At 43.3% G+C, this 72,089-nt stretch overlaps 1 protein-coding gene across 2 annotated transcripts; it reads left to right on the top strand.

Moving 5' to 3' along the window:
• The first annotated feature begins 44,723 nt into the window (after positions 1–44,723).
• ARID5A (AT-rich interaction domain 5A) lies at positions 44,724–66,225 on the top strand. Of its 2 annotated transcripts, XM_007476529.3 has the most exons (7): positions 44,725–44,880; positions 58,057–58,166; positions 59,866–59,986; positions 60,242–60,294; positions 61,292–61,389; positions 64,014–64,173; positions 64,415–66,225. In XM_007476529.3, the coding sequence occupies exons 1-7, from the start codon at positions 44,877–44,879 to the stop codon at positions 65,723–65,725; spliced, it is 1,857 nt and encodes a 618-aa protein (XP_007476591.1). In that variant the 5' UTR covers positions 44,725–44,876; the 3' UTR covers positions 65,726–66,225. The 2 variants fall into 2 exon arrangements, with proteins under 2 accessions (XP_007476592.1, XP_007476591.1); XM_007476530.3 differs by lacking the exons at positions 59,866–59,986; positions 60,242–60,294 and having other exon boundaries at positions 44,724–44,880.
• Positions 66,226–72,089: the final 5,864 nt, after the last annotated feature.

Genomic DNA, 72,089 nt, shown 5'->3' with positions numbered 1-72,089 from the left:
GAGTCTTTTTGTCTGAGACCTCACTCACTCCAGGTTATGGCATTCCCTTTGTTTGGGGACCTTGACATCTGAAGGGGAGACTGAACCTGGTTATCTAGATGGTGGGTCTTTGCCTAGTAACTATCTTGAAGCTCTGAGGTTTAGGATACCTCAGACTTCAGTTCTAGTGGTGTGTGTGTGTGTGTGTGTGTGTGTGTGTGTGTGTGTGTGTGTGTGTGTAGATGAGTAAATGGGGGAAATATGTAGCTAAAGCCAGGGGCAAGGTCATTGTCTCTCCTTCCTAGTTAAGCACTTCCGCGGAGTTTCATATGCATATGTTGATCAGTTGTGTCCAACTCTTAGTGATTCCCTTTGGGATTTTCTTGGCAAAGATACCAGAATTGTTTGCCATTTTCTTTTTCAGCTCATTTTTCAGATGAGGAACTGAGGCCAGTGGGTTAAGAGACTTGCCCAGGGTCACACAGCTAGTTAGTGTCTGAGGCCAATTTTGAACTCAGGAAGACAAGTCTTCCTGGCCCAGACATGGCACTCTATCCATTGCATCACCTAGCTGTCCCTTCATGTGCATATACAGCTAACCAAAGACAAAACAAGATCACCTTTCCATCTATAACCCAAGCATCTAGCCCCATGACATGCATATAGCAGGATCCAAAATTAATGTATGCTGACTTGGATTGGCTAGTAGGGGTTTAATAAGGGCAGAAAAATATATGTATTGTGTGACCCTGGGCAAGTAATCCCAATTACCTAGTCCTTACCACTCTTCTGCCTTGGAATCAATTCTTAGTGCCAATTTTTAAGACCAAAGGTAAGAGTTAACAAAAAAAGAAAATGTGTGCGTCTCTAAAAGTTTTTATGGTTATGTAAGGAAAGACATCACAGACTAGATGTGGCCACTGTTCTATGATCCTAAAGTCTTTTGTAAACTTTTTCGATTGAATTATTTTGATTTTCAAAGTAATGAAAATTGAATGAGATTGTTCTTCCTTAATGAGATAAATGATCAATTAGATAGATAGATAAATGATAGATAAAAAGATATGATATTTTATGAGTGTCTACTATATGCCAAGCTGTGCTAAGCAATAAAGTTATAAATCTATGCAAAAAGAAGTCTTTACCCTGAAGGAGTTTATATTCTAATAGGGAAGGTAACATATAAAAGGGAGTTGGAAAGGTGGAGAAGAACTTAGAAAACATTTCTTAAAATTGATTAGGGCAGAATAAATGTGAAAGTCAAATGTGGTGGGGAAATGGTACTGGAGTGGGAGAGTTGGGAGTATTGTGTTGACATGGAGGAAGAAAGGCTGCTGGAGAGGAGTCAGAAAAGAAAATAGGAATAGAGCCTGAAGTTAAGTGAGCATGACCTGGGCACCTAATAAAATCCAAATCCAAATCCAATAACATTTATTAAGGGCCTTCTTTGTGCCAGTCACTATACATTGTCCCAGGCACTGTGCTAAGCACAACAGCAACAACATCAAAAGAAATATAATACTTGCCATCAGTGAGCTTACAACCTAAAAAGGAGAGATCACACTCAAAAGGAGGCAAGAAAGGAGGGAGGGACATCATGAGGCACCTGGCTCAGGGCTATAGAGTGGAAGCCTGGCAGAGGAGCAAGTGCAAAGTAGAGTGATCTGAGAGCCCAGTTTTTGCCCTTTAAAAAGGAAGGCATTGGGAGGAGTTTGGTACTCCATCCTCCAACTCTCCAATCAGAGAGGAGAGGTAACTAAGGTATGTGGTGACAATCAAGGCTTAAATGAGTGACATGATGGTGAGTTTAATGAAATGGTGGTAAGGACAAGGGACTTGCCAGTCAGGAGAGAGGGCCAGATAGGGCAAGCATGTCCTGTGTGAGAAGGCCAATGAGAAGGAGATAGAAAAGTATAGATTATGAGGAATGGAACCTAGAGTGTATCATAGAAATACCAGTCAAACATTATAAGTCCAACAGACCATCATCTGGAGACCTTGGGATTGATAAAAGACTGAACCTAAGCTCCTAGAACATTGAATGAGCATAATATATTGAAGTCAGATCAATGAACACTAAAATTGTTCTGTAACATCCTGTGAGAAATAAGGCCATGCTGCTTTGAAGTCATGAGATAGGCATAACTTAAACCACACACACCCGATCAGGAAGGAACTTCTGAAGTCACCAATTCTAACCCACATAGGAATAAGAATACCTTCTAGAACACACTAATAAGTGGCCTTTCGGTCTTTGCTTGAAGACCTCAAGTGAGGGGAAAGCTATCACCCCATAAGACAGGCCATTCTACCTTTAAAGAGCTTTATATACTAAGAACATTAAAAAATAAAAACCCACATCAAGACTAAATTGGCTTTTTTGAAATTTCCACTCCCTGCTCCCATTTCTGTCCTCTGGGGCCAAATATAATAAATCTAATCCAAAACAGAATTCATATCCTCACTCCCCACCCAAACCACCTTCTTCCCAATTTCCCTGTTACTTTCAAGAACAATAGAAGAAGGAGGACAGGTAATAATGGCTTTGGTACAGCAGATATCTGAACTCAAATAGCTGAGTCAGTTCAAAGACCTAAAAAATTCTAGGAGACTTAGGTATTCCAGATAGCAATCAGAGATTAAAGTTTAGAAAGTATTGCAAGATCTGGTATTGACTGATTGGTGGAACATATTTGTTCTGGGTACATAGGACCCAGAAGCAACTGAATATAACAGAGTATTCAGTAAGTGCAAAAACTACCTAATGGGTTAAGGAATTACTATTTAATAAAAACTGCAAGAAAAACTGAAAAGCAACCTGTCAGAAATTAGATTTAGATAAAAAATCTTACATATAACTATATCATAATAACATCGAAGCTTATTCATATTTGAGACATAAGTGGTTAGATCAAAAACAAATTAAAGGAGTAGGGAATGAGATGCCTATCACAACTATGAATAGTGGGAGAGTTCTTGACCGAATAAAGGATAGAAATGATCATAGGAAAAGATAGGATCATGGGCTCAGAGGCAAGTAAATCCAACCCTCTCATTTTACAGATGAAGGGACTGAATGATAAGAAGGACTTCAAATACACAACAGTGAAATTATTTTGCAGAAACAAAATCAGAGAAGTTAGAATTGGAAGGAAAACAGCTGAGAAAAAAAATCTATTTGTGGCAAATGCCTCTGATAAAGGTATGGTATTCAAGATATATATGGAACTGATTGAAATATGTAGGAACAAAAGCCATTCTCTAAGAGATACATGATAAAAGAATCTGAATGGGCAGAATCAAGGGAAACTATCAACAACTTCATAAAAATGCTCTAAATATGAATAATAAGACAACAAATAAAAACTACCAGATTAGTAAAGATTACACAGAAGGACAATGACCATTGTTGATGGGGCTTTAGAAGAACAGGCACACTGGTACACTGCTGGTAGAGCTATAAACTGATCCAGGCATACTAGAAAACAATTCAGAACTATGTTCCCCCAACTATTAAACTGTGTTTTTGATACAGTGACACTATTACTGTGTTGATGATTTCAAAGAAAACAGAAAAAGAAAAGACTCATCATCCCCAAATTATTTATAGGAGCCTATTGCTGTACCTCAAACTGAAAATATCAATTAGGGAATAGTTTAAGAGATTATAGTATATGAATGAAATGGAATAATATAATTCCACAAGAAACAATAATAGAGGCAGATTCAGAGATGCCTGAAAGGATTTTATGAACTGAACCAATACAAAGTGAAGATGGTAGAACAAAAGAAATAAATTATATGACTACAAAGCTATAAAGCAAAACAACTGTGAAAAACTTGAGAACCATGATCCAGGAAGCAGCCAAGCAAAATTCCAATTAACTGGTGAGGAATCATGCTTCCCAACTATTGGCAGAGAGGTGACAGGTTGAATGAGCAAAAAAAGATAAGTTTTCAGTAACATGTATAGATCTACTTAGCTTTATTTTGAAGGCTGGAATTTATAAAAGGAACTCTGTGTGTGTGTGTGTGTGTGTGTGTGTGTGTGTGTGTGTGTGTGTGTGTGTGTGTAATGGGTAGGTAGTGAGAGTGAAACAAAAAAAATCTGCAGAAGAGAGTTGAAGGAAGTCCAGAAGGGGATACAGACAAGCAGGGCAATGTTGGAACTACTGTGATTAATTTAAAATATAATTAAAAACAAAAGCTGAATGAAATAGGAATATCCAGTGTCATACACAGTTTTCATTTTCCAATCTTTTTTAGATAAGAAATGCACAAAGCAGTTGATATGTTTCAAGTTTGTATAACAATAAAACACAATTTTAAAAAGTAGTGGGAAGCAAAAATTATGAGTCTAAAGGAAAGGTCCCATTGATAAATTCTGAGTTAAGGCACCAATATCTTGGGAAACTAATCCACTAACAGTCAGCATAACCTAAATTTCAGGATTGATTCATTCATAGTATGCCTATGTGTATTGTAATGGAGATTAAAATATGTAATACATAATGATATATATATTTGTATGTGCAATAAGTTTTATTGGTCTTTAAGTTACATGAACAGAAAAAAGCTATTAACACATTAAAGTAAATTTAATTTTGCTTATATTTAACAGAAGAAAGAGAAATTCTGAAGTAAACTGAAAGAACTGATGAACCTCAGATAAATTATTTCTTCAAAATGAGAGAGGGAAGTTCCTAAAAGATTCCTCTAAAGTTAAAAAAAGATTAAGAAAAACCACCAAGAGTTTGGAGAAAACTACACATTTCTTAATGGATACACATTAAACTATCCAGGTTGTAAAACTTAGTCACCCATTCAATAAAATCAGAAGACACCACTTTATAAAGGTTAAATAGAAAATAAAAGCCTATTCCTTTAAATAAAAAAGTGAACAAAACTCCAAATCTAAGCCCTATATTCAAGCTGACTTTCCATGAAAAATCATTAGGGAAAAAATAATTTGAAACTAATATATTCTCTAAAAGTGACATTGTTCAGGCCTAGAGATGGGAGGTCCTAGGTTCAAATCTGACCTCAGATGCTTCCTAGCTGTGTGACCCTGGGCAAGTCACTTAACCCCCATTGTCTAGCCCTTACCACTCTTCTGCCTTGGAGCCAATACACAGTATTGACTCCAAGACGGAAGGTAAGGGTTTAAAAAAAAAGTGACATTGTTTTCAGACTTAAAAAACAAAACAAAACAACAAACACCACAGGGAAAAGATTATTGTTAGTACATATACATTGAGAGAGAGAGAGAGAGAGAGAGAGAATTTGAAGGGGGACTGACTGATTGTATGCCTGAAATGAAGAGGGTTCACAGTCTGTTACTAAAGCAGATAGATAAAACAGTGGATAGAAAATGAGAGACTTAGGAAGATCAGAGTTCAAATCCAGGTTCAGACCTATCCTAGCTATGTGACCTTGGGCAAGTCATTTAACTTGTATCTTGGTGTTCTCATTTATGAAATGGGGGTAATGATATTGACTAAAACTCTCAGGGTTGTTATGAGAGTCCGGTGAATCAACATATGTAAATCACTTTGCAAATGATAGCTATTTATGATGACTTCCTGGGCTATAAAGGACCACGGGGACATTTTCCTGATGCTGGTACTAAGTAGTGTTGCTGTGGTTAGGAAGCTGGTCTTGAGGGGGTGGAGTACCAAGTGTGAATGGAGAACTAATGTACTTGGAGTGGTGTAAGTGAGAGGAAGAGAGGATGTTGTGATTGAGTCACTGGGTGGGGGTGGAGAGCACTGAGCAGTGGATCCTGGCTCTGTTTGAGCGTATCACTCATTGAGTGTATTCTAGGGTTCGGCCCCAAGCTTTGATTTGTGGGAGCATTGGAAGAGTCAGAGTTAGTACCAATATTACTCCACTGCCCCGGTTGATGTGGGGCTGGCTAGGCTGGCCCCTGAGGCTTCATCTCTCCCCAAGGAGCAATTAATTCCATAATTTGGAAACCAGTAATGGCAGAGACTCAAGGGATATTGTGACCCAGTGATGCTGTTCTAAGCCTCTTGGGAGCCTCTGTCTGGGGGTACGGGATGCAGACAAGAATGGAAGCAGGTCCAGAGTCTGAGTATCAGGGTTAGATGAGCTGGGTCCATGTGTGTAGTCTAAGTGTACACGGACGTTTGATATGGGTGTGTTTTGTGTGTGAGAGTAGAATGGTGGTGTCGAGAACTAACTCTGTTGGTAAGGATGGGGCCAGGAAGATAAATTGACCATCTTTCCAATTGACTTTTTAAAGGTTCCCTTGAGGCCTCCCTGGCCCCTCAGTAAAACCAAAAATAGCAGCAGCCAAGTAAGTAAATATCTTCCTTCTGTTAGTTTGAACTTAGACCTAGAATCTCAGATCTTTCTCTGCTGCCCCCTGACTTGCAGCAATACTACTGCACACAGAGGCATGGGGAAGAAAGAGGAGGAAGCCTTTGTATAGCATCTATTATGTGGGAGGCAACGAGAGAGGGGAAGAGGAGGACGAAGACTTCTATCCAGACCCCTGGCTTTAATGCTAGATTCGAATAAGCTACTCAGGCCATCGGCTCTCTCCTGGGCTTCAGTTTCTATCAATTCTATTAAGCTCCTACTATATACAAGGCATTGTTTAATCACTAGAGATAGACAAAAACCAAAATAGCCCCTGTCCTCAAGGACCTTCTGTTCTACTGTTCTCGTTCCATAAACATCATTATAATCATTGTTAACAAGCATTTATTAAATTGCTTCCTTCGTGCCAGGCACTGTGCTAAGCCCCCGCGGGACATAAAGACAGCACACAAAGGTTTGGGGGCAAAAAAATGAGTTTGAGTTTGAAATGTCTACAGGACATCCAGTTCAAGATGTCCAAAAGGAGATTGGAATATATCTGTGCTCAGAGAGCTCACATTCTAATGAAGGAAGCAATTGTGCTAACAACTACATATTATTATATTGTAATATTATATATTATAATTATTATAACATAATTATACATTCTAACAGATAGAATTATTAAAATATTTTATTTGTATATTTTATTATGATTTTATAATATAATAATTATATATTATTTTTATAACATAGTACTTATATAATAGAGATATGTAATTACATTATAAGATATATTATTACTGTTCATCCTGAATTTCAAAGAGGACCAATGGCATCATGGAATGATGTCCTGAATTGGATTTAGGCAAGGCAGAATTACACAAAGTCATCAGTCTCACTGTCTCTTCCAGAGTCATTCAAGTCCAGCAGCAAGACACAAGTCAGGATGACTGGAGACGGTCCAGGATGTTGCGGATAACCTTGACTTCTTCAATGTCTGACCAGTCTCAAAGCACTTCACACCACCTGCTTTTGCCACTTTCACAGCCATTGAAACAATTTGTTCTCATCTACCCATTCCTCTGGGGAAGTCCTCACATACTTGGGGTAGACATTCTCCTAACTCGCTGATGGATTTGAGTCCTGGCAGTTAATCTTAACTTGGTTTAGACTGTCTACTGAGATGGTTTTACCCCATGGGGTATGGCCTCAAGCTACAGTTTCTCAGAGCCACAAGTAAGAGTGGAATAAAAATATATTTGTCTTAGAAGATGTTACAATATCTTAACTCTTAGTGGAGTACTCTTAGTGGAAAAAAATTAGAGGTGGGGGGGGGGACCAGGAAAGACCTCCTGCAGAAGATAGGATATGAGCTGAATGTTCAAAGAAGCCAAGGAAGCTTCTACCTACTATAGAGGTGAGAAGAGAGAGTATTCCAGGAATGAAGGACAACCAGTAAAAAGGCACATAGCAGGAGACTGTGTCTTGTGCAAGAAGGACAGTGTGATTGGATCATAGAATACTTAGTGAGAAGGGTTATAAAGTATAAGAAAACTGTGTGAAGAGTGATAAAGTATAAGAAGAGTAAGAGGTCAGAAGGGCTCAAAAAGCTAGAGGAGTTTAAATTTGATCCTGGCGGTAATAAGGAACCACTGGAGTGTGTGGGGGCAACATATAAAGGATGATTCCTTGGGCAAAAAGTGAGCGATAGACCTGAGAAGGAAGAGACTTAAGATAGAAAGACCCTTCAAAAGAATCCTAAAATTATTCAGACATTGGGTGATAAGGGATAACACCAGGGTATTGGCTGTGTGATAAGAGAGAATATGAGAAATATTGTGAAAGTAGAAAGGAAAAGAATTGAGCAGAGATTGGCTATATTGGATGAATTCAGGTGAAGAGCTAAGGATGACACAGGTTGAGAGCCTGAGTGTTCCTGAAATGATGATAGTGCCCTTTATAGTTAGGGAGAAGAGAAAGTTTTGGGGGAAAGAAAATGTTTTCTTTTGAACATATTGAGTTTGAAATATCTATAGGACATCCATTTCAAGATGTCTGAAAAAAGGTTGGTGACATAAGACTTGGAAGTCGAGAGGGAGATTAGGACTAAATAAATAAAAATCATCTATGTAAAAATGGTCGTTTAATTCATGGAAGATTCAATATCAGTAAGGGATATTTCTAAAGGGAGAGGAGGGTCCAGGACAAAGATTTGAGAGACTTCCATCATTAGTGGGTTTGACATTAATGGAGAACCCGCAAAGGAGATTAAGAAATGACAGACAGGTAAGAAGAAAATAGAGTGGTTTCACAAAAACTACAGAGTAGAGGGTGTCAACAAGGATAAGATAGTGATCAACGGTGTCAAAGGCTTCAGAGAGGTCAAGAAAATGAGGACTGAGAAAAGGCCACTATATTCAGCAAGTGAAAGATCACTGGTTATTTTGGAGAGAATAGTTTCAGTTGAATGATGAGATAAGAAGCCAGAGTGCAGAAGGCTTAGAAAGAATGAGAGGAGAGGAAGTGGTGGCACCATTTGCAGAGAGCTTTTTCGAGATGTTTGGCCAAGAAGAGGAGGAGAGATACAGATTGATGCCTAGCAGAGTTTGTTAAATCAGATTAGTTTTTTCTTCCTTTTCTTTCCCTATTTCCTTCCTCTTTCTTTTCTTTCCTCCTTTCTTTATTTCTTCCTTCCTTCCTTCCTTCCTTCCTTCCTTCCTTCCTTCCTTCCTTCCTTCCTTCCTTCCTTCCTTCCTTCCTTTCTTTCTTTCTTTCTTGCTTTCTTTCTTTCTTGCTTTCTTTCTTGCTTGCTTGCTTGCTTTCTTGCTTTCTTCAGGGATATAATTGTAAATGGCATGGAAAGTGCCAGTTGATAGAATGATTTAAGATGAAAAAGAAAGGGAATAAGGATGATAAAAGGGGAAATCTGCCAGAGAAGACGAATTGGAATGTGATCAAAGCTATATGTAGAGGGATTTTTTTTTTTTTTGGCAAAGAGAAGGACCACCTCCTCGTGTGGAACAAGGGTAAAGGAGGAGTTAGTTGGGGAAAACAGCAAGAATAATATATGAGGAAGAGAGGTAAGGGAGGTCTTGGTAAACGGCCTCAATTGTTTTGGCTAAGCATGACCCTCAGCTACAAAAGGAAGGGGGATTCATAGGAAATTTAAGGAAAGATTAAAGATTTGGAATAGCTATTATGGTGAGTGAGACAGAGAATCAATTAGATGTAAAAAGATTGCCTTGCTACAATGAAGATCTAGCTGAAATTATACAAAATAAGTTTATAACTGACCCCATCAGTAGAGTTTCTGGTTTTCTCTACCTCCATGCAGTAACATGTGAATAGGTTCAAAAGCGGCAGATAATGAAGTAGAGGAATAATTGGATCAAGGGACTCAAGTGGAGAGGATCATTTCAAATTGAACTAGTTCATCAAATGCTTGAAATAGGGAAAGGAAGACTGAAGCCAGTCCATAGGTAATGGCCTTGGAAATTCCTGAAGAGTAGAGATTGAGGAATGAAAGTAAACACGTGGATATCCTTAGGGACGCATCCCTTTCTCTTGGGAACATAAAGGGTTAATAAATTCAAAGGGTTTTACTCCCTTCTGTTTCTCAGCCTGTCTTTGCTTCTCTGCATATGTAACAATATTCATGTGAATGTGTGTGTATATACATGTTTTATATATGTATGCACACACATACATATATGTATATATACTTGTGTTATGTGTGAGGACAGATTTGTGGTGATATAATTATTCTCAGTTAATGAAGTTTGGTGAATATTTAATTGTCCATGTATATTTATGATGTTCTGCCTATGTACCTGTATATATTTAGAAATCCCCACCTCACAGATCATTGGGTATGTTTGGTAATGTTACACATATAACTTTTATAGCATACTCAGTGGGGTAAGAAGGGGAAGGGATCAAGCATTTATTAAACATCTCCTATGTCCCCAATTGACAAATGGGCAAGGGACATGAATAGGCAGTTTTCACATGAAGAAATCAAGACTACTAATAAGCACATGAAGAAGTGTTCTAAATCTCTTATAATCAGAGAGATGCAAATCAAAACAACTCTGAGGTATCACCTCACACCTAGCAGATTGGCTAACATGACAGCAGAGGAAAGTAATGAATGCTGGAGGAGATGTGGCAAAGTAGGGACATTAATGCATTGCTGGTGGAGTTGTGAATTGATCCAACCATTCTGGAGGGCAATTTGGAACTATGCCCAAAGGGCGATAAAAGACTGTCTGCCCTCTGAACCATCCAGAGCACTGCTAGGCTTGTACCCCAAAGAGATAATAAGGAAAAAGACTTGTACAAGAATATTCATAGCTGCGCTCTTTGTGGTGGCAAAAAATTAGAAAATGAGGGAATGCCCTTCAATTGGGGAATGGCTGAACAAATTGTGGTATATGTTGGTGATGGAATACTATTGTGCTAAAAGGAATAATAAAGTGGAGGAGTTCCATGGAGACTGGAACAACCTCCAGGAATTGATGCAGAGTGAGAGGAGCAGAACCAGGAGAACATTGTACACAGAGACTGATACACTGTGTTACAATCAAATGTAATGGACTTCTCCATTAGTGGCAATGCAGTGATCCAGGACAATTCTGAGGGATCTACAAGAAAAACTACTATCTACAATCAGTGGAAGAACTGTGGGAGTAGAAATGCAGAAGAAGAACATATGATTTATCACATGGGCTGATGGGGATGTGATTAGGACTTTGGCATTAAAAGATCACTTGACTGCAAATATGAATAACATGGAAATAGACTTTGAACAATGATACATGTATAACCCAGTGGAACTGCTTGTCAGCTCTGGCAGAGTTGGAGGAAAGGGGGAGAATCATGAATCATGGAACCATGGAAAAATATTCTAAATTAAAAAAAAATTTTTTTAAGAGTCTACTATGGGAGGGGCAACTAGGTGACTCTCAGTGGACTGAGATAGGAGGTCCTAGATTCAAGTCTGACCTCAGTAGCCTCCTAGCTGTGTGACCCTGGGAAAGTCACTTAATCCCATTGTCTAGCCCTTACCACTCTTCTGCTTTGGAACTGATTCTAAGACAGAAGATAAGGGTTAAAAAAAAAAAAGCCTTCCACATGTCAGGGCAGCTAGTTGGAGCAATGGATAGGATGCTGGTCCTGAAATCAGGAAGACCTGAGTTCAAATCCAGCCTCAGACATTTACTCGCTATGTGCCCCAAATAGGTCCCTTAACCCTGTATGCCTCAGATTTCCCATCTATAAAATGAACTGGAGAAGTAAATGGCAAACCACTCTAGGATCTTTGCGAAGAAAACACCAAATGGGGCTACAAAGGCTCAGACACGACTGAAATGACTGACCAGCAACATGTGCAAAGCATTGTGCTAAACTGTTTACAAATATTATCTCAGTTGCTCCTCACAACAACCCTAGGAAGCAGGTACCATTATGATCCTCATTCTATGCCTCAGGAAACTGAGGCAGACAGAAGTTAGGTAATGCTTAGAGTAAAGTGAGGATCTGAACTCAGGTCTTCCTGACTCTAAGCTAGTACTCTATCGGCTTGACCTTAACTACTATTCAGCCTCCACTTGGAAATATCCAGCAAGGAGGAACTTTTTGTAAAGTACTCATCAACCTTAACGCACTATAGAAAAATTCATCATATGTATATATATGTGTATATATATATATATAATTATAATTATCCTGTTTAACTTTTAAGATACTACATAACCCGATTCCAACCTACTTTTCTGGTTTCTCAAGACTTTATTCCTTGCCATACTCTGTGGTCTAGATACACTGTCTTTCTATCTTTTAAACATACAACCCTCCATCTCCTATCTCCGTGCCTTTACATTGTTCATCTTCCATGCCCGGAGCACCACCTACTTCCCTTCCACTTCATAGAATCTCTCATTTCCCTCAAGATGCAAATGAAGCCCTACTTTCTTTATGAAGCATTTCCTGATCTCCCAGTTGCTAGTGCCTTCCCTCCCAAACTGTCTTGTATTTAGCTACTTTCTATTGATTGTCTTTATATTTCTTCTGTATGTTGGTAGCTGGTGGCACAGTGGAGAGAGTGTTAAGCTTGGGATCTTGAAGACCTAAATTCAAATCTGGATTCAGACACTTACTAGCTGCATGACCCTATTTACTTAATCTGTTTACCTCAGTTTCCTCAGCAGTAAAAATAAAAACACCATCTACCTCGTAAAAAGTGCTGAGCACAGTGCCTGGCATATCGTAGGTACCATGTAAATATGAATTCCATCTTTCCCTGCCATGTATGTACTTTCTGTCTCCTCTCCCACTCCTTCCTAGGCAACTTGAGAATAGAGATTATTTAATTCCTTTTATTTGTATTCCCAATTGCTAACATAGTTCCTGGCACATAGTAGAGATTAATAAATATTTGCTGAATGTTTGATTGATTATTTGCCTCTTCCTCTGAATCAGTCCATTTCTCTTTTCACATTTTTTTCCAACTCTTTCAGAGAATCAAAATCAGTTCTTTGGTAATGTTGATCCATTATTCCTACTACATACTCTAGTGCCAAAAACCAAACTGTCCCATTTCCAAATGAAGAATATTTGGAACAGGGGCGTGTTGGAGCCAGCTCAAAGCAGAGCATGAGAGAAGCAAAAGCTACCAATCAGGGCTTGTGTGATAGTTTTATTGACTGTTTGGACTTAAGCAAGTGATGTAGAAGATGTTACTATTCAAATCAAATTGAAAAGTCAAGCTTCCTTTTCTTTTTTCAGTTAGTAGTTTAAAATTTACCAGCATACCCCTGCTCGAAGACAACTATAATTTTTCTCCCTTCTTCTCTCCCATCCCAAATCTCTTTTCTAGGCACACAATCTCAGTTCTTTCTCTTGTTCCTTGTTTACCATTCTCTTGTGTTCCATTCCAGCTTGTCATGATATTTCTTAAAATGTGACACTTGAACTCAATATTGCAAATGTGTTCTGACTAGCAGAGGACAATAGAACCCCTCTTCCACGGCAGTCAAATATCATGTTAACTTTTTGGATGGCTGTAATTACATGGTTCACTTTAAACTGACTGTACACTAACACTCCTAAATAATTTAAAAAAATAAAACCCTCACCTTCTGTCTTAGAATCAATACTACGTATCAGTTCTAAGGCAGGAGTGGTGAGGGCTAGGCAATGGGAGTTAAGTGACTTGCCCAGGGTCACACAGCTAGGAAATGTCTGAGACCAGATTTGAACCTACAACCTCCCATCTCTGTGCCAGGCTCTCAATCCAATGAGCCACTCAGCTACCCCCTCCTAAATCATTTTTATTTGAATTGTTACCTAGCCACTCTTTCTCCTCACTTCTCTGCATATCTCATCTTCTTTTTACACGTGAGCAAATATTTAATTCTTGGTATATTTCTTGAATTTGGTATGTGTGTGCATACCAGTGACTTTATGTTCCCAGATTATAATGGGCCGGATATAGTTCTCTTTTTACTTCCTTTATAACTTGCCAAGTATTGCCAACTCTAGGTTAGACTGTAAATCACTGGGAGAGTTTTCTTTATTTTTGTCTAGTATAGTGCTCAGTCAACAGTAAGAATGCAAGAAAAGATTATTATATTAGTTTACTGAATAAATTACATGTGAATGGAATAATATATAAGTATATATAACTAATTTTGGTATGTGATTATTTTGAATCTGAAGGCATCTTGTGTTTTATAGGATCTAATAACAAGTTGACTACTATATCAGTGTTGGTACAGTGAATCTCATTTTGTTTGACTTCTATTATAAAATAAAAAAAATGAGTTCCCAATGGGAAAATTCTCTAACATTTTTTATATGAAAGCATATATGAGAAAATGGTTGAGATAGTGGACAACCTTGTATCATGCCTGGTATTACAAAGCATTAGAAGTAATGCAAATATGGAAATGGGTCTTGATCAATGACACATGTAAAACCCACTGGAATTGTGCATCCGCTACCGGAGAGGAGTGGGGGGAGGAGAGGGAAAGAACATGATTCATGTAACTATGGGAAAATATTCTAAATTAATTAATTAGATAAAATTTTCCAAATTTTTCAAATCATTCAATTCACATTATTCAAAATTCAAAAAAAATTTTTTAAAAGAAGTAATGCATGATGGGATTTGTACTTTCTACTTAACAATTCATGTTTTTTTTGAAGTATTTTCACCAATTTTAAGATCCTTTCCCCACCATCAACCAACTGCCCGAATGATAGAAATTTCAGAAATTTGTAGCTGTCTTCCTTTGGGTAAGTTTGTAGAGGGTCTGATAGAGCTGGTCTCTAATGTGACAATATAGACATCATTAGCTGATACCTGATGTATTCCGTCCTAAAATTTCTTTCTATTTGAGGCGTAGAGTCCTTTAAAGTGAACTGTAAAATGAAGGTAACACCTACTTTAATTGACTCAAAATGAAAGAGTTGAAGTTGATATTCATTAAGCAAATATTTTCCTTGGCACCTCCACTGCACTATGCTACTGGGGATATACAAATTTGCAAAGTCTATTCCTGTTCTTAAGGATCTTCGTAACTAGTGCATGAGACATGCCATATCCATAGGAAAAGTTAATTACTGGCTCGTAAGATTTAGTGCTAGACGTGCTCTTAGAGATACAAGAGTTAAATTCTAATACAAGCCCAGCATATGGTAAGAACCAAATGAGTAATTCTGATAAGAAGTGCCTGAGATCAGAAGAGGCAGAGAGCACTGTGGTTTAGAGTGTCCAGGGAAAACTTGATGGAGAATAAGGGGCTTTTGTGGGAAGAAAAATCCTTCTCTGATGTGAATTTTATCCATTCTCTAATTCTAGGGTCCCTCCTCTTTTGTAAGAAGAATTCACTCTCCCTTGACTTGAGTCTTCAGATCAGTTTAGGAAGACATTGGAGGTTGGTGGTAGTGGTGGGAGAAGTGATGAGCAAAGTGTGGAAAGAAGCCTGACAGTGACGCCCTGATTGTGGGGAAAGATGGCAACCAGATTGGTGATCTATCAAGTAACAGTTTATAATCTACCAACAGAGCTCAGTTTCTATCTATTGGTTGGGGAATCCTGGTCTTAATTGTGGTTTGGGGTTTTGTTTTAGTTTTTTTTTTTTTTTGTATGTGCATCTGTAAGGGTTTCTTTCAATGTAGATTTCCTAAGTGGGACCATCAGTGTCAGGTGTTTAATTTTTTAACTGTTCTCTGCATATCCCTGTTTTCCAGGCTCTGGCTGACAGTTTTTCTGTTCTTACACAAATACACAAAAACACAAATATACACACACAGGTGGCAAGTTTTCAGGTGTTGGTGGCAGGCATGCTAGGGGGGATTCCCCTGGCTGAATATGAAACCCGCCTCACCCTCTCTAGGTGGGGAAGAACAAAAGACTAACAGGAGCTCAGGGCTGCAGAAGAGCCTACCAGCAACTTCCTGAGCCCCTACTGCAAGCTCTCAGCTCCTCACCCCGGTTCCTACTTCCTCCTAAATGATCCTTTCCAGTCATTCCAGAAATTCACTGGGTTTAGATTGTGCTCAGAAATGGTCATTTCGACGAGATCCTCTAACAAAACAAAGCAGGTCTTTGAGAAGAATCATGCAGAGACAAAACAATAGAAAAAATGAAGAGGGACAAGGGATCTGTTAAAATAATGCCCACAGCAGGCATTCTGTAAATACTGAATCACTACCAGCCTGTTAGAATCAGGGTAGTAACAATGCAAAACCATAACATAAAACCTATGAAACCATAATAGAAAGAGATCGGATTAATAATGAAAATAATAAAATACATGAGTAGATATATAGAGATGGAAAAAAGCTGATTGGCTCAGTAATTGTAGGTTAATAAGAGTGTGGAAAAGGTTTATAGGAGAGTGGGAAGGGTTTATACAGTCTTAAAATAGATATAAATAATAAAATAATTATAATGCCGCTATTTCATGGATTTTCACCTATGGAATGTAATTTTCGCTATAGTTGAGGAATGTAACACTGTACAAATTTGGCCACAGACATTTACTAACTGTGTGACTCTGGGCTAGTCACTTTACCCTGTTGGTCTCAGTTTCCTCATCTGAAAAATGAACTAGAAACGGGCACATGACTGAAATGACTGGACGACAGCATGACAGACACTAGAGCAAATGCTGGAAATACAAATATAAACATCAAAAGGTTCTGACCTCTAGACGTTTATATTTTAAAGGGGGAAGGTAGCACATAAAAGGGAGTTATAATTGTAAATGGGGGGCTGGTAGGGAAGGCTTGCATGTAGAGTGCCATGGCATCATTTGGAAATAGCTAAGAAAATTCATTAGCAATAATTGTGAAGACAGAAAGTAGATTACTTTTATAGGAATGGATTAAGGAAGAATTCTTACCTAAAGAAGGGATAAGGCTCATCACAGAAAAGATAATATTTTTGTATAAAATTAAAACTATTTTACAAAAGTAAAATAAAGGCAGCTAGAATCAGGAAAGAAGCAGTTAGGGGGTGTGTGTGTGGCAAATCTTTACCAAACTAATTACCTCCTAAAAACCTAAAATAAAAGCTATGTAAAGAATTGATACAACTATATAATAACAAGTCATTCCCTAGAAGATAAATGGCCAATGGTTTCTCATGCAAAGAAATGCATACTATTAGCAACCAAAAGAAAAACCCTCCATATCTTTAATAATTAGGAAAGTATATATTTAAAATGTTCTACTTCATATCCATCAGATTAGAAAAATGACAAAAACAGAAAATAATTATTCAAGAGACTGTAGAAGAACAAACACATGAATGCATTGTTGGGAGAGTTATAACTTAGTTCAACCATTCTGGAAAACAACTTGGAACTTTATCCAAAAAGTCACTAAACCATAAAACCCTGATCCAGCAATACTGCTATGAGGCATGTACAAGATGTCCTAAAAGTCCTAATGTAGTTTTAAGTTATTAAAGTTAATATAGCTTAAAATTGCCCTAAGAATTGGGATACCCTATATATATGTGTGTGTATATATATAAATATAAAATACAAATTAAGGATAGAATAAAAGGACCCATATGTACAAAAATATTTATAGCGGTACTTTTTGTAGTAACAAAGAAACAAAGCCCATCTTTTGGAGAATGGCTGAACAATTGTGGGGTAAAAATGTAAAAGAACAGTATTGTGTTGTAAGAAATGATGAATTCCACAGATACAGAGAACTATGGGAAGACTTGTATGAACTGAGACAGGAGGAAACGAGCAGAACCAAGAGAACAATTTATGTAATGAGAATGATAAAATGAAGAGAAAAAACAAACACAACTTTGAGAAAGTTCAGAACTCTGATCAAAGTGGTGAATAATAATGGATTCCAAAGACTGAGGTTGAAGCATATCTGCCACTTCTTGACAGAGAGGTCATGGATTCAAGATGCATAACAAGATTAGCATTCACAGACACGTCCAGTGTGTTCATTTGTTTTTCTGGACTGTATGTATTTGTTACAAGGAAGGCCTTCTACTTAGGGAGGGTAGGATGGGTTGATGCAAATAGAATATATTTTTAAATGCTCAGGAAAAAACCCAAAAAGTACAGAAAGGGGGCCCAAAACAAATAAAGCAGCTTTGTCAATACTCTGTTTAATGATTATACACAGATATTTATGTATAATATATGTATGTGATATGCATGTATAAATTATGTGCATAATATATATATACATATGATTACATACATGTATATGATAATATATGTATACTGAATCTGTCTAAGTCTGTTGCTATGAGACAGACAAAGGGCTAAATTCTGGGAATACAAATATAAATGAGCAAGTCAAAATAGAGGTAGAGATTGAGATATAGAGATCAAGACAGAGAGAGAGTAAGTTCTAGGTCATGGACTAGATATATGTGGAGAAATGCAAAATGAGGGTGTTGGATTAGATGAGCACTAAGGTCATCTTTCAATATGTGACCTTCTGATTATTATTGTTAGTAAGAGTCCATTACTTTATCCTGACCAGCTGTTTTGACTCATCTGTGCTTGTTATCTTGGGATCTTTTTTATCTGGGGATCTCCAAGCATAGCACGAATTCAGGAAATGAGGTCAGTGGGTTTTGAGCCGGTTTCTTATGGTCTGCTGGGTTTTGATGTACAGTCAAACTTCGATTAACCAGAATGCTCAGGAAATGGATGGTGGTAGTGGGTTCTGGTGAATTGAGTTTTCTGAGTAACTGAGGGTTTATTAAAAATAGGTCTTGTTTCAATATCTGTGGAATTGCATTTAGCCTAGAATTAGAATTCTTTCACAATTTGGGACCAACCTACCTTTAGACCATTATCTCATGTTCTCCCCCACAAAATTTATAGTCCAGTCAATCTGAATTGCTGAATATACCCAGGGAATTCCCATCTCCCTGTCTTTGATGCTTATTCCTTCTGCCTGGAATGTATTTCTCCTAGAGCAAACCATTTTGTAAACCTTAAAGCTCTATATAAGTAACATTACTATGACTCCGACTCCGACTATTCATTCTAAGTCTATGATACTTCTTGCGTCACCTGCTGTTAGCTCTAGTACTTCATAAAACCCTAAAAGAGAGTTGTTGTGAGGATCATATGTAAAGTGCCTAAAGTAGCACAGCCTGGCACATAAGAGGTGCTTAATAAAAAAGCCTTCCTTCCTTCCTTCCTTCCTTCCTTCCTTCCTTCCTTCCTTCCTTCCTTCCTTCCTTCCTTCCTCCTTTCCTCCTTTCCTCCCTCCCTTCCTTCTTTTCTTCCTTCCTTCCTTCTTTTCTTCCTTCCTTCCTTCCTTCCTTCTTTTCTTCCTTCCTTCCTTCCTTCTTTTCTTCCTTCCTTCCTTCCTTCCTTCCTTCCTTCCTTCCTTCCTTCCTTCCTTCCTTCCTTCGTTCCTCCCTTCCTCCCTTCCTTCCTTCCTTCCTTTACCTTTCTCTTTCCCCTTTCTTTCCTTCCCTTTTTCTTCTCTCTTCCTTCCATTTACACCTCCCACATCCACAGAACTGTACAATGTTCAACTAATAGACATGCAGATGGATGAACCTCAGGCCCTGCAAGTCCAACAATTGTCAATTCAGCCAAGATACGATAATGACCACTAGATTTCTTCTAACTCAGGAGAGTATGGAGTTCAATATTTCAGATTCAGTTCAATTTCAGATACAGTTCAATTCATCATGGTTCCTTGGTGAATCCTCAGTTACTCAGAAATTTTATTTCTCCAGAACCCTCTACCACCTCCCCTTTCCTAAGTTCCTGATTAACTAAAGCTTGACTATGCACTGAATTACATTAGACCATAGAAAATGGGTTCAAAGCCTACCAACTCCACTTCCTGAATTAACAACGTGTTTGGAGATCCCCCACTAAAGGGTCCCAAGATAGCAAGCCCAGATAAAGCAAAGCAGCTGGCCAGGATAAGATGACAGGCTCTCTTGAACAATAATAACCATAGTGTCATAGATTTAGAGCTAGAAGGAATTTTGTTGGTAATTTAGTCCAAGCCTCCTCATTTTAAGAAAGAAGACACTTAAGGTGTCTCAATGAGGGGGTTTTGCCACACAGCTAGGATTAACATAGCTCTATATAGAATTATCTCATTTGATCTCCACAATAATTCTGTGAGATGAGAATGGAGGAGGGAGGGTTAAAATAAGTATTTATTTACTAAGCATCTATTACATGCCAGGCACTGTGCTAAGTGCTCTACAAATATTATCTCATTTGATCATCACAACAACCCTGAGAGGTAGGTGCTATTATTATGCCAATTTTATAGTTGAGGAAATTGAGGCAGAGGTTGTGCCTTGTCTAAGATCACTAGCTAATAAGTATCTGAGGTCAAATTTGAACTCAGATCATCCTGATTTTCAAGCCCAGTGTTTTATCCATTATGCCATCTCACTATCTTCAGGCATTAAGATATTTGTTGTTCACAGTTGTTTTTCAGTCCTGTTTGACTCTTCATGTCCCCATTTGTGTTTGTTTGTTTGTTTTTTGGCAAAGATACTAAAATAGTTTGCCATTTCCTTCTTCGGCCCATTTTACAGATGAGGAAACTGAGGCAAACAGGGTAAAGTGACTTACCCAGGGTCACACAGGTAGAAAGTGTCTGGGATCAAATTTGAACTTCAGTCTTCCTGACTCCAGGCTCTATGCACTGTTCCATCTATAGTTGCCCATAAATGCAAACTACACAAATCTTTAACCCCTCCTTCCCCTCTTCCAATAACATAAAGACTGCTTACAGAAGACAGGTTCCTCCAGCTGTTTCCATTTCTGGGATGACTAAAGTCTGGAGGAAGGATGGCGGGTCCCAGGGGGGAGTCTCGGAACCTCAGGCCTGCTCCAAGACAGAGTTCCGAGGAAGAATTCCTTAGGGTTCCTTCGCTGCCAGGGAGAAGCTATTCCCTGGCCACAATGGCAGCTGGAGCCAAATCGAGCACCTGGTTTTCTTCTCTTTCTGATAAGGCAGATCCTGGATTGCTGACACTTGGAAAGTTTCCTGGACCGAGGTCCGGCCTCCACTGCAGTTGATAGGACCCACTTGCGTTATCAGCCACACCTCTTTTTTTCTTCTTTACCACTTCCCCTTTCGGAGTTAATCTGAAAGAATGATTTCTAAACAAAAAGGAAGGGCACCCAGAAGAAGCTCCCACACACGGGGCAAGAATAGAACGGAGATGGAGCCGCGGCTCTGGGGATGTACGTACATGGGCATGTGCCCAGAGCTTCCTGCCCAGCGCCTGCGGCGGCCGTCCAAGGGGTTTGTCCGTGAGCTCCGCATTAGTTCGAGTCCCAAGTATGGGGCGTCCCCAAAGCCCTCGGGGCGTCCCCAAAGCCCTCGGGACATTGGAAGCTCTAATACCTTTGGATAAACTAGTAAGGCTTGTTAATCGCTAACAATAAAGCAGAACACTGCAATGGAACTTTTGAGGCAGTTATATATATATATATATTATATATATATATATATATATATATATATATATATATATATATATATATATATATATATATATATATAATTATGTGTGTGTGTGCATGTGGCGCACAAGCTTGTGGACCAAACCCGGCTCAGCGTCATAATGTCTAATGGTAAGCACCACCATAGGGAAAGCAAAAGGGAGTCCGCTTAAAAATCAGGTTCGAATATCCTTCCTCCTGGCACTTAATAACCGCATGGCCCTGGGCAGGACTTTGAATCTCTGATGCCTCATTTTCCTTATCTGTAAGATGAGGTTAATCATAAATCATAGTGCCTTACTTTGAGGAGAGACAGAGACAGAGACAGAGACAGAGACAGACAGACAGAGACAGAGACAGAGAGACAGAGAGAGAGACAGAGAGACAGAGAGAGAGACAAGCAGAGAGAGAGAGAGAGAGAGAGAGAGAGAGAGAGAGAGATCTGGATGAGAGGATTAGCTCGTTAGAGTAAGTCTCCAAAATGATAAATTACAGATGTGATGATCAACAAGAGCGAAGGGAGTTTCCCCCCTGGGACTTCCCCCTCCACCCCCTGGGGGAAACCACAGGTCTGGAACAACAATAGGACCTACCCTCACAAGGTTGTTGTGGGGTTCAAATGAGATAATGTTCATAAAACTATTTGTAAACAGTGAAATGCCATGTAAATGTCAGCTCTTATTTCTAGGATCTGAGTGTGTTTGAGTCTGCTAGATGAATTCCTGCAGTTGTGTTGTGGTTGGTGGGGTCCCTGGCAGTACTGCTAATACTGCAGATTTTGTGCTGAGGAGGAGGGCTGGCTGGGGTGGAAGCCACTGGACCTACAGAAGCCAGGTGCACATTGCCCAGTTGGGGCAGATGAGCCATCAGCCACTGCATTGCACACCTGTCCTTGGGTCAGAAATAGCTACTCTCCTTCAAGGTCTCTTTTCCTAGGCCTGGAGGGGAGGGAGAGGGAGGGAGGTCGCCTCTCCCACAACTGGGATGCCATACATGGCAGCTGCTCTTCCAATTGACACCCCCAAATCCACCCAGGCAAGGGATCCAGGGATGCTGGGAGTGTGGCAGAGTACAGCCCCAGAACTAACAAAATCACAGTCCACTTGGACAACCCACTGAGAAGGGCCTCCCTTTCTAACTCCCTCCCCCTGGGGCTGTATCCATCTTGCCCCTTGGATGATGACTTGCTAGTCTCATATATGTGTGTGTGTGTGTGTGTGTGTGTGTGTGTGTGTGTGTGTGTGTGTGTGTGTAATTACATGTCTCTATTGGCTGGTGAGATAAGGTCCATGACAAGTGCATCCCAGGATTGCCATAATAGGGAATCTGTGACAATCTAGACCTGGGCTAAATTAAGCTGGGCTTAAGGGTTTTATTTATTTGTTTATTTGGACCAGACTTGTGAATTCACATGTGTTGGGAGGTTATAAAGAAGAAATTGAAATATTACCAGTGCAAGCCTGCACCAGGGTAGAGAAAGGTTTAAGTTGACCTCTGCTAGAATATTATGTAAATGATGTTAGCCTACCTAGGATGCCTGGAGACCAGGGGACCAGGCTCTTTTCAAGCTGGTTTCAAATTGGTTTGTGTAATAGGAAATCATGCCTCACTAATCTACTAGGGGTATTTGAAAAGGTGTAAAACCAACAACAACACAAGAGAACAAAAGGAAACCAGGAGATGTAATCTATTTTTTGAAGACTTGCCAGAAGCCTCTGACAAGGTTGAGGCAAAAACTTTAAAATATGTAGATATAGGTTTGATTTTTCAAAGAATTGTGAATTGGTTTGAAGTCAGGAAGCAAAAAGGAAGGGAAAACATTAGTACTTTTCTCAATAAGGAAAGGCTAAGTGTTAATAGAGGAAAGTAAACAAAATATCGTGTGAGTGTACTCATCTTTTAGCTTATGGGGGATAACCTTTGGTCAGAGAAAGGTTAACAAAATTCACCACCTTTGATGTGGAAAAATGGGGACACTTATACACTGTTAGTGGAGCTGTGAACTGATTCAGAAATTTTGGAAAGCAATTTGGAATTATGCCTAGAGAACTATAAAACTGTATAGTATTGCTAGGTCTATTTCTCAAGAAAAAAGGGAGAAAGGAAAAGAACTTGTATGTTTCAAATTTTTTATAGCAGCTCTCTTTGTGGTGGCAACAAAATAGAAATAAAGAGGATATCCATCTATTGGAGAATGGCTAAACAAATTGTGATATATGATTGTTATAAAATACTGTTGTGTTGTAAGAAACAATGAGCAGATTAAATTTTCAAAATCTTGTAAAGAATTTGAAAAAGAAGATGAAAACTTGGAAAGACAATGAAGAGTGAAATGAATAGAACCAGGAGAACATTATATACAGCTAGAAATTCAACATTAAAGGCTAGGAAATAGAGACCTTCAAAGGAAAAGGACTTCCCTAGGGTTATTCACAGAAACATTTGTGGAGAAGAGCTGGGAAGAGACCTCTGATTAAAATCTAGAATGAGTGCTGCCTCTAGAGTCAAGGACCTGGGCTCAAATTCACCTCTGAGGTGTGTGACCTTGGATAAGACATGTATCCTTCCTAGGTCTCAGTTATCTCATCCAGTTGGCTTTTAGGGTCCCTTCCAACTCTAGTTCTTTAATCCTTTGACCCTCCATAATTCTACTCCCAGAAAGATCTTACTTATATCTGCCAAAGGAAGATGACCGAAGGAAGGGAGGGGCATGAGCCTAAAGATAGGTGCATCTGTAAAGCCCTGGGTGTTTTCAACAAAGCCCCGGGGACTCAGTATACTTCAAAAGAATATGTTCACTGACTGGTAATAATTTGGGCTCTGGAGAGATATTAGAGGCTCTTGGCTAACCGAATTATTCTCTTGCTTTGAGCCAACTTCCCTAGTTGAGTCTGCTAAAGCTGGGGGTGGAAAACGCCTTCCTGTAATGAAAGGGTTAATCTAACCACTGAAACTCCTATCTAGTCATTCAGATTCTTTGACACTTGAATTTCAGTGGCTCCCAGGACATTTTAGGGGCCTTCCCCCCCATTTATTCTCCTCCTTCCTCCATCACTATCTTTTTGCCCACTTCCCAATTTCATCTTTCCTCTATTCTCTCTTCCCTGAGCCTCTCAGCCTGTTTTTTCATTGCTTGTTCCTTCTTGAGATATTTTCTCTCTTTCCTCTTACATATCATGTTTACTTTCTTTCCTACATGTACTCCTGCTTTGGTTTTCCTCTATCATTTTCACTCCTCCTCCTTTCATTTCCTCAATTATTAGGTGTCCCTGGTTTGTGAGGTAATGAATGAGTGGCTTTGGAGAGGGCTCACAGAGTAACCTGGAAGAACCTTTCCAAATTTACTGTCTTTCCTTCCTTCCTTCCTTCCTCCCTCCCTCCTTTCTTTTCTTCTTTTTTTTTTAAACTCTGACCTGCTCTCTTAGAATCAATAGTAAGTAAGGTAAGGACTAGGAAATAGAGGTTAAGTGACTTCTCCAGGGTCACACAGCTAAGGAAGTGTCTGAGGCCAGATTTGAACTTGGGACCTTCCATCTCCAGGTTTGGCTATTTCTCTATTGAGCTACCTCCTATTTCTTCAGCCTCAGATGTTAAAGAGTAAACCACTTGTCCCTTCCAGCTGCCTAGTCCAAGCCTGACCAAGGGTTCAAAAGATGAGTTGCTGTTGGACAAAGAAGGCAAGATGAAGCCAGGTCATCCTTTCTGGTCTTCTCAGAGTCCACTTGCTATTAATTGGTACTGGGTTTCCAGACAGTTTCATTGGCCAACTTCCATTCCAGAAGACTCTCAGGGACTTCCCTCCCTGGCCCATCATTTCCAGTCTTCAGAGAAGCACCCAAATACAGCACAACAGTGAGGGGTTGAGTGTAGGATTCCCTTCTGTTGCATTCCGGACAGGTGGTCCCATCCACTTTGGTTTGTATGCTTTCAGTGAAAGGAAATGGTGTCTTTGAGGGAATGTTGGGCTTTTAAGTCTGGAGACCCAGATTCAAATTATGCCCTTGACACTTATCTAACTGCTATGAACTTCATCATACTTGCTCATTGTAAAACAAGAAGAAAAAATAGGTAGAGTGTCCACTGCAGAGTTGTTGTGAGGTTCAAATAAGTTAATGTTCATCAAGTGTTTGGTCAACTTAAAAAAAAAAACTTCCCTTTTGTCTTAGAACCAATATTATGTATTGGTTCCAAGGCAGAAGAGCAGTAAGGACTAGGCAGTGGGGATTAAGTGACTTACCCAGGATCACGTAGCTAGGAAATGTCTGAGGTTATATTTGAACCCAGGACATTCCATCTCCCTTCCTGACGCTCTATCCATCAAGTCACCTATCAGCCCCAGACTGGTCAGCTTTGAAGCACTATATGTGGCAATGATTACTTCTATTGCTGACCACAAATTCTTGCTCCCTGATCCCTGAAGCCAGCCAGGCCTTACTGTCCCCCACCTCCTGGGCCTCTCAGCCCCCAATTTCACTCTAAAGCAGGCTAATATTTTCAAACCTTAATTTCATATCCCCAGGGCCCCTTGAGCTCTTGCCTGGCCTGTTATTTTGCAGAATTTCTCTTACAACCGCCCACTCTCCAGTTCTGCTTATTACTCTTGCCCCTGAGTGGAAGCTGACTCACAAGGGGGGGAATTTGAAGCTGTTTCAAAACCTTTACCAGAATATTAGGGGTTTTATATAGCCTTGTTTATAAAAAGAACTTCCCAAAAAAGTCATTTAAAATCTACATGTCAGGATGCAGCTTGGTGCTCAGTGGATTGAAAGCCAACCCTAGAGAGCCAAGCCCTGGGTTCAAATATGACCTCAGACACTTCCTAGCTGTGTGACCCTGGATAAGTCACTTAACCCCCATTGCCTAGCCCTTATTGCTCTCCTGTCTTGGAACCAAAACACAGTATTGATTCTAAGACAGAAGGTTAGGGTGGAAAATCCACATGTTCATGGAAAGAATTAATAGGCTGACTGGTAGGGTCCTTCCAAGGCCAGAGAGGGGCTGGCCCTCTCACACCTTGTATTTCTAGTTTGAGGAGAGCAGATGGTCACAAATACTTGACTGAGATTCTCAAACTAAACAGGGTCTTATAGGTTATTTAGTCCAACCTCTTCATTTTACAAATCAGAAAGCTGAGGGACTCAGAGAGATGAAGCAACTTACCTAAGATCACAGGGCTAATTGGTATCAGAGGCTGGTTGGATTAGAATTCAGATCTCTTGGCTCCTAGCTTAGGGTGCTTTCCTCAAGCACATGTTGCCTCTGTCTGCTTCATTCTTGGGATGCCCAAGGAGACAGGGTCCTAAACAACAGCAGATTCATTTCTCAAAGGCGTTGCGATTTTATAGGAGGTTGGGATATGTGTGTGTGTGTGCATGTGTGTTTTAAGGATTATCAGAACATTCTCTGTATCTTGCCAAGTGCACAGCCCACCCTCTACTCCCTGAACTCACCAGAAAATTTATTGAATATTAAAGCCTAGAAGTGTACTTCAAGGGAAGGGACTGGAGCTTTGCTCTAGGGCATTAAAATTCCAGGAAATTATTTCATCTCCCTCTTCTCCATTAGCTGATTTTGTCTTGATGATTTTCGTGATGCTGACACCATGGATTACAAATGATTACAACCATTCTGCTTGTCCCAGGGATTGAAATAGTGAATTATGACAATGATTAGAGTAGGAAGGACCGTACAGATCAAGTTTCTGAGTGAAATTGAAGCCACGGCATTATATTTCTGTGAACTCCTTGAAAGCAGGACCCATGTAGTGTGTATGTGACCCCCCAGACCATTGCTATGATTTTTATTTCTTTATTTTTTTTAAACCCATACCTTCCATCTTGGAATCACTACTGTGTATTGGCTCCAAGGCAGAAGCTTGGTAAGGGCTAAGCAATGGGGGTTAAATGACTTGCCCAGGGTCACACAGCTGGGAAGTGTCTGAGGCCAGATTAGAACCTAGGACCTCCTGTCTCTAGGACTGGCTCTCTATCTACTGAGCCACCCAGCTGCCCCCTGCTATGATTTTTAAATCTCCACAATAAGCTGAAATCTGGACAAGAACCTACGTGTATCACACTTCATACAAGAGAATTGCATTGGTAGGATAACTAAAAATGGTATTGAGGTTTTGACCAGACCTCAAAACTAGAGCTGTCAAGCAATGATTTGGAATCTGAGTTGGAAGAGTCCTTTGAAATTATCTAGTTCAACCTCTTTCCTGATTCAAGAAATTCTTCTAAACGTCCAGTCTATGCTAGAATATTTCCAGAAATGGAGCATTCACTCTTTCCCCATAGTCTATTCCATGATTGCTCAATTCCAATTCTTAGAATCAGCTTCCTGCCTGTACTTCCCAACCAATAGTTCTCATTCTCCCTCTTGATACTGTACAGCATGAATCTAATCCCTCTCCCATGCAATGGTCCTTCAAATATTTGTGCTGTCTCAGCCTTCTCTTCTCCAGAAAAGCATCCCTATTTGTACAAGAAACCAGATGAGAAATATTTTTATTGTTGTAATTCAATTGTTTTTCAGTCGCATCTGACTCCTTGTGACCTTATTTGGAATTTTCTTGGCAAAGATCCTGCAGTAGTTTGCCATTTCCTTCTCTAGTTCATTCTACAGATGAGGAAACTGAGGCACAAGGTCTTCCTGAATGCAGGCATGGCACTCTATCAACTGCATCACCTAGCATTCCAGATGAGAAGTGCAGGGAGGGTCTAACTTCATATAAATTTTATTTGGGAATTCAGTCAAGTAGTGCCCTTGTGATGCTGCTTTCAGCTTGCACAAATTGAGCCCCATCGGTAGGCTACAGAGTGACCCTGGCTGTATGATTCTGAACGTGGGACCACAAGGCCCCTTTTTTGTGTGTGCCTCCACCAGTAAAGAACCCAAGCACCTTTTGCATAGCAAAGTTCAGACAGTAAACTTTGATGGTTTGCAGAGAGGGTAGAGGAGAACAGAAAACTACTCTTTACAACTTTCCTCTCACTCCCACCAAACCCAGGCCCTTTGAGGAGGGGATTTGGGGGAAAGAAAGCTATTGACATTGCTGATATCTAGACTCTGGAGGGCTTGCAAGGCTCTCAAATAAGAAAAAGTAACTATAAAGTTCCCCACTCCATGCCCTCCCTCCACAGATTGATGGATAAATTCCCCAAAAAATCAATCTGCAGGCAGCTGACATGCAAAAAAAAAAAAGGAAGTTGGGTCTCTGGAAGGATCTGAATTTCCTGCCTGAAGTACTGATTGGTAGTAGACAATTTGAAACAACAGGCAGTAACTAATTAGTGCAATATCTTTTAAATTAACAAGCTAAATAAATACTTGTTGGATCAAATTGAAATTTCAGAGGACAAACGGACTTGGGGGAATGTTAGCAAAATAGTGAGGGGGAATCTCAGAAAAAGAAAAAGTCATAAATGAGCTCCCCAAGAATAAAACCCCAGGGCCAGATGGTTTTATAAGAAAACATTATCAAATATTAATTTATTTTTTATTTGGAAATTTTAATTTAATTAATTAATTTAGAATTTTTTTGCATGATTCCATGATTCATGTTCTTTCCCTCCCTTCCTCTCCCACTCCCATAGTCGACACACAATTCCACTGGGTTTTACACGTGTCATTGATCAAGACCTATTTCCCTATTATTGATAATTACACCAGGGTGATTATTTAAAGTTTTCAACCCCTTCATATCCTCATCAACCCATGTGATCAATCATATGTTTTTCTTCTGCATTTCTGCTCCCACAGTTCTTCCTCTGAACATGGATAGTGTTGTTCCTCATAAGTCCCTCAGAATTGTCCTGGATCATTGCATTGCTGCTAGTAGAGAAGTCCATTACATTCGATTGTACCACAGTATATTGGTCTCTGTATACAATGTTCTCCTGGTTCTGCTCCTCTCGCTCTGCATCACTTCCTGGAGGTTGTTCCAGTCTCCATGGAATTCCTCCACTTTATTATTCCTTTTAGCACAATAGTATTCCATCACCAATATATACCACAATTTGCTCAGCCATTCCCCAATTGATGGGCATCCCCTCGTTATCCAATATTTTGCCACCACAAAAAGCACAGCTATGAATATTCTTGTACAAGTCTTTTCCCTTATAATCTCTTTGGGGTATAAACCCAGCATGCTATCAAATATTCAAAGAACAATTAATTCTGGTATTGTGAAAATTGTTTACCAAAAATAAAAAAAAAGACAAGATCTTCCAAGATTCCTTCTTTGATACAAATATGTTCTTAACCTAGACCAGAGAGGGTCAGAAGAGAGAAGGAACACTATAGACAAATATCCCTAATGGACATTGGTGTCAAATTTTTAAATAAAATATTAGCAAAGAGGCTACACCAAACATCAATTTTAAATAAAATATTAACCAAGAGGATACATCAAACATTTAAAAAATACCATACACTATAAACAAGTTGGATTTATGCCAGGAGCTGGTTCAATATTTGGAAAATTCTAAACAAAACAGGCTATAGTGTTAAGATGTCTGTTGGTCTATGGTTAGATTTGTTTTTTAAACTCTTAGCTTCTGTCTTAGAGTCAATACTGTGTATTGATTCCAAGGCAGAAGAGTGGTAAGGGCTAGGCAATGGGGGTTAAGTGACTTGCCCAGGGTCACACAGCTGGGAAGTGTCTGAGGTCAAATTTGAACCTAGGACCTTCAGCCTCTAGGCCTGGCTCTCAATCCACTGAGTCACCCAGCTGCTCACTATGGTTAGATTTTGTTGATATAATACAATCAGTAAAAATCATATGATTGTATCGATAGATGCAGAAAGATTTAAAAAATGCATCACCATTTCTCTTAAAAGAAACAACTAGAAAATAAAGGAATAATGTGGTAGGAAGTGTCTACCTAAAACCAAAAGCCAGTGTTATGCATAAAAGGGGATAAACTAGAGGCCTTTCTGAAATGATGCAGGGCTGGTGGCTTCTGTCTTTCATTCTAGTGGAAGTTGACTGGTTTGAGCAATCAAATCAACCAGTGAGCACTCGCTAAATGCCTACTATGTGCCACATTCTTGCTAGGCACCAAAAATGAAAAGACAAAAAAAGAAAACAATTCTTGCCCTCAAAGAGCACACATTGGGAGGAACAACATGTACAAATATTAATATAAATAAAATATATGCAAAGTAAATGCAAGATAATTTCAGTGGAGTAAGTGCCGGCAGCTAGAGGGATCAAAGAGAAGCTCATAAAAGAGGTTGTGCTTTAATGGAAACTAGGAATTCCTGGAGGCAGAATCACAGAGGAAGTACATTCCAGGCATGGCAGATAGTCTGTGGAAAGGCAAGGAGATCAGAGATGGAATGTTGCATGTGAGAAATAGCAAAAAGACCAGCTTGGCCAGGCCACAGCATATTGGGAAGGGAAGTAATTTGTAACAAAATTGGAAAGATAGGCAGGGGTTGGGTTGTAAAGGGCTTTAATTGTCAAAAAGAGGAATTTAAAAATATATCCTGTAGGCAAGAGGGAACCAAAGCAGCCTGCTGAGCAGAGATGTGAGATAGTTAGGCTGACGCTTCAAGAATATTACTTTGACAGTTATGTGGAGGATGGATGGGGGGGAACCAAAGAGATTAGAAGCAGGAAGACCAATGAGGAGGCTGCTGTAAGCATCCCAGCAAGAAGGGGATGACAGTCTGAACCATGGAATGGAGAGAAGGGAACCTCTGAGAAGTTGTGGCTCTAGGATGGAGAATACATGACAACCAGATGGATAAGCGAAGTGAAGGAGGGGGAAGTCAACTATCAATCAAGCCAATTTTTTAATTAATCCGTATTTACTAGGTGTCTACTGTGTGCTAATAACTATGCCAGGCCCTGGAAGTACAAATACAAAGCAGGGTGCCTCTGAAGATGAGAACATGAGTGACTGGAGAGGTGGTCCTGTGCTTGAAAGAAATAGGAAATTTAGGAAGAAGGTTGGGGTTAAATAAGGTTAAACATAATCAGTCCTTTCTTGATCATGTTCAGCTTGAAATGCTTATGGGACATAAAGGTGAAAACATCCAATAGTCAGCTGGTGTCCTCAGGAGAGAGATCAGGGCTAGATCTAGCTATCATCGGGGTAGAGAGGATTATTGAATCATGGGAGCTGATAAGTTCATTGAGAGAAAGTGTCGAGAGGGAAGAGTAGAAGAACTAAGACAGATTTGGGAGGAATGAGAGAGATAATGGTCTCAGTCAAAGAAGTGTGAGGAGCAGTCAGGCAAGTAGGAGGAGAGTCATGAGAAAGTGATGTTCCCAAAATCAGAAAGGAAAATATAGTCAGGGAAAAGAGTGGTCAACATTGCCAAATTCTTCAGAGTTCAAGAAAGATGATCTCAAACTTCCCTCGCCCCCTCCATCCATGGTTTCTCTTCTTCATATTCCCAAAGAAATTTCCATCAATATTTTGATAGTATCATAAGCTCTCTCAAAGGAACCTTGGACATCACCTGGTCCTCTCGCTCATTTTACTACTGAAGTTCCTGAGGCTACAAAAAGGTCAAATAGCGGGTCCCAGACCACACAGGTTGTAAGTGGTAGACCCAAGATTCTAACCCAATTCCTCTGACTCAAAATCCAGCACTATTCTAGCCTCCAGGTCACATCTGGTGCTATGCTCATCTTTCTTTTTTTAAAACTTTTCATTAATGTTTTATTTTTACCAGTTTCATGTAAAAACGATTTTAGTGTTCATTTTCTAACATTTTTGAGTTCCAGGTTCTCTTCTTCCCTCCCTCCCCTCTCTTTTCCTCTCCCTGAAATGGTATAGTTTGATATAGGTTAAGCATGTAAATGCCCATCTTTAAACCTTGTCTCTTTGACCCTCAGCTGCTTCAGGGTTGACTCACCCATTCCTGAAAGTGCCCACTGAGGCATTTGGAGAGGGATGTTTTGACACAATGAAACTCCTTGGGAGCTAGCTCTGTTCTGTGGAGGGGAAAAGCCATATGGCCGGATCTTAGAAAGCTTCAGTGGGCAGGAAACAAACATGGGAGAACCCTGGGGTGAATAAACCTAAAGTGATGAGTCCATTTTATTGCAGGAAATACTGAGACTTTTCCAGAGCTTTAGTTTTGGGAAGTATAAGAGAGTTGATTATTGCTTCATAGGTTCTTCATCAATCTATCAATCATAACAAGTGTTCAGAGAAGACTTGGTGCTCTTATGTCCCTGTCTTCAGGAAGCTTGAAGGTTTCTAACCTAGTTAATTCAATTCATGGGCATTCCAGTATGTAGCTCTGTGTATGCAGGCACAGGGCAGCATGAATCCTACTTCTTCTATGTACTGTGAGCCCTCGAAAGTCACTTCCCCATTTTGGGGTCTCTGCTTCATCATCTAGAAGGGGAAGGGTTGGACTCCATCATTTCTGAAGTCCCTTCCAGTTGTTAATCAGTTCAGGTGTTTGTACGTGTGTATAGACTTGTGTGTTTGTGCGTATATGCCATGCATGCCTGTGTGTGTGAAGGCCATGAGAATGAAGAGGAAAAATATGAATTCAATCAGAACAGCAGAGAGGGTGGCTAGGTGGCTCAATGGATAGAGAGTCACACCTAGAGACAAGAGGTCCTGAATTTAAATCTGGTCTCAAACACTTCCTAGCTGAATGACCCTGGATAAGTCACCTGCCCCCTTTGCCCAGCCCTTGCTCCTCTTCTGCCTTAGTACCAATACATAGTATTGATTCTAAGATGGAAGGGAAGGGTCTAAAAAAACAACAAGGAAACAACAAGGAACAGGGATGTTGTCTTTACCATATAAAAGGCAGGTTCATCCCAACCTCCCCCAGGCGCTAAGCATCTCAGCTTCCAGTGTGATGTTCAGCAGCAGCAGGGAGGCATGGCATGTTGGCTGCATCTCTTAGAGATGACCCTCTAGTCTTTAAACCCCTAAAATAGCCTCAGTTTGACAGAGTGGAGATACCGAGAAGTAGGCTTTCAAGGGGGGATGAGGGTTCCTACGATTGAGCTAACCCCAAAGCATCCATTTCTGAGGCTGAAAGCTTCAGTTCTGATATTAGTAAGGTCTTTAGTGCTCATTTGGGGAGCAGGGCTGAGATCAGTAGCAGTACCACCTCCACCCTCCACCAAAAGCCCAGTGTTCCAGTAAAGAAAAGGTTAATTACAGGGTCTTGGGATGAGTCACCTCCCCACTTTTTCCCAACCCCAACTAATTCCTAATGCTATTTTTAAAATATGTTATTGCTTTTTAAATATCAAAATCAATTCTCCATATCACTGTCCTGACACTGAGTCCTCTCTTTGATCAAGGAGTATTTTCGTAATATCAACTGACAAGAAGTTATGTCTAACAGCACAGGCAGCATATTGTACCCAGGGATCTCCACCCCTCTCTTGAAAGAACATATTACATCTTGTTTCCCAGAACCGGGATGGACATTCATCTGAGTTGGCTGTATTTTGGTGTCTTTAGAGGCATTCTTTTAATCATCACTTACATTATTCTTTTGGTTCTGCTTTCCTTGTACAATGTCAATTCGCCCAAATCTTCTCATGTTTCTCTGAATCCCTCATTTCTGCTGCTCTTGCTGCATCTCAGCCCCCTCACTTGAGGACACCACGGCTCTCCCAGACACAGACCCTAAGGCTTTCAAAGTACAGTAGTGATTTGGGACAAGCAAAACCCACATAAGGAGAGAGTAGGGATTTTCCCAATGCTGTGGTTAAAGAGGCTGAAATACAGAATTGGGAGAAATCCATCCAGGGCTATAGCATGATATGACCAGATTCAAAAACCAAGCTTCCTGAGCCCTCTTTCCCTGGCATCTCCTCATCACTGCTTGGTCCTATAAATATGCTGAATGCATGGCTATGCAGAGAGTTTAAAGCCTGCATGACCATTACCTGGCCTAACTCCTCTAGAGTGGTGAGAAAGATCTGAAGGGGATTGGACAGACTTAAATGTCCTTTAGAATTAGGAGAGGCTGCAAGGTGGCTGAATGGATAGAGAGCCAGGTCTGGAGACAGAATGTCCTGGGTTCCAATGTGGCTTTAGATACTTCCTAGCTGAGTGACCCCTGACAAGTCAGTCTCTCAGGACCTCCATTTACTCCTCTGTGGAGCCAAGGATTTGGACTACAAATTCTGAGACCCCATCCAGCCCCATAATCCCATGATCCTATGAGGAGCAGGTCTGGAAGGCTTCCCACCTTCCCCCATCACTCCTCTTACTTCTCCCCTCTAACGACATCATCATCAAACAGCCTGCAGGCCCAGGCTAGGAGGGTCAGAGCTAGAAAATAACGCTGCCAGCCTGAAAGTTTTCAGGCCCGAAAAAGACTCTGGCAGTTGGGGGGGGGGATGTGAATTAAGTCATTTCTCCTGGGGAATGAACTTTCTTGTAAAACAAGGGGGGGAATCAGTCTGTTTGGGCTAGCTTGGAGCAGCCCATTTTGAATCTCTTTCCTCCAAAGGAGCCACACTGAGGAATCCACGCCAGGCCTCCCTCCTCCCCTCCCTTTCCCCAAACCAGTGCTGCATTTCCAGACAAGATGTGCAGCTGCTGCTGAGTCTGTGACAACTTACTCCCGATGAAGCCCACAGCTGTTTGGATTTCAACCCTGGAATCTGAGGGAGGTGTTTGGAACACTTGGAGAGCATTCTGTCTTCTTCATCAGCAGGAATGAGAGGCAGCGCTAGGCCAAGGGGGGCTGAGTCTGAGAGAGGCTCCGCAGGCCTTCTTCTCCATCCATTGATACAGTTCAGTTCCGTTCAACAAATATTTATTAAGCCCTGGCTTAGTGGATTGCATAACTTCTCAGTGCTCTAAGGCAGCTCTCAAAGTAAGTTTCAGAACAGACATACACCTTTATTGAGAGACAGTTTCCTCCCCTCTGAGTTCCCACTGTCAAAGAAATCTTCTGTCTAGTCCCTGGTCCTATCCTTATCCCTATCCCTATCTTAATCCCTATCCCTATCCCCATCCTTATCCTAATCTCTGTCCTTATCCTTATCTGTATCACTAACCTATCCATATCCCCATCCCAGTCTTTATCTTTATCCCTATCCCTATCTTAATCCCTATCCCTATCCTAATCTCTCTCCCTATCCCAATCTCTATCTTTATCCCTATCTCTATCATCTCTTTCCCTATCCCTATCCTAATCTTTATCCCTATCCTGATCCCTATCCCTATCTTAATCCCTATCCCTATCTTAATCCCTATCCCTATCCTAATCTCTCTCCCTATCCCAATCTCTATCTTTATCTCTATCCCTATCATCTCTTTCCCTATCCCTATCCTAATCTCTCTCCCTATCTCTAGCCCTTTCCTAATCTTTCTCTGGTTCCTGGAAGGTCCTCCTACATCTTGGGTCTTTAAAGACAAAAATGGAAAGGCCCTGGCCTCAGAGGGCTTATATTCCCCTCAAGAATACAACACAAACAAAGTGAGAATGTCCACCACTGTAAAATGAGGAGGAGGGGAAACAGAAAAGACCTCAGGTAGGTTAATGATTCCAGGTTCCAGTTTCTTCCTACCAGCCTGCTTGTCTGGCAGAAAGTGTACCACAGTAGAAGACCACTTCTCAGTCCCCAGCCTCCTCAGTATCCTTCCTGAGCCAGTCCTTTTGTCCTTCGGTGCTCCCTGCTCTTCCCTCTCCCATACTTCCATCCTCAAATCGGATAGTGTTGGCCCTGGAGTTGGGAGGACCTGAGTTCAAATCAGACCTCAGATACTTAGTAGCTGTGTGACTTTAAGCAACTCACTGAATCCTTTTTGCCTCAGTTCCTCATCTAGAAAATGAGCTGGAGAAGGAAATGGCAAAGCACACCAGTATCTCTGGCAAAGAAATACCAAATGGGGTCCTGAAGAGTCAGATGTGACTGAACAACAGCAAGGGTGACCCCAACTGCAACAGGATTGGGGGAGGGGGAGTGTTTTATATTTCAGTCTACAAGTCTTAAGAAACCTACAAGTACTTCTAGGTCTCCCTAAAGAAGATTACTGGACCCAAGAGAAAAAGTAAGGTCCACAGAACAGGATTTTAAGTAAATCATTTTCTCTGGGTCTTCCTTTCCTCTATAAAACTAAAGAGTTGGAGTAGATGACCTCTTTGGTCCCCTCCAGCTCTAAGATCCCATTCAGGCAGCACAGTGTATTGGGAAAAGGGCTCTATTTGGAGTCCAGGGACTTGTGTTCAAATCTGAACTCTGTTATTTACTTACCTATGGTAATTAAGGCAGATTACTTCCTCTTCTGTGAAATGAAGGAGTGGAATAGAAGACCTCTTCCTGATGTAAGGTTCTAACTCTCAAATCTTAATGGAATGGGATGGGCAGACCCCATGCCTCTCTGTCCCACTGCATCCTTATCCTCACTCCCTAAACCATCAGCTGTTCCTTTAATCTGGATTCCTCTTCACTAAAGAATCCATCTCTCCTCCCTGGGACGACTAGCCTAACTCCCTTGCCTTCAGAACAGGGCCCTTGTAGGCCAGTTGGTTGGGAATGGGGGATGGGGGAGAAGGGGGGGAGGTGGTGGAGGGGAGGTGGAGAGGGAATGCTGTCCCCCCTTTTTCTTCTTCTCTCTGGAAGGGCTCCCGGGCCCCCCAGCCCCTCACAACTAACCCTCTCCCTTTCTGATGTAAGCTGATATTTTAATTCTCTTACAAGGAATGGTGTTTAGAGAAATGACTTAACTGGATTACTCATCTTCTGTAATAACTTGGCCCCGCTCCGATGCTATTCCTAGATGTGACGCTGGCTGCTTTGATTCTTTCTCTCTCTCTCTTTTTTTTTTTAAACCGAGAAATTACAGCCATGTGTATGACTGGCCCAGCCCCACCTCCGTTCTCAGCCACACACCCCTCGCCCAGGAGGCATGCTGGGAAACGTAGTCTGGGCTTGGACAGGTCCTGGCTCTGCTGGCTAGAGCTCATCTGGCCTGGCCCAACTGGAAAGTGATCGAGAGATGGAAGGGAGAAAGGAAGGGAGAGTAGGATGGTCATTCAGAGCCCAGGACCTGTGCCTAGTACTAGCTTTGGGACTTTAGTCACAGCACTTACTATCTCTGGGCCTCAGTTTCCTCATCTGACAGATGAAGAGGCTGACTTGAATGATCCCTAAGTTCCCTTCCCTTCTAAAGCTAGGATTCTATGAAGGGTGACCAGGGCAGATAAAGGAGGACTGGGGTGGAGAGCAAGGAGACATGAATTATTTAAAGACCCAGATGTCATCGATCTAGAACTGGAAGGGAACCTTTAAGCCAAGTGGATAAACAATTTATTAAGGACCTGCATTGTGCCAAGTATCGTACTAAGGTCTGTGAATACAAAGAAAGGCAAATATAGATTTATGCACACACATACATGTGTATATTATTATATGTAATATATATTGTATATCACACATATATATATATAATCTCCAATCACTTTTCATGCATTCACTAAGTCAAGTTTTCAAAGAACTCAAAATTGAAAGAGTTCTTAGTAATCGAGTTCAAATCTCTTATTTTATAGAAGGGGAAAACCAAGGCTAGGGAAGGAAAGTGATCTATCCAGGATCATCCAGAAAATAAGTAGAAAAATTAGGATTAAAGCTCTGAGTGGAGAATTATTGGATTGAGGAGAGAGTTGAGAGAGAAAGACTCATCATCAGGTCATTGCAATAGTCTAAGTGTGAGAAGATGAGATCTTGGACCCAGGCAGTGGGCAGCGTGAGAAGAGAGAAGGGCCACGTTTGAGAGATGGATAGAGTTGGTGTGTGAAAAGAGGAAGGAGAGAAAAGTGGAAAGGAAGCCTTATCAAATCATAAGATTTAGAAGTGAAAGAGATGAATTTAGAAATCATCTAGTCTAAATCTCCCATTTTACAGATTAGGAAACAGAGGCCCATCTCTGATGACCTGTAAAACGTGTACAGGATTTTACTTTTAGAATTGGTTTATCCCACTCAAAGGGTGAGTGAATGCCTCCAAAGTCAGGTTTGGGAATCTATAGTAGGGATCCTAGGATGTTAGAGCTGGAGAGTGCCTTAGAGACCATCTACAACTTCATCATTGTACAGGTGGGGAAATGAAGGTCCAGAGGAAGGAAGTTAAAGTCACACACAGATAATTAGTGGTGAACCATAGCTTCTGACTACTAGTCCTAGAGCAGTAAATTCAGTTGTGTTGGGGGGGGGCACTGAGGGAATGTAGAAGAATGTCTGGGATACAATCACTCCTGAGAGGGGTGTTATGGCAAGTTATGGCAAGAGACCTCACCTCTGGGGCAAAGCTCTGCTCATCTTTCTGCTCTATCTTGGCCCCTTTCTACTACACCACACTATATATTTTGGAGAAATGTGGGATTCTGCTTTTAGTGACAAGCAGTGAGAGGGTTGATCTGGAATACTTTGGTGCTTTAGACTTTCTTCCCTTCCCCCAGGGCAACTGATGATCTTGATGGAGACTCCCTTGAGGTCCAGAAGCTAGGGAGGAGGTGGGGGCTGCTGCTTGGCTCTCTCCCAAAGCACAAATAGAATCCCTGCTGTCCAGCATTCCCTGGGGCCTACCAGTTTTGCTGTGGGAGGCAGAACCAAGGAAAGCCCTATGAAAAAGGAGGTAGATGGGGTGTCTAGAAGCTAGTGCTACAAAGAAGTCTTGGAAACCTGAAGGAAACTAGATCAAAGTATTGCTGGCTCCCATTTTCCCCAGACTGATGGCACATTGAGAATACTGGATATGAAGTTCAAGAATCTGCCACCTTTTAATTATGTGACTATAGACAAGTCACTGTCCTTTTTGAGGATACAGTCTCCTTATTCCTGAAATAAAAGGTTTGGACTGTATGATCTCTAAGGTCCCTCCCAATTCTAAATATTAGAGAGATTTGGAAGATCATAGCCAGTTGGGAGAAGATTTTGAGGCAAGCAATCCATGAAATCTCTGTGCTGATTGTATTACACAGTAAGAAGCCATTGGGGCTAGTGTTGCAGATCTATTTTGAGACGTTCACTCAAAAATATTAAGCCGATTTGCATGGAATTTACCAGTGGTAAGCAGAACCTTTAGGGTCACAGTGAATTAGAAAGTCCCAGCCATCAGCCTGCGCTCTAGTGTTGAGAATTTCATAGCTTCTCAAGAATTTAATTAATAATTTAACATTGACACTAACACTTGAAGGAACCTTGTTGTTCAGTCATTTTTCAAATGACCCCATTTGTGATTTTCTTGGTAAATATACTGGTGTGGTTTGCCATTTCCTTTCCCAGTTCATTTTCTAGCTAAGAATACTGAGGCCAACAGGATAAGGTGAATTGCCCAGGGACAGCCAGCTAGAAAGTGTCTGAGACTAGATTTGAACTCAAGAGGAGAAGTCTTCCTGACTCTAGGCCTGGCATTCTGTCCACTTCTCTACCTAGGTGCCCAAAGAGACCTTTGAGGTCATCTAATACAAACCATTTTCCAATACAACCCATTTTACACCTAAAGAAACTGAGGCAGAGAGGTTAAGTGACTACTACTTTTGAGACCACCCAGCCCAATCCGCTATTGCCAGACACTCCACAAGTGGTACCTGACAGAATGAAAATTAGAACCTGAGAACAAAGAATATAATGCCACAGGACTGGGTCTCAGATCCTGGATTTACTTCTTTCAACATGAGTAACCTTAGGGAAATTGTCTACCTTCCCCAAGCCTCAGTTTCCCTAACAGTAGAATAAAGGGGTTGTACTAGATGACCAATGTGGTACTGATCCGACTCCAAATTCAGGATCAAAGGCTATTAAAATGAGGAGCTGGAACTAGGGTCTCCTGACCTCTTCCCCCTTTACTCCCTCATTCTAGCTGTTTAATAGTAGTCAATTCAACAGACATTTGTTAAGTGGTACTATGTGCTGGGTATTGTGCAAAAAACTGGGAATATCATACAAATAGCTACAAGTTGAAACAAAGCAATCCTACCCTCCCTCAGGGTACTGAGTGGAATCCAGAGAGGAATGAAGATTTGGCTGGCCTGGATGGATCCTTTCTTTGAGAATTGAGTGGACAAGAAGCTCTTCGAGGGCACAGACTGTCTTGTTTTCATCTTGGTATAGGGATGCAGCAGCTAAGCATCTACCTTCCTTTGCTCAATTGACTTGAATTCAGACTTTGGACCAGTGAAGTAGGATTCGATCTCACATCTTTGGGCTCTCAGGCCAGTATTCCTAATAGCACTTTGATTGCTCCCCTCAGTTCCTGCCTTTACCCTTCTCTATTCCCTGTCAATGATCCCTTCTTCTTGATCCCCCAAAACAAGACGGAGGAAAATCTCACCCCCTTTAAAGCTCAGCGAGAGGGGGAGCAGGTAGAGATAAACAGGGGTGCCCTGACAGCCTGTCCTGGGCAGTAGTAGGAGGTGGTGCTGGGGAAGCAGATCAGGAAACACAAAGCATCCAGGGCAGCAGCACTGTGCTGCTGCTTCACTGGTGATGAGGCTGGTTTCACAACCCTGGATTGTAATTCTCTGTCGGGAAGTTGTGCAGCCTCAGTGATCCGGGCCTCACCCCCTCCGCCCCTCACCCCCTCCGCCCCTGCCCCTACCCCTTACCAAGTCCCCAAGGGCCTCGAGATATTCTTGCAGCTTCAAAAACAACAACAAGCCCCAAAAAAGTCATTCGAACCCATGAGCCAATTTTTCCCATTCCTGAGAGCTGATGCCTTCTATTCAGGGACTTAATTGTTTTCCATGAGTTGCAAATGCCTCCCGAAACTTGCCTTTCCTGGAGAGCGCTGGGACAGGCACACTGGGAGGGGCTCTTTCAAAATATTTCCCTGGTTCCCTTTCTCCTTTGAAAAGAAAGTCCCGAGGGCCACTGGCAAACAAGCAGGGCCTGGGAACAAAGCCGCCTGGGGCTGGAAACTAGGCTTCCAAGTTCTATTTCCAGAGCACATTGGGTACTGGAGTGCAAGAAAAACAGAGCCTCAGATTCTCCTCCCTGCAAACATGTCCCTCACTTCTCATTTTCAGGCTGGGAAATGGGGTCGTTGGGAAGGCTGGAGATCCAGGCTTTGAAACGGAAAACCAGTAACCACGGGTCTACTGAAGGATTGCCAAGCACCAAAGAGATAGGTACCGTTACTGCCCTGTCAAGGGTTGCCCAGAGACAGGGGGAAAGTGGAAGGTAGGATAGCCTGGGAGGCAAGAGACTCGGGTTCTAGTTTTCACTTTGCCAGCTACTGATCAAGTAGGGAGTGTCCAGTAATAGGAGATTGGACTGGGTGATTTCAAACGTTTCTTCTAGTTCTTGAGCTTATGACTGTAGGTCACTTTAACCACTGTAAGCCTCAGTTTCCCCATATGGAAAGTGAGAGGACTGCTGTGGTCCAGAGTAGGAGAGAGTTGTTGTTCAGTCCTGTCTGACTGTCTGAGAGGCATTTGGGGTTTTCTTAGCAAAGATACTAGAGCGGTTTGCCATTTCCTTCTCCAGTTTGTTTTTCAGGTAAGCAAATTGAGGCAATCAGGGTTAAGTGACTTGCCCAAGGTTGTACAGTTAGTAAGTGTCTGAGGTCAGATTTGAACTCGGGAAGATGAGTCTTCCAGACTCCAGGCCCGTACACCATCTAGCTACCCAATAGGGAAGAGTGCTGGTTTCAAATTCTGGTTTTCCCACTAAATATCTACCTATATGATCTAACCTCACTGAGCCTCAGTTTCCTCAACTGTAAAATAAGGAGCTTGATATGGTTGCTAAGATCCCTTCCAGTTCTGTGATTCTGTGGTTAGATAATTTCTGAGGTCCTTTCCATCTTTAAAATAATGTCTTTTTCACCACTATTCAGTGGTAGAAACCAAGGTAGGAGGTGACCGCAGGGACTTACCCAGACCATCAGCAATGTGGTGAGCAGAACTCAGGCCTGATTCTCAGATTACAGAGCAGGCAGAGAATTGTGTCTCCTTTCACCCCATTTATGAACTGGATTTGGAGTTAGAAGACATGTGTTTGAGCCTTCCTCTGCTACCCCCTACCCGTTCAACCTTGGCTAAATTGCATAAACTCTCTAGATCCTAATGTTCTTCATCTGTCAAATGGGGATGTTCATACTTGCACTAACCATCGTACCTGCAATAGTAAAGAAGAAAACATTTTATGGATCATAAAATGCTGTACAAGTATGTGAGTCATTGTTATCATTGTCTCTTCTAGGAATTTCTTGGTTCCCTCATCCCTCTCTTACTTCCAGAGAGGTGTAAACAGCCCTCCCTCCTTCTGTGATTTGTGGGAATGATAGCAGAGGGCAGGCACTGAGTCCCAGAATCGTCACCTTGTCCAAGGGGATGTACAGTCATAAGTTCTTTCACAAAAGAGTTGACACACAGTAAATCCTTAACACCTACTGTACTGTGCTCTAGAGAAGGCATTCTTAGAAACCCCACTAAACCAGTGGCTTCACTTTTCTGTCTTTGGTTGGCCCGGATGTGACCAATATCTATAGTTTTTCTGTCTCTTCAAAGATGTCAAACCGTTATTACTATCAGAATGATATGACAACAACACAACAAACATTTATTAAGTCGCTGCTGCTCCCAGAGGGCTGCAATGAGCACCAGAACGAATACAAAATGTAGGCAAGACCCTGCTTCTACCCTCATGGAGTTTCCAGTTTAATAGAGAGATAATCTACACATCCAGATAACTGTAATGTACAGTAACATGCATTTATATGCATCAGAAAGGTAGAAAACAAAGTGCTATGTGAGGTCACTGGAGGAAACTCATGTTTTACATTGGAGGGGATATTTAAAGGATGATGGTGATAATATGAGAAATTCTTTTTTTTATTTTATTTTAAAATTTTTACATTCTGTCTTGGAATCGATGCTTGGTATTGGTTTCCTTGTGGAAGAGCAGTTAAAGCTGGGCAGCTGGGGTTAACTGACTTGCCCAGAGTCACAGAGCTAGGAAGTGTCTGAGGCTAAATTTGAACCCAGGACCTTTTGTGTCCAGGTCTGTTTCTCTATCAACAGAGCACTGAGAATAATTCTTAATAAGACATAAAGGGACAGAACAAGTTCATTCTTAGTTTAAATAATGGCAGTGCAAATTAGAATGATAATAGTATAATGAGGCCATCGTATGCCAACATGAATCCTTGCACATACATGGTAGGTGTTTACAGTCATATACAGAGTAAACATTCAACAGTATTTGAGGATGACAGATAACAGGCTTCAAGATTTCTTCTTGGTTGGGTTTGTTGCTCTCAAAAGGTATCGTAGACCCAGACTATTAGAGCCAGAAGACTTCTTGAAACCAAATCATTTTTCAGATACAAGCTAATTCCATTCCATTTAATTGTGTTTATTAAGCACCTGCTCTGAGCTAGTGATAGGCACTGAAAATGAAAAGTCTTTAAAAAACTCTCCTGGGGGGAACAATACAGAGAAATAAATTCAAAACACATATAGGAGGCATACATTAGAGCGGTTATTAGTAACTGAGGGGATCGGATAGGTCTTTCTTTCGGAGCTGAACTTTAAAGGAATCCAGGGATTAGACCTATGAGGCTCACTCAGATGAGGAGGGAGTGAATTCAAATATATACAAAGACAACCTGTGCAAAGGAAGAGATGGGAAATGAGCTGCCATGTCTAGGGACAAACAGTAACACTCTGAATAAGCACCTTATGGAGTGCTTTGGGGTTATTAACTAATGAAACTGTTGAGCTCAAAGACAACTCGCCAAATATATATCAAATATCTGCTATATGGAGGGCACTAGGGCTTCTTTCAGGTTTTCGAGTGGGGAACACAAAGCTTAGGTGAGAGCTGACAATAGTATAGCAGGATACTACCTACAATTCAACTAGGTGGGATCTGTGATCTCATGTACGTCCACTTTGCAGTACTGCAGATTGCATGCCCCTCCATCCTATAAAATTCATCTAATTCATTAATCCGGTCCCAAGCTCACCATAGGAGGGTCACCCAGCATGCTAGGTGCTTTTCTTGATTTTTCTTCACATTGAAATAATACCAATGGAGCTAAAATTGAGTCCTGCCCTGTGCTAGTTATGTGTGTGCTCTATTTGCTGTATTATGTATTGTGGTGTTTGGTGGGGGTGTATCATCATTTCTTCATTTCTCCAGTTATGGAATCCACTTTTCTGAGAATCTCAAAGCGTTTATAGAATTAAGGTCCTCACTCTGTAGATAGGGAATTTGAGGCACAAAGTAGCAATGAGAATAACCGCCCTTAGGCTTCATTCCAGTCTCTTATGGCTGGCCATTTCAGGAGTTTTGACTCTGGCTCCTTGGTCCTTATTTAAGGAGATGAATGGGTGGGGATGGGAGAAGAGAAGTTCGAACTACAACTCCCAGAGTTCTCTGGGCACAGAGGGTGGGCCCCAGTCTTCAAGGTACAGCCGGACTGGCCAACTAGAGAGTCCACAAGGCGGGGCCCGTGCCCGGACTCCTGTGCTGGGGGGGCGGGGCCTGCCAGCGAGGCTGGCCGGGAGGGTGACTCGTTGCTGGGTCAGTTGCACTCTGGAGTTGGTGGGTCACATGGAGGTGGAGCGGATCGGGCACTGAACTGAGCCGAGAAGAGCCGAACCGACTCCGGCCATGGGTAAGTGGAGCGTCTCCTTTCCTTGAAACCCATCATAACTTCCCAGAGGTAACCATCAAACCTTCTCCGGTCTGGAGTGGGGAAGAGGGAGAAAGTTTTCAATTGAAAAAAGTTTGGTTTAACAACACTTTTCATGGGTGTTGGCTTGGGGCGTGGGGGAGAGAAACGGACTTTGGGGAGTGGGGGTGGAATGTAGTCCCGCTACCACGTGTCGTGTCCTGTTTTGGGAGCCCGGGGGGTGGGGGGGGGGGAAGAGAAGAAACATCCTTTGATGTGGAGTCGCGGCTGGTGGGGTTTATCGCAGCCCAGATTCTGGGCCACTTTCCCTCGGAACTGGCCCACAGTTTTTGGTCCCCCGAGAGTGCCTAACCAGGGACATTACTCTACCCTATTTCTCACCAGGCAGACACAGTGAGTGTGTGTGTGTGTGCGCGCGTGTGCGTGTGTGCGTGCGTCCGTACGCGAGTGTGTGCGGGTGTGCCCCTCCTTTCAAACAAAAGAAAAAGGAAAGAAAAAATTGGCAGTGAGGGGCTTCCCAGGCATTTATCTTGAAACTTTTTTTTCTGTCTCTCTACTGAAATTTACCAAGTACTGTACGATTCTGTCATCCCACTTCCTGTTGCGGTTTGAATCTCTAGCTGTTCTCAGCTAATTTGTTGTGACAGCTGTCAGCAACAGTTTCTCTGCCCATTCTTCCCCCATCTTTTCTACCCCACTATCTTTTCTACCCTCCCTTCTCACCCCTCCCCCAACCTCTCCCTCTCTTCTTCCTTCTCTCCCCATCCCCCTTCAACCTCTGCCTACTCAGAAATCCCCACCGCTCCCCAGGGCACGAGAAGGGTTAAAGGGACTTCTTGCAGGGCGCACGCACGCATGATGCCGTTTCCACTGCAACGGGTCATTTCCTGAAAGTGACTCTGCGTGTGTTTTTTAAGAACTTGCTCAATGCACTTTGAAGAATCCACTGTGCCTTCCTCAGCCAAGAAGTGTGCTGACCTTTTTGGCAATCACCATCTCCTCGCTCTCCATCCCCCCACCCCACCCCTCTTTCTCTTTGAAGGCCTGCCTATCCCTGGAGAGGAGTTAATACCCCTTTCCCTGCTGGCTTTAACTCACACGCATCCCTGTGAGGCAAAGATGTGGTTGAGGGACTGACGAGGAGCTAGGAAGGGAGGGAGGAAGGGGGGTACAAGGTAGTTAAAGAAAAGGAACAAAGACACACTGAGAGAGGATGTTTTGATTCGAGTTTAAGTTCACCTGAGATTGAGCGCTCACTGTTACGGAATCTAAATATACTATCTCTGCTGGCAGGGTCTGGAGCTGTAGCGGAGCCAAGTGGCTGGAACGCCAACTCAGCGCCCGCCGCCGCTGGGGGGCTGGAGGGAAGCGAATTCATTCAGTGCCTTGTTCTTCGGCAGCCGGGGACTGGGGGAGTCCGACAGACTCCGGGCGGGGAGCGCGGGCACTGGGAGCAGGGCCCCGGCCCGGGTCAGAGAGGGAAGGAAGGAGGGTCTCTCTCCTCCTCTTCGCTCCCCCTTTCCTTTCCCCCCTCCGCGTCCGGCCAGGCGCCGGGCTGGCACGGGTTTGCGGCGGTTCTTTGTTTTTTTGTCCCGGCGCCAGAGTTTCCCCAGCCGAGAGGAGCCAAGGGGAGGAGAGGGGCGGGTGGGGGGTCGGGGGTGGGAGGAGAGCAGCGGGTGGGAGGCGGGGAGGAAGGCCAGCAGGCGGGCTCAGGGGGTCCTAGCTTGCCAGGAGGCTGCGGAGCCAAAGAACAGGTGCTTCTCTACCCAGAGACGAAGCCCAACTGGTGGGAACAAAAGCCTTTGTCGCTTGTTTCTGGGCCGCAGGACGCTGAGAAATTGGGGAGAAAGAAGGCTGTGAGAGCTTGGGGCGGGGTGGCGTTAGGTGCATGGGGGGGAGGAGGGTACGAGAGATACTGCCCCAGCCTTTCCTGGCTGGGGGTCGGTGGGGGGGGCCTTCGAGCCCTTCCTAATAGAGCAGGCATTTCAGGATTAGGGGTCTCCAGAGAGAATCTTTACCATTTATATAACAATGACAGGAGCCCATGGGATTTCTTCATTACCTTTTTTCTCAGAAGGGAAAAAAGAGTAATGTTTTACCTTAACTTTTTTTTTTCAGGGTTGGAGAGCCTTCTGAAAGGGCACCTTGCTTCAGTTAGGGACCCTTGTACTTTGAAGGGCAGTTGCAGTGGGGGATAGTTACTGTTCAGTTTGTCAGTACAGTGGGAGGGAGGGGTTGGGAAAGACTCCAAAAAAAATTTAAAGCTGTAATTTCCTGATTTGGGTATTCCCTCCATCCCCCCCCCCTTTTTTTAATTTCCTTAACTGCCATGTGGCCATCCTTCCTTGCCTGCCCTCCTCCCCTTTGTCCCCCAACTCACGAACAGAAATACAACTTCATGCCTATACCACCAGTTTCTTTTCCATTCCTCACTATCACATTAGTCAGCTTTTCCCTTTTTAGGGAGTGCATTTAGGGTTGTCCTCCTCCCCCCCCCCCCCACACACACACCCCGAGTCTTCTGGGCACTTTACAGACAGCCTGCCAAACGCTTGGAGAACCTGCCTTGACATTTCAAACCTCAACTCTCTTCCTACCCATGTGACCTCAGACACCTCACCTTTCTGAGCCTCCCTTCCCTCTTTTGTACTACGAGAGGATTGGAGGAGGTGATTTCCAACGGCTCAATAATCCTCTGATTTGGGGGCTTTTACTTGGGGGTGTTTAGAGTCCTGGGATATTCTCCCAAGATTCTAGGCTCAGCTGTGCACACCGAAGCCCTCCCCTGCGGGGGCGGCGGAGGGGGTGGTGTCAAGTGTTGGGGGCTAAGAATTAGCTTGGCCCTCCCTTCTCCTGCCCTAGAGACTGTGGTCTGGGGGCAGCCGGAGGGAAAGGACTCCTGCAGGCTTTGTTAAGGAGCTGCTAGCCTAAGGAATGTCTTTGTTTTAACCGAGGAGCTGGCCCGGAGGAACGCAAATCTACAGCCTCTGGGTGCATGGAGAGAGGGGGGGGGGGCGGGGAATGACTGTTGGCGTTATTGTTATTTATTATCCCCATTAATTTGTCATCACTGACTCAGGGTTCCCAGAGGCTGACTTTTCAAGAAAGGAAGTATCATTTCCTTCCTGTCATCCAAAGGGGAAGAAAAGCTGGGAGGGCCCATTAATTACAGATTAATTTATCCGATTATCTTCTGTCATTTTAGAAAGCATTAAGTTTGGTCTTAATCAAATAGTATAAGTATCTTTGATTCCATGTGATTCCAGTGTTTCCCAGGCTCATATATTAACATCCAGAAAGGACCTTAGACATCATCGTCTAGGCCAACCTTAAATTTTTTAAGTGAGGAAACAGACTGAGGGATTGAAAAAAATGGTTTTCCAAAGTCTTATAAATAGTTAATGGAAGAAGAGGACCTGGGTTCAAATATGACTTTAGACACTCACTTAGCTGTGTGATCTTGGGCAACTCACTTAACTCCAGTTGCCTAGCCCAAGGCTCTTCTGCCTTGGGATTGATAATTTACCACTTACCAAAGGTAAGGGTTTAAAAATATGTTAATGGAAAACCTAGGATTCCTACTTGTATCTTCTCATTTCAAAACTAGCACTTTCCACTATATCATCTCACTAATTTTGTGCTATGAGCAAATCATTTAATCTCTGAGCCTCAGTTTCCTTCTCTGTAAAAATGGGCAATAATAATACTTGTACTGTTTACCTCTTAAGCTGGTTGTGAGTAAATGTCTATATAAATCTTAAGAGAGTTTCAGAGATATGAAAGTTTCTTTTAAAAAAACCTCTTGGAAACAGTGGAGCATAATGGAGAAAACACATTAGACTAGGGCTCCAGGTGCCTGGGTCTACATTAGGCTCTGACTCTTTGACCTTGGGAAGGTCAATGGACATCTGGTTATGTTTCCTTGGAGAAGTTGTGACAATCAGGTGAATAATGTATATAAAAAATATAAAAGTATCCTCCCCTTTCCTCCCTTTATTTCCCTTTTTCAGTGGAATCCAACTCTTGGTGACCCTTGTTGGGATTTTCTTGGCAAAGAAACAGGAGCAGTTTGCCATTTCCTCCTCCATAGATGAGGAAAAGGGGGCAGACTTGATTAAGTGACTTGCCCAGGGTCACACAGTTAGTAAGTAACTGAGTCAGGATTTAAATTTAGGTCTTCCTGACTCCAAGCCTGGTTCTCTATCCATTGGACTATCTAGCTGCCTTCAAAGGCTTAGCTCACATGCCACTTCCTATAGAAAGCCTTTCCTTATCCTCCTAGGTGTTAATGCTTTCTCCCTGAAATTATCATGTATATACCTATCTGTTTGTGTATGTCCCTTCAATAGAATGTAAGCTCCTAGAGAGCAGAAACAATTTTATTTTTATTTTTTCTTGGTGCTCCAGTACCCAGCTAGCATCAGGCCTTGCACACATTGGGTGTAGAGCACTTATTTGATTTAACTGGATTATTAAACCTGGGAAAGAGGCTTCTAAGACTGGGAAAAGAAATCCCCTGATTTTTATTTTTTTACCTTCTCCTACCTGGGCCATTGAAATATAGGCCATCAGAGCCTGAAGGCACCATAGAATCATGTAGTCCAACTCTTCATTTCACTTCAAGATACAGAGAGGCCAAGTGAATCGCATAGGGGCCATGACAAAATGCAGATTTTTAAGGTATCAGCCTTGCTTTCCCATTCTGACTTTGGGGATGCTACTTCTGGGTTTCTTGCATTCCCTCACATTTCCTAGGAGGCTGAGGGTCTAGGCTGTACATTGGGACTAGTAGAATCTTTCTCTCTTTTCTGCTGTCTGGACCAAGAGAGGTCTTGGACAAAATTATCAATAGGCAAATAGACCCCATTCTATCTCGATCTCACAAAATTCCTCCTTTCAAAAGACTCAGTTCTTCCCTCTCTCTCTTCCTCACTTCACCCTCAAGCTGGATTTGATCCCTCCTTCCTCAGATTCCTCTGGACAACTTTTTTTGGGGGAATCTAACCATTGTACTTATCACTTCCTAATGTGTATTATAGTTATGTATCTTATCTCTCATGACTCAGAAAGCACCTTAAGTGCAGGAATTGTGACTTCTTTTATCTTTGTTTTCCAAGTAGTTCTCCAAGAGCTTTGCAAATTATAGGTTCTTCATGTGTGTTAATTTAATTCAATGCTTATCTTTTCTCACATATGCTAAGAGGCAATTCTCCCTTTTCCTCCTCCCCAACCCCCTGGGTGACCTAGTGGATGGCCTGTTTGTGCTGGGAGACAGGAGGACTCCAGTTCAAATTTCACTTCAGATACTTACTAGCTGTGTGACCCTAGGCAACTCACTTGCCCTTTGTCTACCTTAGTTTCCTCAAAAGTAAAATAAGGATAATAACAGCACCTGTTTCTCAGGATTGTCGTTTGGATCAAATCAAATAATATTTGTAAAGCATGTAGCATGGTGCCAGGCACATATGTGGTAGCTGATTAATACATGTTTATTCCCTTCTTTCTATCTAGGCGAGGACTTCTCAGGACAATATTATTTTCTCCCAACCACCTTCCTATTCTGTCTCTATCCATCCTTCTAGTCTGTCTCCCTTAACCTCCCCCAACAAAAAAAAGAAAGATACCCAACTAGTATCATTTCCCAGCAGGGCCCTATTCTCTTTTCCAGGATGATAACTGATACTGGGTCAAGTAATCCATACCTTCCAGGTTAAGCTAACTTGCATTTTATCAAGAGACTTCTGGAGAAAAGGCCCTCTAACCTTTACTAATAAACCTGTTATTCATAATTACAGCTATCCCCAAATTAAAAGAGTTTATTTATTGCTGCAAGGCGATAAATCAAGCAAAAAATGGATGAAAAGGGATGGCTTGGGCTAGGTGACAAGGAAGGAAATCCATCTCTGTAAGAGGATGGGCTGGTTTGAAGGTTATTCTTGGGGATCCCTCCATTTTCTTTGACTTCTATCTTTGGACCTCTGTGGTTCAGAAACTCCTGTCCTCAGACCCAGCCATTGGCCCATCTCTGGAGGCTCTTTCACTTCTCTTGCCCCGTCTCCTTTCCTGCCAGCCTCGGGAACTCAAGAGGATTTAGGAAAAAGTTCTCCTGCTTTCAAGACCCAGGACAACCTTGCTGCACCCCTCAACTTATACTGAATAGGTAGCCAGCTGGCCACTCCTTGAATATCTGGTGGGTCCAGCTCTGACCTGCTGTTTACTCTAATTTAGCTCGTAGTTTAGGGTCCTTTTGCTGACCTGGAGGCTGGAGACTGCCCTTGCTGAAAACTGGCCAGCTTGGGCTGCTGATGTGGCCGAGCCGATGTTTGTGGAGAAGTGAGAAGTATGATTGGAGGATGTAGACCCTATCAGTGACCACTCTGGACAACTGTGGGGGAGGAGGCCAGATTCTTGGAACCATTACATGGTGGGTGGAGATGTCAAGAGGTTATTATTACTATAGGAGGAATTCAGGCCCTGTCTGTTCTCACTGAAGGCTTTACATTCTTTGCATGAATGTGACTCTGTGTGTGTATGTGTGTGTGTAAGAGTGTATGTGTATGTGTGTGTATGTGTATGTGTAGGGGGATGAGAAGAAAGTGGAGAGTAGGGTTGGTATGGGTGGAAAAAAATTAGATTCAGGGGAATAGTAGGTATGGATGAGAAGTATTTTGATATCCTTTGTAACCCTTGTCAAATGAGGGTCCCGAGCTGTTCCTGTCCCCTAACCAAAGGTTAGATCTGCAAAGTCAAGGGAAGAGATTTCTGCCAGCTGTAAGCCTTTGTAAGCCAGACTCATTTTACCTTGCTCTTAGAGTGATTTAGGGAGTGTACAGGGAAGGAGATTTCTTTCTCTACCCACCTACTCCCTGCCCAACACACACACGGACACAGCCACACACACAGACACACACAAACACATTCTTGGATAAAATATGTCATTAAAATTAACCTCTCTTTAGGATTTTGGTCTTTAAATCTTGTAATCAAATCCCTCAATTCTTAGAAATAGAGAATCAGATATGAGTCAGATACAGAAATCAAATCTGGAAAGGACCCCACATTTTCTTACCTGCAAAATGGGCAGATCAGAATAGCTGCCCTCTAAGATCCCATCCAATCTTTGATCTTGTGGTCCCTGTGCCTTGAGGAAATTTGGCAGAGTAGCATAGGTTATGCAGTGGAACTGTAGCCAAGGAGTATGGGGGAGAGATAGGAGGGTTAGGCACTAAGATGTGGCTTAGACCTCAAACTTTCTATGTTTCTATGTCCATTGAGGTAATTACTCAACTTTAGATTCCCATCTTATCTGAACTCTGGAGCTTCTTTAGCATAGTGCTTTACTTGGAGTAGGTGCTTAATAAATGATGTATTCTATTGTAGCAATTGTAATTTCTCTGTGCCTCAGTTTCCCTACTTGGAAAATGAGAGAACTCTGGAGATTTTAGGAACTCTGTCTGAAGTGTTTGTAAAGCCTTTGTACTCTAATTCAACAAGTATATATTAAGCAAGCACATATTAAGGACCCAGGGGTATAAAGACAAAATAAAGCAAAATGAAAATCACTCTCCTCAAGGACCTTGCAGTTTATATTCCTTTTGGCAAACCTATGTCACACATGCCAGATGGGGCTGCTCTCCTCCCCCTTACCAGCTGAAGGCATTCCTCATTTCACCTACCCCTCTGCCTAGCAGCCCAATGAGTGCGCTTCCTCCATCCCCTATCTGGGGTAAGGTGGGGAGCTCACATGTGTGTGAAAGTTGCAGTTTGGGCACTTGGTCTCTAAGGTCTATAAAAGGTTCACCATCACTGGTCTACATGATGATTATCTTTGCCTTTGTTCCAGGATCTTAAAGCACAGTGATCTAAATTACACAGCTCTAGGCTGAACAGAGATTTTTTCCCCCGTCATCACAGATGAGGAAATTGAGACACTCCTAGGGGTGTCCCAGCTGGTGTCCAGTGTCACAAAGCATCAAATCAGTAGCAGGGAAAAGAAGTGGTAACTGGACCCAGGAGAGAATTTTTTTTCTTTCTCTAATTCGGGGTGATGCTGGGAGACTGGATTCTCTAAGCTTTGGAGAGTTGACTGTTCACAAACTTTAGGGAAGGCCTGCTTCAGTCTAAGGATGATGGCAAGATGGGGGTCATGAATGCCAGAGATGAACAGGACCTGAAAAAGTCCAGAACTCCCTAAAATTTTGAGTTGTCTTAAAATAGAATTGGCTGCCTTGGGGAGGTAATGAACTCCCCATCACTAAAAGTCTGCAAGCATAAGGTTAACTTATTAACACTTGCTGGAGAGGGCATTTCAGTTCAGGTTATGAGCAGGACTAGTTGACTTTTGCAGTCCCTTCTGAGATTTCTATTACTGGAACCTAAAACCCTTCATTTTTACAGATGAAGAAACTGGGACTCAGAGAAGTTGAGTGATTCTATCCTCTCACACGACTTGTACTTGGAGCTACTGACTCCCAGTCTGCAGGTCAGCCCCTCATAGCTGAGCTAGCTCCAAGGAAAGTGAATCAGTAATGGATAAAGAGCAATACATCCTTAGCCCTGGTTAGGAGAGTTTGATCAAAGTGTTGGATGTTAGATTTGGTCCTGCGGACTGGAACTAAAGGAAGATTTTTCTAAGTGGGTTCCTTTGCCATCCAGGGGCCAAGATCACAGCAGTGTAGTCTAATAAACTCACTTCTAAGTGACTTGAATTCTATATTCCTGTGTTAGTCTCCAAATACATGTATTCCTAGATGCATGGAAGTAAAGGATATTTAAAGATCTAGTCCAACTCCTTTTTACAGATGGGGAAAACAAAGGCCCAGAGGGATGAAGTAATTTGCCTAAGGTAACACCATGAATGAGTGATAGTACCTTTAAGAAGTGGCATGAATCATGTTAAGGGACAACTAGGTGGAGCAGTGGATAGAGGGAGAGGTCTCATCTTCCTGAATTCAAATCTGACTTCACACAGTTGCTGTGTGGCCATGGGAAGTCACTTAACCCTGCTTGCCTCAGTTTCTTCATCCGTAAAATGAGCTGGAGAAGGAAATGGCAATTCTAGCATCCTTGCCAAGGAAATTTCAAATAAAGAGTCAGATACAACTGAACAACAACAATGAACCACATCATATCCATGGGGAATGGGTGGGAGAGTCCCTGTTTAGTTAAAGGTAAGCAATGGCTGCTTGGGGGCAAAAGAGGAAGAGGACACTATGGGACTTGGGAAGACAGAAGCAAAGGAGCAACCAGCAAGAAATGCATGGAAGGCCCCAGAAGTCCAAAAATAGGTCTGCAAGGGACCTAGAGTTTTAGAACCTTTCCTGCATCATTACACAAAGAAAGCCTTGGATATGGAGCAAAAATGTGCCTTGGTTGAAAATATGTTCAAGTTCAGAAACCAGAAGTCCAAAGTGTTGCCACTTGATTCCCTGTTACTACTAAGTAGGCAGGCAGAAGACTTGTCTTGCATGGCTCTGGACCTCAGTTTTCCTTTCCCTCTTGAGCCTCTGTATACATTTCCCCTCCAAGTTTATTTTGGCATTTCCTCTAGATTTTGCAAATGTGGTTTTTAAAAATAGTAATAGCAATTATAGTTACAGTAATAATATAAAAAATTATGGGCTGAGGGAGAGAGGAGGTTCTTTCTTCAAGAGTCCTGTCATCCCATGAATCTGAGTATGTGTTCAGTTTTCTCACCTATGGTATTTACATGGCGATGTTTCCCTAAAAGATTCACCACTTGCCCAGTGTGGCATGATGCAAGGAGAGTTCAGGAAATTTCATAGAGGTCAGGGGATTCAGTGGCAATAAATTCCCCAAATGGAATAATTTAGGGGTGTGAGCAGCAGAAAGGTCTACTGGAAAGGAGAGACAGGAGATCTGGAGAGAGTAGTGCATAAAAACACTGAACTTAGAGTTGGGAAGACCTGATTTTGAACATGACTTCAGAAACTTTCTTGCTGTGGGATCCTGGGCAAGTCACTTAAATTCTCTATGCCTCAATCTCCTCATCTGTACAATGGAGCTAATAATTACACATATTTCATAGAATTGTTCTAAGGAACAAATAGCATACAGTATTTTGTAAATAAATGATAGCAATTTATTATTATTATGATTATTATTAGTACAAACTCTGCTACCATCTTACTGTGTGACCTTGGGCAAGTCACCCGTTTATGGCAGTACTTATATTTCTGCAGTAGTAGTATCCTTGAATTTTTGTAACTCCTGGACTAGATGAAGTCCTCAGACCTCTGTTTCTTTATCTGTAAATGGGGCTGATAACACTACCCTACCTCATAGGCTTATTATGTATTAGTAGGATATGACAACGCTTTGAAAAAGTTACTTATGCTCCACAAATACAGATATTCCTACTGGAAAAACTGTTGCTTAAACCGATGTTACACTGTTGCTGCTCAGTGGTGCATTGGATTGAGCACTGGGCCTGGAGTCAGGAAGACCTGATTTCAAATGTGGCCTCAGTTACTTTCTAACTATTTGACTCCACACAAGTCGCTAGAACCCTGTCTGTTTCAGGTCTCTCAACTGTAAAATGGGGAAAATAATAGCACTTACCTCCTATGGTTGTTGTGAGACTCAAATGAGATATGTGTAAAGTGCGGTAGAAATCCTCTCCATAAGGATGAGGGTGATAATCTGACACTTCTATAGCACTTTTTACAAATAACTCATTTGAGCCTCCTGCCGAGTAAGTACGTTAGTAACCCCATTTTATAGATGAGGAGACGAAGGATCCCAGAGCTTTTGTGCTTGCTTCTGAGTGTCAGAGGTGCCATGGAACCCAGATCTTTAGTCTCTAAGTTGAGCAAGCTAGTCATTATGCCATACTTTCTGAGTATGAGGCCAAGGCATTCATTACTGGGTGGGGTTCTGCTCAGCCTGTATCTCCCCTCTTGCCCTCAGGGCTGAACAGGTGGCCACCAAAGGAGATGCTGGAATTGGGATTTCTCCTCCCTGATCCCTAGTTACAAATGCTCTGGTTTGAGGTTTCAGTCCTTTCACTCAGTGCCCATTCTGATCACTCTAGAATAGCTTGCTGCCAGCCATCCTTGTACTTAGCATCTCATTTCCCACTTTCTGTTTTTGTATCATTGGCTCCCCCATCTGGGATGCAGCACATTCTCACCTCTACTTTGAATCACCCCAAGCTTCCTTCAAAGCACAACTCCTGTACCACTCCCTAAATGAGGGCTTTCCTGATGCCCCACACTTAGAAGCAATCTCTCCCTCAGCATTATTTAGTATTCATTTGTATTTTTCTTTTTTCCTTTTCCATTTATTATTATGTAAAACAATCCATACTGGTCATTGTTGTAAAGCACACTCATACAAAACCAAAACCCCAAAATAAATGGATGTGAAAGATAGTATGCTCCAGTCTGCATCCGTCGGACTCCAACAGTTCTTTCTCTGGAGGTAGATAACATTCCCCATCATAAGTCTTTCAGGATTGTCCCAGATCAGTGCATGACTGAGAGTAGCCAAGTGTTCACAGTTGATCATCTTACAATATTGCTGTTGTGTGTACAATGTTCTCCTGGTTCTGCTTATTTCACTCTGCATTAATTCATGCAGATCTTTCCAACTTTTTCTGAAATTATCCCACTTACCATTTTTATAGCACAATAATATTCCATACCAACATGTACCACAATTTGTTCAGCCAGTCCCCAACTGACATTCCCCGTAATTTCTAATTCTTTACCAGAAAAAGAGCTGCTGTAAATATTTTTGCACAAGTAGGTTCTTTCCCTTTTAAAAAAAAATATGTATTTGGTACCAGTAGTAGTATTACAGGATCAAAGAGTATATGCACAGTTTTGTAGTCCTTTGGGCATAGTTCCAAATTACCCTCCAGAATGGTTGGATCAGTTCACAACTCCACCAACAATGCATTAGTGTCCCAATTTTGCCACATCCTCTCCAACATTAATCATTATTCTTTTCTGTTATATTGACCAACCTGATAGGTATGAAGTGGTGCCTCAGAGTTGTTTTAATTTGTATTTCTCCAATTAAGAGGGATTTAGAACATTTTTTCATGATTATTGATAGCTTTGATTTCTTCATCTGAAAATTGCTCATTCATATCTGTTGGTGATTTGTCAATTAGGGACTAGTTTATGTACATACTTATATATTTACTAATGTACAAAAGAGTGGCTATGAGAACCAGACTCTTTCCCTGTCCCTCCCCTTTCCCCCAAGAGAACATTAACTCCCAGAATGTAGGAACTTTTATATTTTTTTCTTTATACCTATAGTTTTGTACATATTGTTGTTGTTCTTTTGGTCGTGTCTAAAGTATCTGATTCTTTGTGACCCTATTTGGGGTTTTCTTCACAAGGATACTGGAATAGTTTGCTATGGTTAAGTGACTTGCCCAAGGTCACCCAACTAGTTAAATTTCTGAGACCGGATTTGAAAACATGAAGATGAGTCTTTACTCCAGAGCCATCAGTCCCTTCACTATGCCATATGGCATTATTTTATATTCATTTGTACATACTTTGTCTTTACTTACTTGTATATAAGTAAGGAGCTGTGACAGCCCGCCTTCTCTTGTCCTTGTCCTCCCCTTGTCCCCAATAGAACATAAACTCCTTGAGGGTAGGGACTTTTGTGTTTTTGTCTTTGTGTCTATGGCTTCATATAGAGTAGTCGCTTAAATATTCATTGAAGGTAATTGAATTCTAGTCATAATCATTGAGGACAGGAAGGTTGGAAAGGAAGGGTTGGTAACAGGGACAGAGAGGGTGGTGGTGGTGGTGGTGGTATATTTTTCAGATTAGGAGAATTTCATTTAGAGTGGCAGTTGGTTTGCAGGTGTAGAGAAGAATGAGAGCTTATACCTAGGAGGCATACTGAGAAGGGCTGGATTTGACCAAGTAATTCTATGGAGCTATGCTTTGGGTATTGAATTTAGTGTAGCCTCAGCTTCCAGAGAGCAGATGATAAGATGAGACCAGAGCTGGAAAGAAAAGAAATCATCCACCTGGATGCCTCAGTGGATCGCAGCCAGCTTCCTCCTTTGGTCTTGCCTTTCTTTGGGACCCCCTGGAGGCTTCTTCTCATCTTCCTCCTCTATATATCCCTACTCATCTCTGTTCCATCTCCCACTTCTCCTTGCAGCACCCCCTGTCAAAGGGAAGAGAAAACGGTCAGAGGGGAGTGACCCCCTGGACCAGCCAACATCTCCGAAGCCTGATAGTGAGGAGAGCCAGAGTTCCACAGAGCCTGTGGTAAGTTGGGGACTTAGTCTTGGGAAAGGCTGTGGTAGGATTGTTGGAAGGCTCCTCGCTGGGGCCACCTCAGCTTCTCTGACTCCTGCATTAGAACCTCCACAGCCCATATTCTTGCAGTTGCCCTCAAATACAGCCTTCGGGCCTTCTGGACCTTCCTTCATTCCCTCAGTTCCCATTCCCTGCCTCCCAGATGGCCTAGTAAACTCAGAGATCTACAGAACAAAAAAGGAAACCCGAGGTCCAAGGAGTTCTTCCACTTCCATGATCACCCTGAGTGAGGGCAGGAGGATCAGCCCCGGCCTGGCACCTTTCCTTGGTGCCTCTTAGAAGCAGGCACAGATCCGAAGACAAAGCTGGTCTCTCCAGCAGACCTCAGCCTCGAGTGCTCCGGCTCAGGGACTTCTGCGGATGATCACTCCTGCCCGTCTGGCCCCATCCAGCCGCTGCCGCTCCCAATCTCGCCCTCTGGGATCATCTGGACTCTTCGTGCACCCAAGACCAAAGTGGAGGAGGCGCTTGCCTCCTCAGCAGGGCCTCTCTGAAGCTAGGAGCTTGGCTAAGCCTCGGGAGAAGAAGAGCCAGCTCCTCGAGTTCCGGCTCCGGCCAGGGCCCGGACGCTGCCGCAGGACAGCCGCGAACCTGAGAACAGCAGAAATACCCCCTCCGGGAAAGGAAACTGAAAGTCCTGCACCTCTGATAGAAATGTGTCAGCGGAAACCCAGAGATGAATTTTGCCTGGCCAGGTCAGGGAGGAGGGGTGGCTGTAGCCAAGGCTTACACATCCAGGGGAGGAGGCGTCAGCTTGTGGTTAGGACGGAGGAGAGTGCAGGGAGAGAGAGCGAACGTGGTGTGGCTTCACCTGTCTGGGACCCTTGTTGATGCAGTCTGGGCCTGGCCCTTCAGGCTTCACCAGTAACCCTCCCAGCGGAGAAGGCAGCCCAGACTCCTAGTCGCAAACAGGAGGCGGGGCCTCAGGCATTCCCTAGGGTCTGCGGAACAACGCTTGCCAGTCCCCTGGCCCAGAGGCTCTGAGAGGGCCCCTGTTTTACTCTTAAGCCACATTTCCCTTCAAGCACAGACTAGCCTGTGCTAGTTGTCCTGTGCTAGTAGAAGCCTGGGCTAGGTTGTCCGAACATCCACGGGAACGATGGGTGCCCACAGCACGGCTGTGTGTGTCCTCCTCAGGCCCCACCTCAGCACGGACAAGGTTTTGGCTCCCCCAGTGGGGAAAGGGCCAGAGAGCCCATCTTTCCCAGGCAGCAGGGGAAGTTCCCCATGGGATTGCCCTCAGCCGGCATGTTTTCTTTCTTCCTTACATGGATCAGCCCAGGGCCAGCATCTACCTAAGACACTTTTGGAGATGTCCCTGTTTAGGTTTCTTCCCTCTTGTGGTTCTTGATGCCCGATCCCTCTCTCTTATGTTCCCAGAATATATGGAGAGGGAGAGAGAGTCTGGTGAGGGCTTCCTCCACCGAGCAGGTCCCAAACTCCACTTCTATCCCTGCTTATAGGTAGGGGGGACTAGCAGCGTCTCACCCGAGACCAGGAAAGGAACAGAAAGGAAACAGTAGAAACAGTCTCTTCTCCCTTGTGCCGCCCTCCGTCCCCCATGATCTACTGAACTTGGGGCTCTGCCTGGCAGGCTTGCATTGGAGGACAAGTCACCCCATCCCGACACCTCCTGTTCTTTCTCCAGGAGTCCCCAGAAGCAGGCGGGGAGCGGGAGCAGGAGCAGGCCTTCCTGGTCAGCCTCTACAAGTTCATGAAGGAGCGACACACGCCTATCGAGAGGGTGCCCCACCTTGGCTTCAAGCAGAGTGCGTCCCTGGGCTAGAAAGGGAGGGAGGGAAGCAGTGGGGAATCCCAGGGTGGGAGGGGTCCTGGGCACTAGGCAAGCTCAAAGGCCTGGGCACACACAAGCCCCTGGAGCTGGGTAGGGACTGACTTCGAACTGGGTCGATTCTCTGGCTCCTAATACCTGCTCTCGGGGGTGATGGGAAAGGGCCGAAGAATCCCCCTCCTTCCCCTAGCAAGACTCTGACCCCTTGGGCATATCCCTCTGTTCTGTCCAGTTAACCTGTGGAAGATCTACAAGGCTGTGGAGAAACTTGGAGCCTATGAGTTGGTAAGGAAGGAGCCTTCCTGGGTGGGTCTCCGTGCAGCTCTTTCCATCCCATTCCCAACAAAGACCTACATCTTAGGGCTTGTTTTGGGGGGAGGGAAGGAGGACGTGAAACTTACTCCTAGCTTTGCTTTCCAACCCAGATCTTTCTGGAAAAATAACAATGGACTTCCCTACTGGAACTTGGGAGTGGGAAGAAAGGATGTTTTAGAGATGAGAAGAGGGACTTGGGGAGGGAACTTTCCCTCTCTGTCCTGGGGAGTGGGAAGGCCAACACCAGCGGCTCCATCTTTACCCAGGATGGAGGGATGGAGGGATGGAGGGAGGGGGAGAGGCAGTCTTCAGCAGACAGGTTCTTAGAACCTGAATCCTTGCACTGCCTATCCTGAGGGGCCTGGGGCATGCTGGGTGGGCAACAGCTTGACTCATCCACTGACACTTTGCTGGCCAAAGCATCTTTTTCCTCCATTCCCCCATCTGTTCCTTCTCTCCCCATGCCCGAGAAAGTTGCTTGTGTCAGCATTCTGGTTGGCTCCTCTGAGAGGGGAGCATGGACTGACTGGGGCCACAGCTAACCCTCTTCTGCTGGAGAAATAGGCTGCAATTTCAGCAATTTTTCCATTAAAACCGAGAGTGGACAAAATCCATCCTGCCTTTGACCTGTGCTTGGGCAGGCAAGCAAAAGCCCATAGATGCAATGAGCTCTCAATGTTACTGATAGCTTGGGCCCTCTCCACCCTCCCCTTTCACAGTCATTCTAATCCTCTGACTCCTTGGGTGGAGGGAAATGGAAGAAGGTGGCCTATTTGTTGCAAATCCCAAGAGGGTTGAGAGAGGTTGAGAGAGACCGGCCACAAAACCCATCCGTGCTGTTATCCATCAGTGGAGTAGAACCCTGCCCCCAGCAGGAGAGTTTCTCATTGCTCCAGTGGGTACTTGCCTGCCTATTAGGGAGCACAGTCTTCTATGGGCCCCCTTCACTCCCTTCCCCTTGTTTCAGGTGACCGGGCGCCGCCTCTGGAAGAATGTCTACGATGAACTGGGTGGAAGCCCTGGCAGTACCAGCGCAGCTACCTGTACCCGCCGGCACTATGAGAGGTACCCACAACCCCACTGGCTGAATTTATCACTCAAGAATAAGGAGGCTCTAGGGTTAGGAGTACTCATAGAAGGACCCTCTTCATATCACTCATGGGTGGGGAAGGGGGTTTCAAAAGACATATAAAAGTATGTTTTAATTTCATTTTAGCATATTCTATTTCAGTTTGGAATGGTGTTCCACCAAAGCCCCTTAGACAACCAATTCACTTCATCGATTATTTCCTTCTTTCTTTTCTTTTTTAATCCTTACCTTCTGTCTTAGAATTGATATTAAGTATAGGTTTGAAGGAAGAAGAATAGTAAGGGCTGGGCAGTTGCAGTTAAGTGACTTGTCCAAATAGAGTCTGAGATCACATTTGAACCCAGGACCTCCTGTTTCCAGGTCTGGCTATCTATCCACGGAGCCACCTAGCTAGCCTTCACCAAGTTTTTCTGAAGTATCCCCTGCAAGGTCATTACTGAGTCAGGGGCTTCTAGGGATCCATGAGAAATACAAGACCCCATTCCTGCCCTCCATCAGTCAATCCATCAAAAACAAAACTAGGATTTCTGGAACTCGCTGTGTTAGAGTAGCTGTGCTACACACTACAGGGAGGAAGCTTGCCCTTAAGACCTTATATTTATATATCCCTTTATTGCTACCCTGCACTGGGTAGTCCTTTTCAGGTGGGATGCTATTCTTAACAGCTGAGGTGGGTTGTGCAAATCACTCCCTTCTCCAGTCACACCGGCCTGCTAGCCCTTATGGCTTTCCAATCTGTGCCTTGGCATGTGCCAGGAATGTACTTCACCCTCCCTCCTGTACCCCATGGTATAATTCAGGTGTCGCCTTCTTCGTTGTACCAACTCTTGGTCCCCCCACCCTGCCAGGTGTTAGTTAGACAGGCTGTCTCCCTAGAAGGTGCCTTCTCACGGAGAGAGCAAGACTCCCTAGTGGCAGCTCTCTCCTTCAGTCATGTCATGCATACTCTGCATCTGCGTCTTTGGGCACTTCTGGTCTTCTCCACCACCACCACCACCCTCCAGGACCCTGTAAGGTCTCTGAGGGCAGAGATTGTTGGGTTTGTGTCTCCAGCCCGCCAACAATGTTTGACGAATTGAACTGAAGGCACGGAGCATCAGAGATGCCAGAATGACGTGCCCAGGACCATCCTCAGTCTGAGTCCGTTCAATTTAACAGCATCTATCAAACCCTTCTTAGGGGTAGGGATGGACCCATCCAGTAGGCCTAATGGCCCATCATGGGGTCCTGGCTTTGAAGGGTTTGCTTATGAAGCATAGGGTCAGGCAGATCCTACTGAGCTGGAAAACTCTTGGACAGCGGCCCAGGAATGGGCTGGCAAGCGTGTTGTCCTAGGAGCAGCCTAGAGAAGACAAGAGACCCATCCCCAGAAGGTGGTGAATTTTTTTGGTCCCAGACAAATCTCAAAGATTGTCTCTACTAAGTCATGGCAGTGTTTGCCCTCCATTTGGAAGGGGATTCCTAGACTATGGAAGCACTGGCAGGGCACTGCCCGTGAGGGGATTGTGCTCGGGGGAAGGAGATGTCACCTAAACATGCAGGTCTACAATTCCGTCTTCAGGACCTATTTATGGGTGAAGCTCTGTGCTAGACATCAAGAACACCCATTCTCAAGGGGAGGAAGAACAAGTCTGGGGAGGGCAGAGAAGCGAGAGTGCTTTGAAAAACCCGAGGAAGAAGTGATTGTTTTTCCCTGGGAGGGTCAGGGAAGGCTTCATGGAAAAGAGAGCATTATTTGGACCTTGAAGGAAGCAAAGGCCTGTTGGACTAAATAATTTTTTTTGGTCCTGTGTCCGGTCCCCAAATCTAATGTCTTACAGTCAGATGTATTTGGTGAAGTTGTTGGGGGCATAGAGTTGGAGAAGGAGTGAGAAATGGAGCAGTGAAAAAGTTCATTAAGTACCAAATGAACAATTGAGGTTGAAAATCCTCTGGGAGTTCACAGGAGGGAGAAAATTCTGTGAATCAGCTGGGTGGCCCAGTGGATAGAAAGCCAGGCCTGGAGATGGGAGATCCTTGGTTCAAATCTAGCGTCATACGCTTCCTAGCTGTGTGACCCTGGGCAAGTCACTTAACCCTAATTGCCTAGCCCTTACCGCGCTTCTGCCTTGGAATGGATACTTGGTATTGATTCTAAAACAGAAGGTAAGGGTTGAAAAAACATCTTTTTAAAAAAGAGAAAGAAAGAAAAAAGACCTGAGTTTGAGCATTTACTAGCCTTGGGACGCTGAGCAAATCCCTTAGCTTCTCTCTGCCTCAGTTTCTTCATCTGCAGAATGGAGATAATAATAGTACCGATCTCCTAAGGCACGTGTGAGGTCCTAATGAATTATTTGTAGACCTTACTGTGCTAAATAAATGTTAACTATTACTGCTGTTAGAGAAGGCAGAGGGGGCTTCATGGAAGCGGCAGGATTGGAGCTCAAGCTCCCTGGAGAAGCGGAAATAAAGCATACACACATACCCCGATTAGAGAAGGATAGAAGAGTTCTCAGGAAGCAAACCAAGCGTCGAGGGGCTCCGACAGGCTGGGAGAGGGGAAGAGGACTCTGGATACCTGACAGCAGTACCCATGTCTGCATTGCCACCCTCCCCTCAGGCTGGTCCTTCCCTACGTGCGACACTTGAAGGGAGAAGATGACAAGCCCCTGCCCCCCACCAAGCCTCGGAAACAATATAAAGTCTCCAAGGAGCCCAAGGGGGAGGAAGCTGCCCTGGAGAAGCCAAAGAAAGCCAAAGAGGAGAGGAGTGGGGGCCAGGTGAGACCCACGAAAGGCCGCCCTCGCCCCCCTGGCCTTCATTTACTCTAACGACTTCTGGCCCTAGACCAGGGGGTTGGGGAGCTGCGCCTCTGCCCCAGAGTGAGAGGCCCAGGCAAGCCTTCTCCTGCCTCGGCCATTTAGAGCCATGCCATTCTAGCGGGAAGCCTTGGGGGGGGAGGGGAGGGGAGGGGAGGGGGCTTCTTCGCCCACCCTAACGGCTGGTTTGTTTGGATTCCAGATCATGGCTGATAAGACAAAAGCAGAGACGAGCTCTTCATCTCGGCTCCCGGAGCCGGAGAGCGGCGGCAGGCCCCCTGGTCCGCCTCTAGGGATGGCCGCTCTGCCTTTCCCGGGAGGACCCGAGGCCGTCGGAGGCTGCGCCGAGGCTTACAAACGCCTTCTCTCTAGCTTCTACTGCAAAGGGACCCACGGCATCATGTCCCCACTGGCCAAGAAGAAGCTCCTGGCCCAGGTGAGCAAGGCGGAGGCCTTGCGCTGTCAGGATGAGGCCTGCGACCACAGGCTGGCTGGTTCTGAAGCAGGTCCCGCGCGACCCTCGGTCATCTACCCCACCGAAGGGCCGAAGAGCCCGGGCCTGCGGGAAGAGAGCCCCCGGGAACCTCCTTGCTTGCTGCACCGTCTGGCTAGCTCCGAAGAGCCCCTGAAGACAGCTCCCAGTCCCAAGGAGGACATTCAGCCCGGGGGGAATGACCGGGGCCCGGCCCAGCCCTATCTGTCCACCCCGATCTTCACCGGCTGCTTCCATGCTTACCCCGCAGAGGTGCTGAAACCGGTTAGCCAGCATCCACGGGACTTCTTTCCCAGCTCTAAGGATGTGGCTGAAGCTGGATCCCCCTTCAGGCCCCCTGGGAAAGAAGCGGGGAAGCGGGAGAGCCAGCCGCAGCTCTTGTGGAGTGGGGATGCCAGCCACCCCTCAGCATTCCACAAAGGCGGGGCAGGGAAGAACAGCCCTTACCCCAGGCCCAAAGCCTGCTGGGTACCCCCCATGGCTAAAGCCACTCCGAAGGGGCCTTCCACACCCCCCACTTTCCCCAGCAGCCCCAGCCCCAGCTCTGGCTCTGGCTCTCGCAGCAAGCGGAGCTTAGAGGAAGAAAGCTTTGCTCTTGGCAAAAAGCTGAGGGCTGTGTCTCCTTTCCTCAAGGAGGTGGAACCCAAAGACTCTGGAGTGAAGCCTCCTGGGCCCAATCTGGGCTTCCCACACTTGCTGGGCCCAACCCTTGGGCCTCCACCCCAGGAGGTCTACAAGGGGACCATGGTGCGTTTTCCCCTAAACTTCGCCAATATGTCTGACCCCTTGAAAGGTCAAGCCTCCCTCCCCTTTAGTCCCCTGGTCATCCCTGCTTTCCCTGCCCACTTCCTCACCACTTCGACCCCGTCCCCCATGGCTGCCGGCCTGGTGCACTACCCTCCCACATCCTTCGATGGGGCCCTCCGCCACAGACTCTACCCAGTCTCCACGTGGCACATGCAGCCACCGACGTACCAGGCCCCTCACCTCTCCTCCTTCCACCTCAACACCAAGCTGTAGGCAGGCCTTGTGCATGAACAGGCTTTTTCTTTTCCTTTCCTTTCATCCTATTGAGCATCTGAGCACTCCTAGGTCTAGGCTGGGCCTCCAGGCACTGTGCTGCACATCACTGCACATCACTCCATCCCATGTTGTGTCTGCTCTGAGAGGCCTGGCGAGGCCGCGAGCCCCAAGCCAGACCAGGGAGCCGCCTCGTTGGCCCAGTTGTGCCGAGAGCCTGCACAGAGCAGGTCTAGACCCGGCGGCTCTTGCCTACATCTGCATCGGGTGGCTTCCTAATGTAACAGTCGGGGACCATAGAAGCAATGCCATCTGAGTTTCTGTTATCCACGACCAAGTATCCATCGTGACTCCATCGGAGGTGATGGACAAGGAGGGTCTCAAAGACTGTGGAGTCCCACTGGCAGGAGGGGGCGTTGGTTTGAGCCATCTGGATTAAAACAATACAAAAATCCAATAAAAACACTTCTGCTTGCTCTAAATTTCCATGGAGCCAGGAACTGTGTGCTTTGGTGGCGGTTTCTTTCTGGGTCAGCCCAGGGAATAGGTGGGTAGGACACACTTGGCACTTCCTGCCGCTTTGGGAAACTTCTGCCTCCCTGACTGGAACAATTCTGGCTGGTTCAAAAACCAAAGCTTAGCCTTGTGGGGAGAAGGAGGGGATAGCTCCCCTCAACAGTGTCAATGGGCCCCCAGCCTTATTTACTCCAGGACCAGTGCAGCAGGCACCCCCAAGCCAGAGGCTGAGGCTTTTTGGATGAGGAACAGAGCCAAAGTTGCTGTGCCCTGGATATTAGAGGAGAGATTTAGAACCCCGTTCAGCAGTTTCTGGAAGTCGAGTGCTCAGGGACAGAGAACTCCTTGAAGGAAGCAAAAAAGTTTCATACAAATGTCAGTCAGCTGTTTTCACTACTGCCCCTTATGCCTCAGCCAGACATCTCATGAAGTCTGCCATGCTGCCCTAGTGGAAGTGGTAGGGAGGCATGTTTAGAACAGCTTGAATACAGAAGCTGGAAATGAAGATTCTTAGGTTTGAGCCCCAGCTGTGTGACTTGTTTCTCTCTAAAATGGAAAGGAACTAGATCCGTAAAGTCTCCAACTTATGACAATCTCTTAAACCCAGCCTCAAAGAGAAGTCAGTGTCAGCCTGGACAGAGATTTTAGTGGAATGACCTACCTTGTTCTGATCAACATTTTTTAAAAAGTCAGTGACTTGAGTAAAGCCAGAAATAGCCAACACACTCATCAAACCAGTAGGTTTCTTGATAGTTCAGATGTTTGATAAGATCGAGATCCAAATAAAAGAATATGAAACTTAACTAGGGACAAGTGGAAAGTTCTATAGGAGTTAAAACATCAAAGAACAAACACTAGATGATGGGGCAGTTTGTGTGCAAAGGATCTGGGGATTTAAATGAGATTATAAACTCAGGAGGCATCCATTGTGGATCACAGCACCAAAAATGCTAATGTAATCCTGGTTTGCACCAATAGAATCATAACCCCTCAGCTTGGAAAGGGACTTCAGAGGCCATTAAGTCTAAACCACATGGGAACAGGAATCTCATCCAAATTAGTTACACAAGATCTTTCTAAAAACCTTGAGGAAGCAGTATGGTGTGAGGTGGAAAGTTTACTGGCTTTGGAGTCAAGAACTGCACTTAAATCCTACCCTTATCACTTAAAAAAAAAACCAACAAAACCCTTCCTTTCCCTCTTAGAATCAATACTGTGAATTGATTCTAAGGCAGAAGATCGGTAAGGATTAGGAAATGGGGGCTAAGTGACTTGCCCAAGGTCATACAGCTAGGAAGTGTCTGAGACCAGATTTTAACCCAGGACCAGGGCTGGCTCTCAATCCACTTAACTACCTTGCCACCCTTCCTAATCACTTTTGCCCTGTAGGACCTTGGGCAAGCTTCTTTTTCTCTCTAGTTTTCAGTTTTTCTCATCTGTAAAGTGAAAAGGGATTTTGGACTAGATGTTCTCTAAGGACCTTTTAGCTCTCAGCCCTGATCTAATGAATCTCTATTCACCAAAAACGACTCTCGACTACCTCCCAAGGCAATCCATTCCATTTCTGGACAGGTCTTATTGTTTGGTCCTCCCCCTCCCCTTTTCTTGAACCAAAAATCTACATCTCAACTTCTGCCCATTGTTCCTAGTTCTGCCCTATTGGACTAAGCAAAATAGCCTATTCTACAGGACCAGCCCTTCAAATACAGGCCAGATATCTTAAGTCTCTATACCTTTCTTTTAGTTTAAGAAGCCCCAGTTTCTTCAGAGGGGATTCCCCTTGCCATCCTGTTATACTCCTCTGTGTTCTCTCCAGTTTATCAATGTCCTTCGCCTGATGTCAAACTAGAACAGTGTAAATGTAGTGGGATAATAGGCTCCATAAATCTGGGAATTATGTTAGTGAAACATTCGATTATTTTGGCTGTCGTGCCATATTCTCCGGCAGTGGTATGCAGGAGCCAGGTTGAGAAAGCAGATTTAAACATTTTCACTGCTAAAGTGGCAGTTAAATTCTCAGCTGGATAGATTGTCTACACTTAACATAAGGAAGAATATGTTAATAATGTAGGTTAAACTTAGAAGTGTGTCATGTGTATGATTTTTTTTTCAGAGAACTGGTTGTAAAGTGTTTGCCAGCATACGCCTTCCTGCCTTAATTCATTGATCTTGCAAGTCTGCTGAATTGTCAAGGTCTTTTCCACATGTACCATTGTCAAGCCATACTTCCCTAATCATTTTTACATGTGGTTGACTTTGTATTTTTCTCCATTATATTTCATCTTACTAGACAGAATTGCTTGTTTTAATGGGTTCCTAGGCTTCATGATTAGAAGTGGAATGTCCACAACAAGACAGAATTATGTACTTGCCATCTTTTACCATGTTCATACTATATCTAGGGTCCTGGGTTCAGTTCGAGTCATCATATTTTAGGAAAGATGTTAACTTAGAAGAAGGTGAGCCAGATGGTGAAGGGATTCAATGTCATGCTATACATGGACCAGATGAAGAAATTGCAGATGGTAAGCTGAAAGAAGAGAAAACTTGAGAAGTCGGGAGTTATAATTTTATCAAGTTATCAGAGGGATATGACTTCTTTTGCCTGACTAGAAAGTAGAATGAGGACCAAATGGATAGAAATTGAAGAAGATTCTGGCTTATTATAAAGAAAAATTCCTAACGATGAGAGTTGTTCAGAAGTGAAAAGGGCTGCCTGGGAAGCCCACAGTAAGTGGTGTTTTTCAAGTAGATGCTGTCTTGGCCAATTCTGGGGGGATGGGAGTTAATATAGAAGGAACTTCTGGTTGCAGAGGAACAATGCAAAGGTTTTTATTGCTCACCTGATCAGAAGAAAAAAATACTTCCAAAAACCAAAGCTCTCTAGAAGAGTAAATTCATGTGTGGTTTGGACTAATCAGTGTCTCTTAACTGCTTGTCTACAAAGTAGCCATGAATCTGAGGCAAACTTGCTTCTGTAAGGTGTTTAATACCATGGAACTTTTTTACAAGCTTTGTACCTAAAAAAATGACTCTTGGATTCATAGACTTTAGAGAAGGGGTCTTGGAAATCATCTCGTTCACTCATCCATTGGCTCTTTCTTCCTGGCTCATAATCCACAAGCTGCTGAGGACTTTGCAGGGGATAGTATAATCTTTGGTAGAACATTTCACTATTTCAGTTACCAGCCCAAAATGTAATTTAGGTTGGGAAATACTGGATTACCTGACCTTGAAGTCTCTCCCTACTTTGTGATCACAATCCTTTGATAAGCCACCTCTCTGGTCCTTCCCACTTTCCAGTTGTCCCTATCCCAAACCCCACTATACAAACATCCTTTTTGAATGATTAGTGCCTGCCTCTCTCAACCCATACCCCTCACCTGAGAAAGCCCATTCTGTTTGTGATGTGCCCATCATGCTTCACCTCTCCTCCTTTGGGAGTTTCTTCAATTTAAAGTTCTCCAATTGTAAAAGTGGTTTTTAACCTAGAGTCCATGAACTTAAAAGAAACCATAATAGTATTTCCAGATAATTGGTTCTCTTTGCTACCTGTGTACTTCATTCTATACATTTACTAACATTATACTGAGAACAGTCCACGAACTTCTCCAGACTGCCAAAAGGGTCCTATGATACAACAAAGGTTAAGAATCTCTGAACTAAATGGTCTCTAAGGTCCCTTCCAGCTTCAACATCCTCAACGACTACAAACTCTGAAGAGAACTAAAGAACCAAGGTTCCTTTGAGGAACAATGTCCTTCCTTCCCAAAACATTCTCTCTGTCTCTGTTTCTCTGTCTCTGTCTCTCTGTCATTCTCTATCTCTGTCTCTCTCTGTCTCTGATTCTCTCTGTCTCCCTCTCTGTCTTTCTCTGTCTCTGTCTCTCTCTTCCCACCACATTTACCTAGTAGCTTTTCTCAGAAGGGAAGGGCTTTGCCCATTGTTCTGCTCTTTCAGCATTTTCCTGGAAAGGATGAATTACTGTTATCCCAACCAGGCATACCTCAGACTTGAGACACAAGGCGCTGGTACTTGGCTCTTGGAATGGCTTAGCCGGCTTACTTCCTTTCCCAGACTGGTTAGGCAGCAGCCACTGATCTGAACCCTCCTCATAATGTGGGGAGCCCGTCACTGGAAGGTTACCATAGGGAGAGGGCGTTCTTCCTCAACCTCCTGAATTCTCAACAAAATAAAATGTAAAAACCTTCAGACTTATGGGTTGTTTTTATGTTTGACACTGACAGTCAATTAATAAGCATTTTTAAGCACTTACTTTATGCTGGACCCTGTGCTGAGAGCAAAGGTGTTCCCTAAGGGGCTTTTACCTTCTGGGGGCTTGCCACTCTGACTCTGATGGTCTCTGTCCCCAGGGGGGTTGCAGTCTGTTGGCTAGGCATGACTAAAATCACAAGAAAATATAATAGCTTCCACCTCACAGTGATGATGGTGTCTGAGTTCAGAGGAGGGAAATTAGGAATATCGAGGCAACTAGTTGGCGCCAAGTGTTATCCCTGGTCCTCTTTCATCCCCGCCCATCTTCTGGTTACCTCTACCTTTATATGTAGAGACCCTGGCTTCTAGTCCTCAATCTACAAATTCCATTGAACTCCACAAGCATTTATTAATACCTACTGTATGCCAAACACTATACTGGTGCTTGGGATACAGGAAAACTCAATCAGTCCCTGCCCTCACGGAATTGCCATCTTTCAGAGCTACAATACAGGTATGGATGTTTTCTCTAAAATAATTTTGAGAAGAATACATTAACAAACGATGGTCTAGGCAATGCCTTAGCTAGAAGGTAACACAACCAGATTCCAAGATGGAAAGGGGAAGAGAGAGAGTGCTTCAGGCTGGGCTCACCAGTGGATGCAAAGGCATCAAGGTGAGAAGATGCAGTGTCACGTAACCAAAATGTAGAATACATGAACGCAGTGTAAAGTGCAACATAAAATCATTTCTGGAGGTTGGAGTGAGACTCTAAAGGGGGTTAAGTGCCAAGCAGAAGAATAGATCTTATTTTACATTCAAGTCACTAGGGACCTCCGAAGCTTCTCAAGGAAGGGAATGACAAGATCAGACCTGAGCTCTAGGAAAATCAATCTGGCAGATCTGTAAAAGATGGTTTTGAGAGAAGAAGCTTGACTCGGGGAAACCAATTATTGTCATAGTCCAGGCTCCAACTAAGGGGGTGTGAATGGAAGGAAGCAGGTGGGATGCTCTATCAATGTTAGTTACCATCATTTTAAAAATCCTTCATTTCATTAGAACACTGGAGGTCAGAGTTACGCTGTCAGAAGTATTGTCTGGAACTCATTTCTGTCACAGTTAGAAAGGACGTTGACAAGCAAGAGGATGACTGGAAGAATCAGGGATGATGCTGTTCAAGGTTTAATTTAATGTAAAGGAGGATGTTTAGCCTGGAGAAGAAAAGACCTGGTCATGTGGGGGGTGGGAAGAGGGAGAAGGACCATGGAGAGGTAAGGCACATGCTACATGGGGTAGGCCTAAAGAAATAATGAAATCTGTTCCACCCGTGCCCAGAAGACAGACCTAGAGACGTTTTGAGAGGAAAAATTAGATTGTATCTAAGAAGATTTTATTACATTTAGAGCTTCTGGAACATAGAACTGGCTACCTAGGAAGATACTGAATTCCTCCTCCCCAGAGGTAATCGAGGAAAAAGGCTTTCCGAGCTTTCATTGTGGATTCTATAGAAAGGAATGAGCAAATCATTTCACTTCTCTGGGCTTCACTTTTTTCATCTGTAAATTGTGAAAATGATGCTCCAGGATCTCTATAGTACCTTCCTTCTGCAACTTTCTGTGATTTTAAAGTTGCC

This window comes from Monodelphis domestica, chromosome 1, assembly GCF_027887165.1.
Source record: "Monodelphis domestica isolate mMonDom1 chromosome 1, mMonDom1.pri, whole genome shotgun sequence".
NCBI classification, from domain to species: domain Eukaryota; kingdom Metazoa; phylum Chordata; class Mammalia; order Didelphimorphia; family Didelphidae; genus Monodelphis; species Monodelphis domestica.
This window is presented reverse-complemented; position numbering and strand designations above follow the sequence as displayed.

Bases quoted from the DNA above. Each gene is read 5' to 3' on its own strand.
- ARID5A (XM_007476529.3), top strand. The intron at 58,167-59,865 runs GTAAGTTGGGGA...TTCTTTCTCCAG, and splicing joins AGAGTTCCACAGAGCCTGTG to GAGTCCCCAGAAGCAGGCGG. The intron at 61,390-64,013 runs GTACCCACAACC...CCCTCCCCTCAG, and splicing joins ACCCGCCGGCACTATGAGAG to GCTGGTCCTTCCCTACGTGC.